The following is a 56,722-nucleotide window of genomic DNA, read 5'->3' on the forward strand; positions in this document are numbered from 1 at the left end:
TTAAAGGAAAAATAAGTTTGAAATTGAAAATTAAGAGGACTCACCGACACTGGAGAAGCCGACGTGGCTGCGTTTCTTAGGCTCAAGAGTGTCGTCAGCGTTAGGATTTTGGGAGCGGGAAATGAGAACGAAATCCGCGATGAGGAAGAAGAAGTTGTAGGTACATATATATCGAGTCTCGAGCACCGAATCTCGGCTGCAGCTCTCGTCGTCTTCATAATTTTCGTCGCCTTCCAGTTCGTCTCTAGGACGCTTTCTAGTCGGAGATGGAGGTCCAGTGGTCACCGGCGACTCAGCTCCTGCCGGAGAAAGATCGGCACAAAACGACATCGACTTCGGAGACAGAAGGGGGTTGATGGAAAGGCGGAGAGCGCTGGAGGGGAATAGCGTTTGGAGGGGAGAGAGAGAACTGATCAGGTTTTGAAATTGAAACACAAATAGGGTATATTAATACTAAGGGTAAAATGGAAAATGAAAATATCACAAACTCACATTTTTTAACCTTTACTTCATTATTAATAAGGACTAAATTAATATTTCTAACAATTGATAATGAACATTTTTATCAAGTGGGAAACTAGGTGACGTTTTTATCATTTCACACTTCTCAACATATCATTTTATAGTCTTTTGTTTTTGTTTTTTTTGTCTTAACCGAATTGAACTTCAACATTAATTTATTGCAATGCATGCACCATATTTGGTATATTATTTTTCATTTTTTTCTTTTGAATAAAGGGCTGGTGCCGCTGCCCTCAAGCCTTGATTAATAAAACTGTCGAATACAAGAGGGGGACCCTGAGCCTAAACCCCTGATTATAATAAGCATCTAGAGAACATCCTGAAATACTATTATGCTGCTCTCCCAAATAATTGTTTTCAACTAGGCACCAACCAACAAAGAGCGCTAAACTGGCGACTCTATTTGTTTTGACATAGCGGTGACATAACGGAAAGATAACTCGATATGTAACCCGATTACAACGTAGCATAATTACCATACTCACAGCTTTCCTACTATGTTGCCGCCGGAAAATAAATCTGACGACACTTAGTCTCACTCTGCCACTAGGAGGTAGTGATCATTTGACAAAACAAGGAACTCGCCTCCTACTTAGAGCAAATAAGGCACTTTGAGTGCACACACAGGCACAAAGCCCAACTAACCCTACATAGCAAACGTAGGAACTTATTACTCGCAAAATGCGCAACCAAACTAAACAACAAAAATAAAGAACAATTAAAAATAAAAAACCAACTAGGGCAGGGCCCAAGAGACAACCTAATCGAATTAAAATATGTCTCATTTTGTAGTAAGTAGTTATTCAAAGTTATCACTGCTTGAAATGTCTCATTCGAAGAAACATTTGGTATAACATAATTGTCATCTGGATCTTGATTATCTTCGATAGACAACCTAATCGAATTAAACTATGTTATATAATTCAACTAGAAATAACATAGAACTCTCTCTCTAAAGTAATAAATATTCATTATCGATAAATAAATAAATTATTCATTTATCGATAATATAATAACCCCTCTAAAATAATAATTTTTCGTAGTCCCAATATTATTCATGTATAGATCGGTTTTACTATAGTTTGTCCACATAAGTCAATTTTTCTTTTGGTACATTATTTCTTTTGCTAGTTTCATTTAATTTCGGATTTTGGAGCTCTTGATGTTCTGAATAAGTTTCATGAGGTAAGTTGGTCTTCTAGAATCGAGCGGAAGTCGTTTTGGGGTGTTTTCTTAGAAGCATATGTCACCGATGACAAACTCCTTTGTTATAGCACACTGAATTCAGTGTATTTTGTTGAGTTAGTCAGGTGTACAATTCTAATGGGGAGAAACTATGAGCAAATCAAGTAACTGGATATCACTAGGCCAAAAACTTAATCAAATAACAGTTTTTTTTCCCGTCATCTGATCAATAAATTTTCAGTTGTTAATACTTTTTTTTTTTTTTTTTGAGAAGTAGATAAGTTGTTAATACTCGTCATACTCAGGAGACAGAAAATGCATGTCGCCTTATTGCTTTTCATACAAGAGGTAATAATGTAATGGTGTTGTATGAGCTATGAAGTAACCCGAATTCTGATTGAGTGATATAAGCTGTTGTGCAAAGAAACCTATGTCAACAGCACTGGATAAGAGGAAGATTATACGTGAAGACAGAAGAATAGTTAGAGAACATGGCTGGTTAAAAACCATTGTTTGTTTCCATCCAAAACGGGGACAATGATTTTTGATATACTCTATTAGCTAATAAAGTAATATGGGGTTCACATTCAAAACCAATTGGCAATGGATGGAGTGACACAAACCCTCATCAACCCATTTGCAAGTCCCACATTTCCCATGTGAGATGTATATATCCTCAACACGGCCCGGCCCGCACATGTAGTGAATTTTCAAGCCATACACGTGGACAACTTGAGTGACGTAGAGCCCGTGTGATCACAAGGCATGCACAAGTGGATAACCCACTCTAATACATTGATAAGGTAATCTGAGGTTCACATTTAAAATCAATTGGTAATGAATGAAGTAACCTAAACCCTTATAAACTCATTTGCAAGGTTCCATATTTCCCATGTGGGATGTATATATTCTCAACAGTTCTATCACACTTCATACAACAGAAAGTTGTACTTTATAGTTGTTTTTTGGTTGTTGGGCAATTGACAAGGTCTGAAAATATTATTGTTGAATGGCTCAGACAACAGTTTCAGTTTTTCATTTCATTGTGTTGAATTCTCTTGGACAATAATTTTGACTTTTGAGTTAGTTGAGAGTGATTGTTATGATCCTAAATTTTTGAATGTTGAAAAACCTGAGCGTATATAACCAAATGAACCACATATCCAACATGCCATCATCGATCAATGAATGTAATATTTTCATCCTGAAATATTAATGATGAAACACTAACCACTATCCACAGAGCATAAACTTGTCCATAAATGTTCTCATGCCCATTAATCTAACCCTAAAGGCCTGCATATATACTAGCTAGTTAGGGTAGATGTTTTGTACCAGCCTTTACCAACTTTACAATGTGCATGCATCGATCTATGTGTGATACTTCTCAACGAATCATAACATTAAGATTCTTATTAGTGTAAACAATTTACTATCGTTGTCGCTACCAGTAAAACAATTTAAAAAGCACTTAAAGCTCAGCATCACAGACTCGGTCACTCAGGGAACAAGTGCAAATCTTTATATAGTTCTAAGAAGCATGATAAGTTTAACACCATATTGTTACTATATCTTTAGATAGAAAAACTAACCTTAATAAATATAGAGAATATGTCAGGCCTCAATGTCGTCTGACAATGCCTGAAAGCCAATTCACACGCTGGCATACCAGCACCCAGAAGTGATTTGGACACCCAAATCTTCTTTAGGCACCCGACCTGCTCTCTCTTTGTACCCTATATATATATATATATATCAGTCCGTCTCAGGTGCGGACGGTACGGATTTCCTGTTTTCGACCACTTTCCGGCCACATTTTCACATCTTAACCGTTCAGTTTTTAGGTCCTAATGTATAGATCACCTCTGCAAAATTTCAGCCAATTTGGTGATCGTTAAGGCATCCAAAACTGCAATTTACCATTATAAATACGAATGGTTCCGGTTCGACAGATTCGGTCCGTTCGTGCAAATTGCAGTTTTGGATGCCTTAACGATCACCAAATTGACTGAAATTTTGTAGAGGTGATCTATACACTAGGACCTAAAAACTGAACGGTTAATATGTAAAAATGTGGCCGGAAAGTGGTCGAAAACAGGAAATCCGTACCGAAATTTCGGTACGGACGTCCGCACCTGAGAAAATTCCTATATATATATATACATATCTCATCCAGAGCGGAGCTCCGCTTTGAAATTAACTTGTGAAGTTCGAGTTTTGGGTCACTTTTCTGTCGCATATCCACATCTTGACCGTTCAGTTTTTAGATATTAGTGTATAGATTATCTCTGTAAATTTTCAACCAAATTGATGATCTTAAGGTATCTAACTCGCTTAAACCAATGGACGGACTGAATCTGTCAACCTGAACCGTACTAGTTTTAAGGCAGCTATCAATGCCTTAACGATCATCATTTTGGCTGAAAATTTGCAGAGATGATCTATACACTAGTGCCTAAAAACTGAACGGTCGAGATGTGGATCTGCGACAGAAAAGTGACCCAAAACTCGAACTTCACAAGTTAATTTTCAAAGCGGAGCTCCGCTCTGGATAGGATCTGTATATATACACACACGAAAATTCTGCTATCCACCTAGGTGAGGGTCACCTAGTATATATATTTGACACTACTGATACTAACTACTGGTACATGAATATGCATATAGTGCCTACCGTATGCTTCAAATGAGTGTTCACCTTCTTGTTCAATTGATGCAGAACAAAGGTAGCAAAAAAGATGAGGTACGGGCTAAAAAAGATGAATTGTGGGCTGAGTTCTTGAAGTTACATATTTCGACGACAAATCGAATCAAAGCCTTGAGAATTCTTATCACTGATTCTGCTGAGTTTTTTTTTTTGGCTCTAGATAAAGAGAAAGGAAAGATGGAATTCGTCATTAAATTTAGGGCTAAATACTAGTTAGTACCCTATGGTTTAGGTCCAAAATCAATTCAGTCCTTGGACTTCTAATTTCATCAAAAACACCCCTGCACTTTCAATTTTGATCTAATAGGTCCAATTCGTTAATATTCTGTTATGGGTTCAAGTTATAGTTGGATTATTTGTTGAAAAACTATTTATTTTTAATAGTAGGACTCACTCCTAAATTGACTATGCAGACCACCTCGACACCACATCATAAAACATAGGCCATATATGAGCCACATTAACAAGTTAAATAACTAAATTGTCGGAAAACTAACAAATTGGACGTATTAGATCAAAATTGAAAGTGCAGGGGTGTTTTTGATGAAATTAGAAGTTCAGAGACTGAATTGATTTTGGACCTAAACAACAGGGTAGTAATTTGTATTTAGCCCTTAAATTTATTTGTTAGTCATACGACTATTATTTTGAGAATTGTTGGAAATTCATAGTTTAAACTTAAATTTGGTCACTGTATTTTTTTGTACTAATGAGTCATGCCCTTTGTAGTTTACTTAGGGAATTATCATTTTGTTAGCATAAGTTTTTTTTTTTTTATTTTTTTTTTTTTATCAAATCATATGTCTAAAATTATTACTACAAAATTCATATTTTAGTTTATGAGTGCTTTTATTTTTTCATTTATATCAAAATTTTATGAGTGCTTGACAAGAGAAAAAAAAAAATTAAAAAAATTGACAATAAGAAGAAGAAAAAAAAAATTAAAATGGCAGTTTTTAGCTTATCCAGTCATTCATAATTATATGCCTCACCGAACGTGGTATTGGATAGGAGCATATTTTTCTCGGAACAGGAATTAAACGTCAAAAATATGTACGTAAATAATTCAATAATTTTTAGTGACAAATATTTTGAAGTATTGGATAGGAGCATATTTTACTCGGAACAGGAATTAAACGTCAAAAATATGTACGTAAATAATTCAATAATTTTTAGTGAAAAATATTTTGAAAAATTGAGCAATAAAATAGAAAAAGGGAAAATTATAAGATTCAATAGGTTCATGTTTAAAATAAAATATAATGAAAAATACGAATATAAAGATACGGACATACAGATATCAATATATGTCATTTCTCATACTTACATGTAGCTAATATAACTTCTAAAATATAAATTTTGAAGAAAAGAAATCAAGGTGAACCATAATTATTATTATCTTTTTGGGAAGAGTTCCGCTATTGTTACCTAGAGGTTTGGAAAATGAAATTAACATCTTTTTGTATGCTTAGCCTCGCTTTTAAGAGGCACCGTTAACCTCACTAGACATGGCCACTGTTAACCTCACTAGACAGGGGCACCTTTAACCTCAACTGACTTGCCCACCAGTAAGACTTGCCATGTCCACCGTTAGCCTCAATTGTCATGCCCACTGTTAGCCTCACTTGTCTTGACCATCATTAGCCTCACTTGAAATGTCCACTGCTAACCTCACTTGACATGTTCCCCTTTAGCCTCACTTGACCATTGGTAAAGCATGATTATTAGGACATATTCCAAGAAAGAAAATGTTCTAGTACCGGAAATACTCGATCCAAGTTGTCTTGCAATTATATGGATTGCTCTACACGAACCTACACATAAAAATCTTCCAAATAGAACGTGCCTGACACGCCAAAGAAAAAAGAAAACAAGATCTCAAGGGTTGGCTCTCCCGGCCATGCATAGCCGGCGAATCTGTCACTGCATCTCGGGCTGGGAGGGGTTCTTAGTTTCTTAGGTTTTTTTGGAGTGCACGCCGTTTTTGCTTCCATTCCGGTGGCTGGTTGCCTTCAAGGGTTGGTGTTGGTGTAGGAATGAGGATAGAAGGGGTCGGGTTGCAGATCCATCATCGCCAGCAAGCGAGGGTCCAGATCGGGCTTGGAGAAGTGTTAGGCTGGGGTTTGTTACCCCGATCCTGTGTTTGATTGTTTGGTCGGGCTTGTCTGGGTGCTCTACCTTTTGGATCGGAGTTTCTTGGTCTGATGTCAGTTCGATCTCCGGCCTGGTTCTGGTAGGGTGTCCGAGGGGTTGTGTGTTTGATTAGAGTGGTGAGGCAGCAGTTCTGGTGGTGATGACCTCGACGACGATGTTTTGTGAAGACAGGTGGGATGTCTCGATCTACAACCAGTGGAAGAATGGCAGAGGTGCTAAGGGACGGTGGACACGGTGGTTGGGGACAATAGTTGTTGGTCTGGTTTCTGGGATTGAGGTCGCCTTGATTTGATGCGGGCTACAAATATCGGGTCTGGGCTTCTTCAGATTTGGGTCTGACTTTGTTGTTGCCCAATATTGCTGTTGTATCTCCGTTTTCTCTAGTTGTTTTGTTATTTAGTTTATGTGTTTTTCTGTTTTGTTTTTGTCCTATCCTTTGTGGTTGATTGTTCATGTTTGTTGGCTCATTACAAGACACCACTGATCGAGTGATGACGGTTTTCACCCGCTTCCATCTCGTGTAGCCACTACTCAGGAGGAGGAGTTGATTCGAGCATATGTTAATCCTTCATGGGTTCAGAGTCACTACCCAGTTGGTATGCCGACGTGTTCTTACCAAAGTTGTTGGCACTTTGTTTGTTCTCGAGTCTTCTTGGTTTGTGTGACCATCGTTCTAGCCTCATGGTGTACCGGAGATTTAGCTCCTTTCGGAAGTCCTTGTTTAGACCCGTTGGTCTGACGTTATTAGTGGGTCAATAGTGGTTCCTGTTTGTATCGTTCATACCACTTGTAACACTTATGTATGAATGAGATCGTTGATCGTTGATCAAAATATTAACAGAGATTGCTAGCACTGGAAAAACTTCAATGATGTGGTGCTTTTGAGACCTAGCGTCTCTCGAATGTTCCGGTATGCGTTGAACAATTGCTGTCACACTTCAAAGCCATCTCTGGAGACTAAAACATCGAGAAGCTGCAACTAGTCCTTGATGTTATCTGGCCATGCCTACCGAATTGGTAAGATTACACACGCATTACGCATAGTTGACTTTGACGTGGGGAGAGAAATGATTCATGACTTCAATGATTGATACTTATATACGGTTATACCACTTCGGTTGAGCTTGTTAGGCCAAATGATAATTAGTATACAGTTTAGTATAAAAACAAAAATGTCTAACACATGACTGGTTAACTGCAAAACAATCTCTGGGGATTTTTTCAAACTTCAAACCAGTTTAGCGTAATCTCCTAGACAACCCCCTTTTCCTAAACTAGAACCTTCTAAGTCATTCAACATAATATTTTTTTGGTTTCTGTTTAGACTTTAGAGGAATATAATATTAATTTTTACCTTTTTGTTTATGTTTTTATTCGAACTAATTTGTAATAATTAGACAGATAGATATGAAAATCAAAAATTGTTTAGTTATCTAAATATATCGTTATAATTTCAGTAATAATATGACATTTTATCTGATTCATAACAGATAAAATGAAGTATTTCAATTACATTTTGTGAAATAATAATTGTATTAGTGTAATATCCTTCTCAAAAAAAAAAAAAAATACGTATTGTTTTAGGGAATAAGAAATTGAGAAAAATTTGCTGTGTATTCTCATTGATAATAGGGGCCTCTTTATATAGAGGATTACAATACATAGAGTTAGAATCATACAAGGAAAGAGAATCTCTAGATTCTTCTAATTGAACCCTATTACCACTAGGTCAAGTAACCTAGAGTTTGGATTAAACACAAATAGAGATATCCTTAAACACTCCCCCTTGTGTTGTCCAAACGCGGTGCTTCTCTCGTTGCCTTGTTAAAAAAACATTGCCGAGTAACAAAAACCCAGTGGGATAAAAATAACCTAGGTCGAAGGGGAAAAAGAGCACAACACACCCTTCATGTTTCGAGGTGAACATGTAGACATCTCCCCCTGATGTCTACGTCTCCCCGTGATGACTACGATCATGGGAGTTCAGATAATTTCTGTAATCGATGCTACCAACATGTTCCTCGAAATTGGAATTTAGGCAATGACTTAGTGAGCAAGCCTGCCACACTTTCCTCAGATTGAACCTAGTTCACTTTGACCTTGAGGAGAGTCTGTTGTTGCTGATTATGCTTGGTGTTGTCGCTTTTGATGTAGCCTTGCTTCATTTGTTCAAAATGAACAACATTATCCTAAATGCTCGTGGGCTCATCTTGTGGTAGACTTCAAACCACAATTGTTCGAACATGAGTGATTATGGATCCAATCCATAAACATTCACGAACCTACTTCATGAAGAGCAATAATCTCTGCATGGTTCGAAGATATAGCGACGGTCTGTTCTGTAGACCTCCAAGATATCATGGTCTTTTCCTATGGTGAACACTTAACCAATTTGGGAGTGACCTTTGTGTAGGTTAGAGAGGTACCCAGCATCAGCAAAACCTTCCAAAATACTTATATCGTTTTGGGATGGGGATAGAGAACGCAGGCCAGCGTTGGAGGCGTTTCTGGTGTGTGATGGATCCGAATCCATCATCTCTCTGTAGGGATAGAACAAGCCCATATCAATCGTACATCTCAAGTACTGAAAGATATCTTTTACACCAATCAAAATGGCGTCGCGTTGGCGCAGAGCTACACCTTAGCTAACGAGTTCACTGCAAATGAGATGTCAGGTCATGTGCATTGAGCTAAGTACAATAATGAGCCTATTGTACTCAAGTAAGGCACTTCTGCCTCTAGCACATCTTCGTCATCATCCTTTAGACGAAGATGATCATTTTCAGGATCAAGACTACGGACGATCATGGGGGTGCTTGAAGGTTTGACCTTGTCAAATGCCTAAGCATCTATCAACATGATGCTTAAGTTCCAAACCGAGACATAATCGTGCTCTCCCATAATCCTTAATCTCAAAATCGGATTTCAAGTGTTCAGCGGTTTCCCTTAACTCTTTAAGGGCTTCTAATGAAGATCATGTCCAACATGAACCGCGATGGAATCCGAAACTTGTTATGAAAACGCGTGGGCATATCATCTCCCAATCAAGTAGTCATTTTAGCGAGCATTTCAACCTCTTTGTAAACGCGCTCCACGGTCTAGAGCCACTTGACTTGGGTAAATGAAGTTCACCATGAATCTTCATGTATATTCCGTATCTAGATCCCTATAGAGATACGTAGTGACCATATTTGTAAGCTGCATGTTCAGTTATTCGAAAACTACCAAACTGATAAGGTAGTGGAGTGCAATGGCATCCAATACGAGAGAATCTTCCTCATCGTAGTCGATTTCAGGGCCTTTTATGAGAAGCCTTGCGCCATAAGGCGATATTACCATCTCTTTTTCTCATCCCGCTTTCTAACGAAGACCCATTAGTCAACAGGTTTTATGTTAGGAGGTGTTGGCATCTCTAGCTCGAAAACCTTCATCTTCGTTAGAGAATCCAACTTAACCTGGATCGCATCTTTCCATTTAGGCCAAATTTCTCTACGTTGGCATTCATTCATCAACGGAGCGTGGTTCGATGTCATCAGACTCAACCATCTCATGCGCAACGAAATGCGCAACTACATCATCAATCATGATGGAGTTTTTATCCAACATCCCATGTACACTAGTGTAAGTTACACTAGCGCAACTCATGGATAGGGACTGCGCCAGCCCTAGGCTGGTGGTGGATGGAGGCAGTGCCCTAAGCAGCAGCGTCGGTCATACTTAGTCCAGGAATCAACTTTTGATTCATGCTTCATTTCGCTATTTCGCTCGAGAGAAAAGATGTCCATGTGAAATCTTTGGTAGACGGATCATCATATCATGACTAGGATGATCTATCATGTCGTGACAAAACCAATATGTGTCTAAATCCAAGAGATCTTCTCTCATAACTTTTATTGGATTAATAGCTCGAATAGTGACATAGAGTCCACTAGAGAGACACATAAACTTCTCTAAGATGCGTCTTAGTTCGCAATCATTAAAGGTATTGCAAAGGAACTCATTTCCGTTCTCTACAAGCATTTTCGCATGGAATTCGTTGGCTATTCATAGGGTACGATTTGCCCTAAGAGCGTAGAGAGCTTCTGTGACAGCTGTAAGCAAGGTGCCTTTTGGCAAGTGGAACTTGGGCTATTCCATGTCCTTGAATTAATACTGATAGCCCAGCCATTGTAGTCACAAAGTCATATGCTCAGAATCAAAATGGAGTCATAACGAAAAGAACTCAAAATTTTATTCATAAGCCAACGGAGTACATCATTGTTTCTTTGATCAAAGAAAATCTAATCCAATAAACTAGTTAATGCAAAACAATGGTAGTCGTCTAACTCCTTTCGGTATTTCCAATGTAAATGTGACCAGGTGAGTAGAGAGATGTCGGTGGAGCAAAGCTCGCTTAAGTACCACTTATCTCAAAACCTTCCTAGACATCACACTTACATTGAGTACGCCTACTTTGAAGAAAGACTAATATCATTGGCATCTACTACAAAAGTAATATGGCAATTGCTTACATCTCTTGGAAAATAAAAAGACTTAATCAAAATCGCCAGTTTCTAGCTCTTGATCCTTGTAGTCTTCCACCCTTAGATTGAGATCGCCATCTTGATCTTCTTGTTCCATGTAATTTGCTTCCCTTGCTTCACGATACGTCTTGTATGCGTTTGCAACATTCTGGGGTGCTGTACATGCTTTGGCCCAATGTTCAGTTTATCCACATCGAAAACAAACATCATTATGGTCAGGCACTCAGGCTCCCTTGATCGAGGCGCCATTGGGGCGCGATTTGGAAGACCTATGCTCTTGGTGGCGTTACCACCATGGTCGGAGGCTCTGCCTCTCTCTCTCTTCACACGTTGACCTCCACGGTTCCGTGCACGCCTCTCTTGGCGATTTCCTTCCTCTTTAGGGCGAACATATGGACCAGAATGTCCAGAATTGTCCCTACTCTTAGGGTTTCGCTCCTTGCGTCCTCCATTGGGGGCGCGACTATAGTTAGACTCCGGATTAGGCTTAGTTCCCACGGGTCTAGCATTATAGTTCTTCACAATAATATTGTCGTGCTTTTCAGCTACGTTCATGGCACCAATGAGCTCATGAAACCTTGTGATACGTCCTGCATTTACATCAATCCGATAATTCTTTGAAATCATCAATGCAGAGACGGGGAAGGTAGAGAGAGTCTTCTCGATCAACATCGTATCAGTTATGGCTTGGCCACAAAACTCCATCAGAGACTTGATACGAAGAGCTTCCGGGTTATAATTAAGCACAGACTTGAAATCACAAAAGCGGAGGCTATGTCATCGCACTTCTAAATCAGGAAGCAGGGAGTCACGAACGTTGCCAAATCGCTGCTCAAGTTCTACCCATAGCTTTCTTGGGTCTTCCTCATTGAGGTATTCATTTTGGAGCGCGTCATTCATGTGCCTTTTCATGAGAATTATGGCTTTAGCTTGTTTTGCTTCAAAAGCAGTAGCTTGCTCAATGGAGAGCACGTTCTGACTAGGCTCTTGGATGGCTCCCAGAAGTCCATCAGCCTTAAGATGTTGGCGCACATCTCAGACCCACCTATGGTATCCTGCGCCAGTTGTCTCTAGTGGAACGAAGTTCAACTTGTTCAGGTTACTCATCCTGAAAAACAACACAAGATTAGGGTTAGTTTCGGAGCGAAAAAGGCTACCACGAAAAACTATTGAATTTCTGAGCGTAGTCGCTTCCAAGAAATTAGGAATTTTCTGAGCGTAGTCGCTTCCAAGAAAAATCCGATTCCAAGAGGGGTTTTGGATTAGATCGAAACAATGATGTATGTGGTCGATCGTTTTCTTCTCAACAAACTCTAAGTTTGGAGGATTCTACAAGCTCCAAGCTTGGAGTGAGCACGAACCCCCACAGTTCGGCTTTTGGTCTCCCCTATGAAGAAGAAATGGAGGTAGAAGAAGGGATGTTGGAAGTCCCCGAGAAAAGAAGAAGAAATTAAAAAAAAAAATTCAAAAATGGGAACTTTTAGAAAAAATTACCTTAAAAATTGGCCGGAAAACTTGACCGAAAAGTTGGTCTGGGAAATGTGGCTGGAAAAGTGGCCAGAAAAGTCGCCGGGAAAGTGTTGACTGGCCTTTGACCAGAGGGTTGACCGGCGTTGACTGACCGTTGACATGGGTGCTGACGTGGCAGATCGGAGCTGACGTGGCAGTGCGGCGCTGACATGGTAGATTCGGTGCTGACGTGGCAGTGCAGCTTGGCTAGCTTGGCTGATGCACGTGGGCTCCGCTGGGGCCTGTTGCACGTGGGCTCGACTGTGGGCTTGGGCTGCACAGGATCTCCTCCTTTTTTTTCTTTTTCTTTTTTTTTGCCGGTTCAGGTCAGGTGGACGCCGGTGGCCGGTTCGGTTGAATTTTGGCCGGTTCCGGTGGTGATTTTTCAGGTTCCGGATTCTGGGGACGAGGTGCAACTACTGACAAAAGGTGGCAGTGAAAGGTGGACAGGAAGATGGTGAACCACACAGGAGATCTTTGGATTTTTCTTGGGAGGCCAGTTTGAACACTTCCGGTGGCCGGTTCAGGTTGATTCCGGCCAGTTTTGGGGGTGGTGCCGCCGGTTCTAGGTTCCTGGGATTGAGGGCTTCAAGGTAGGCGACGGTGGTTTCTGATATTTGAAGGTTACGAATTTAGGGTTTGAGGGTTAGGGCTCGTGCTGATAACGTGTTTTAGGGAATAAGAAATTGAGAGAAATTTGCTGTGTATTCTCATTGATAATAGGGGCCTCTTTATATAGAGGATTACAATGCATAGAGTTAGAATCATACAAGGAAAGAGAATCTCTAGATTCTTCTAATTGAACCCTATTACCACTAGGTCAAGTAACCTAGAGTTTGGATTAAACACAAATAGAGATATCCTTAAACACGTATAATATTTTTCTTCTCTTTTTGATCATGTGCAGGTCTAATCTAGAAAACGAAGACAATTCGAGGTGGAAAGGTGCTATAATGGACAATACTTGGCTGACCAGGGCTGGGCAGCCCTTCCTAACCAACCCCTGCGTGTCACACTCCCAATCCAACACGTGTCTTTTTTTTTTGGCCTCTCTTTCTGTTCTCCTCCTTCCTCTTCCTGCAATCCGTCTCCCTCTTCTCCAGTCTCTATCGGCGACCAACTTGACCATCCTCAACCTCATTCCTCCTCCTCAACCCCTTCTCCACTCCCTATCGTCGGTTTCCAGTCACCACCACCACCTTCCCCACCCTCTCAATCAAAGCCTACGCCACAGATCGAGATCCCTCCATACTTGTCTCCGGAAACGGCAAATCCTCCTTCAGAGTACTATTACCTGCTTCACAGCAGGACTACGGTTCCTCCACCTCCATTGAGGTCGATGCCGTCACTCGGGAGAACGGATTTTGAAGCATAGCGCCACAAACAAGTTCGACGTCGTGTCAACATCACGACTGGGCTTAATTCGCTTAGAAGGACACATGTCATCCAGTTAGTGGATATGGTCAGCTGACCATACCTGGTCAGCGAAGTATAATCCTGTATAATCCCAAGCCTAAGGTATAACACTCCAGCCCAAAAATTTACCCTTTTACTTAGCTACGAAAAGATCTTGAGTAGGGCAGCCACGTCTCGTTTTGATCTCCATGAAAACAAGACATGTCAAGTTTATATCTCCAAAATACTGTAAATATGGCATGGCCAAATACCAAATCTACCGCTGAACGCCCACCCCCTGCTAAATGCTCATTGATAGGCCAGGCCATGGCACAACGGCCCTACCCAATAACTTCTCCTAGCTCACAGGCAAACTTCATTTTCATCTTCGTTTGAATTCTTCGCCTCATAGCCTTATTCCTCTACTTGTCAAAGACTCAAAGCGGTCATTTTGTCCAAAATAGTAGCCCAAACCAGCCATAGCCACGGGTTCTGGAGATAAGCACTCGTGGTAGACAAAATGCACATGTAAGTGATATAACTCTTTAAATAAGGTGATAATCACTTGAGTCCCTTTCTTCTATGACATAGAGAAAGGTTGATCAAGTCAATAGTGGCAACATTCTTCCAATCGCATTCAAGTCTATAATTGCATAAAAGATTCAATGCTCTTCCCCAACGTGGAAAATTAATGTGTTATGTATATATAATTTCCAATTCCATTGACTTTGACAGTTGAGTACTGCAATGAGCTTAAGAACTCAGATCTCCCAAGTAATAGGGTTGCTTACTTTTCTTACATCCAAGCTCTAGACTACGTACCTTGACCGTTTGAAGTCCTTTCTTCACCTTCTTCTGCGCTACATTAAGCTCCTGTACTTGCTTTTAGAATTCAAACCCCCAACTCCAATGGCTTTGGCAATTTCTTTAGCTTTCCTCCTCTTCTTTCACATTTGTTCTCTTTCTCAAGGAGAAAACTTCTTGTTCAATGGCTTCAATGGAAGTGATGGGAATCTGGAACTTGTAGGAGCTTCCATAGTCAAACCCTCTGGTATGATCAGACTCACTAACAAAACACGTGGTGTTATAGGCCATGCATTCTATAAGAAACCCATAACCATGTATGAAAAGAATTCCTCTTCATTCCCAAATGCTTCTTCTTTCAGTACAGAGATTGTTTTTGCCATAGTCTCCCCAAGCTCCGGCAGCGGTGGCTTTGGCCTAGCCTTCACATTATCTCCCTCTCCGAGTTTCCCCGGGGCTGAAGCTAACCATTATTTCGGAATTTTCAACTCTTCAAACGATAACAAATCCTCTAACCATATCCTTGCTGTAGAATTCGACACGGTCAATGGTTACAACGAGAGCAGGAATTCAGATGGAAACCATGTTGGTATTGACATCAACAGCGTCTACTCTGTGGCATCTGAACCAGCTGCTTACTACACCACAGGATCACACAAAGAAGAAGTGAAGATGGAGAGTGGTGATCTTATACATGCTTGGATAGACTATGATGGCAAAGCTCAACTTTTGAATGTGACAGTATCTCCCATAAATAAGGGGAAACCAACCAAACCCCTATTGTCCTATGGTATCGATCTATCTTCTGTTCTTCAAGAGACTATGTATGCCGGGTTTTCGGCATCCACAGGAGATAACCAGTCGAGCTCTCATTACATAATCGCATGGAGTTTTGCAGTGAATGGAATTGCAAGGAGTCTCAATACTGATCTTCCTATCCCACCAAAAGAGAAAAGTTCATCATCCTCCTACAGTCCCCCAGTCAAGGCTCTTATTGTGGCCTTGTCTGTTTTGGTCTTCTTGTTGTTGGCAATTTTGCTCCTCTTTACATTGTATAGAAGACTGATGCCCTCTGAGACTATGGAAGATTGGGAGATTGACTGTCCTCACAGGTTCCGGTACAAGGATCTTCATGCAGCAACCAAGGGTTTTAAAGACTCTAATGTGATTGGAGCTGGCGGATTTGGTGAAGTTTACAAGGGTATTTTGCCTTCTACTGGATGTCAAATTGCAGTTAAGAAGATAACAAGAAATGGAATCCAAGGAATGAGGGAGTTTGCCGCAGAAATTGAGAGCTTGGGTCGGCTAAGGCATAAGAACTTGGTCAATCTGCAAGGTTGGTGTAAGAAAAAGAACGACCTCCTTATAGTCTACGATTACATTCCAAATGGAAGCCTTGATACTCTCATTTTCCATCCGAAAGACAACTTTATGTTGAGCTGGCAACAAAGATTCAATATCCTTAAAGGCATTGCCTCAGGATTGTTGTATCTGCATGAAGAATGGGAGCAAGTTGTGATTCACAGAGATGTCAAGTCCAGCAATGTCTTGATAGATGAAGACCTGAACGCTCGGCTAAGCGACTTTGGCCTTGCAAGGCTATATGATCATGGAGAAATATCACGCACCACAGGTGTGGTTGGCACAATTGGTTACATTGCACCAGAATTAACTCGAACAGGGAAGGCCTCAGCAGCCTCAGACGTGTTTGGATACGGCATCTTGCTCCTTGAAGTAGCTAGTGGGAAAAGACCAATCGGCTCAGGCCACTCGGATCAATTCATATTGGTGGATTGGGTGATAGAAAACCATCAAGCAGGTCGCATACTCGACACTGTAGACCCAAAGTTGGGTCACTATGTTGTAAAAGAGATGGAGTTGGTTCTGGAGCTGGGTTTGCTTTGCTCTCACTTCAAACCAGAAGCTAGACCTACTATGAGACAAGTAGTGCGATATCTCAATGGGGATGAGCCGCTTCCTCATGTTGTTAACCTTATTGAATCGGAAAGCATCTGTGAAATGAACTCAAGATTTATGCAGGTCATTTCTTCTGATTCTATCATATCGTATCGATCATCATCCTATGGTGGCATCTCCTCCAGCTCCATGGCCTCTGGTAGATAGCAGTTCTTATTATTTGTTTCTTTTCTTCGTTTTTGTAGACTACAGAAATCAATATTGAAAATTGAAACATTTTTTAGTGAAGAACATTATACAGTACTACTGTATCGGCTGATGCCTATCCAATCCTCGAATTTACATGTCTTCGTTTTTGTAGACTTCAGAAATCAATATTGAAAATTGAAACATTTTTTTGGTGAAGAACATTATACATTACTTCTGTATCGGCTGATGCCTATCTAATCCTCGAATTTACATGTGCAACCTACTATTAAAGATTAAGTAAATTTAAAATTTTCTAAACGGGAAAAACGGCATAAATTTCATCATGAAAAATAAAATAAAATAAAACTAACAGGATCCAAAACTATACACCAAAATCAATTACTTCATATCATAGATTCATAGGCTGTAATTAATCACCTTAATCGCAAAGAAGAATATGATTAAAGCACAAGAAAATAGAATGAGAAACATAGGCTGACTGAAACCCACTGATCAGTGGATGATGCATTACACTAAAAAGAGTTCCACAATAGTAATAACAGGCTACCTCATAGTGGCCTCAATAGAGTTGATTCTCAAAATAGAAAACAGAAACTCCAAACGTCACAGACTTACGCCCAGAATGGAAAAGAGAGATTCATACATGATCTAAGCAACTCCTAACTTCCTCAACATCCTTACAATTCAACGAGGCCACCAGTACTTACAAAAGAACCAGCCTTGACTCAGGAAACAAGGATGCTCCTAATCCTATCCTGAGTCCAAGTAGCGGTTTTCTTCAGGTCATCATCATCAGATCCAAGACACTCACCCAAAAAGTTTGCACAGGCTTTCAGGTCCCCAAACAGTGCCTTTGTGTTTGTGCCAAGAACATCTGCAAGGTCCCCCATCACAGCAGCCAAGGCTTTTGTCAGCTGGACATCCCTGCAAGACAAGGAACGAAAACATCAGAATAATATTCATAATATGTGTGTGTGTGTGTGTGTGTGTGTGTGAGAGAGAGAGAGAGAGAGAGAGTCATACCTGTGTTGCTCCCTCAAAACCAATTCGATGAACTGCCAGAGATGTGGTGCATAGGGCAACATGACCTCAGACTTTGAATTCTTAAATCCCTGAAGTATACCCGAATAAGCTTCAAATATGCTACACTTAAGCTGGTTGCCGTATTCCATTAGCTCATCATCATTGGGGTCCATCTGAGCACAAAGCTCTGCAGCTCTCTGCATCATTGGCACTGCATAGGGAACATACTTCTCAAAATTCTCCTCTATTGAGAGAGCTATGTCGCTAAAGACAGAGAATATGGGAGGCTTGACAGACCGGTCAAGTGCTTCACTAGAAAGATTTGCCAACAGAAGTTGCATAATCCCATCACAATATGGTAATACCTTGTCATTCAAGGCACGAACAACATCACCAACTACACCAACTGTAATAGAACAGACTTGATATTCCTCGAAATTTTGCAACCCCATCTCTAAATACTTGTAGAAGTCAGGAAGGTACTTGCCAAACTCAGATCCAGTAGCATGAGCAAGGGCACCAATAGCAAGCATTGCTTCCTCGTGCACCGTAGAACTTCGGCAAGCAAAGACATTAAGAAACAAAAACATTATCTGGTCTGCCTGTGTCAATATAATGGACCTGGTTTCCAAATCATCAGCACTGCTAACTTTCTGGATTATAACCTGGAGAACACCACAAAGAGAAGCCTGCAAGTCTGCTTGCTTTTCCTTGTCATCTGATGATACAATCTGAAGCTCTAGAGTCTGACTCAACTTCTGCAAAATCACAGGGAGTAGTTCTCGTACAATCTGTGATGTTTCTTTAATATTAGAACACCTCACTACCTCGTTCAATGATTCATAGGCAGCAGACCTCAATCTAGAATCATCTACATCTGTACGACTAGCAGCAAAAAGAAGACTTTCAATGATCCTATGGATATAAGGCGTAAAAAGTGATGAGTGCCTTCCAGCATCCTCGTACCCCTCGGCAAGCTTATAAATAGCCCAACAAACCTTAGCAGCAACATTTGGAGCATCCTTAATGCTTTCCAACAATACTTCCACTACTTTTGGAAGGTTATCTGAAGAAATAACAGAAAAGCCACCAGCAGGACTGTGCAGGTACTCAAATATACGGCCGATAGTCCAGGCAGTAGTGTCTTTGACATGGTTGTTTCCATCTTTCAATAACCTCAATAGGAAATCTAAACCTGAATGGACCAGTACTGATAGCTTCTCAACGGTTGGGCCTTCAAGGATTGAGCCAAATGCCAAAGTAGCTGCTTCCTGACAACGCCAATCTGGTTGCGCTATGTTAGCCTCCACAAATGGCATCACAAGGGGAAGAATTGCATCACCAACAGTTCGTGCAACAAGTCCTAGGCATGTTCCACCAGCCATTGAGATATTCCAAATGCTGTCATCCTGGTCTACATCTTCTTCCTGCTTCAGCAAAGTTTCCAGCAGCATTGGAACTAGATATGATAGAGATTTTTCTATAAAACGTGAATGTGGATGCCCAGAGTCCCCAGTATCAGCACTCTCATACTCTTGCAATTCTATTTCTTCATCACAAATGGAGCTCCAAAACTCGATTGCTTGGAGGGCAACAGCCTCTACATCCCCCTTTACAGCATTTGAAGTAAGCTCAAAGAGAGCCTGCATGTATGCCTCAAGCACGTCATAGTACGTAGAAGCAATTGAAGCAAGGCACTCAAAAGCCGCCTGCCTAATCTCTACTTCTTTCGACAAGGCTGTTTCACAGACCATCTTCATGATGTATGTTCGTTCCATCTCGTTTTGAAAGTTTGTCTCAGCAAACTCCAAGGCATTATATAAAGCCTTTGTGGCAGCAAGACGGACTTCAGGACTGTTCTCAGCAAGGTTCATTCCTTGTACAACAGCTGTAAGAATAGAATTCACCTCGTCTTGCCCGAGATCATGATGGGATATCTCCTCGCATACATAACCAAGAGTTTCCAAGGTTGACTGTTTCAAATCAGCAGAGCTGTCTCCCTTAGTCATGTTATTAAGCAAATATGCAATTAGCTCAGGCCACTGTTTCCGAGGAATATCAATAGAAGCAACTTTGGCAAGAACTTGAGCAGAGGTGTGCCTTGCCTCTCGCACAGATGACGCAAGTGTCAGTAAGAGCATTTCCTTGATTTGGGATTTAAAAGCAATATCAACAGACATCCATTGCTGAGCAAGACGTTCCTTTGTAACAGCATCTTTAGCATCCAAGGAGTTCTTCAGAACAATACCAGCCAACCTACGGGATTCAATTGGCTTTTCACTGTTGGCTAGCTCAACTGACAATGACAGAAGGAAAGCAGGAAGGTTTTGCTCTTGAAATTGCCTCAGATTAGACTCCGCTTCAGTACGAACTCTTGCATCTGCTGATTGAGCTGCCAATAGATACTGAGTGATCTCCATGGCCATTTCTTTCCACACTGCCACAAAGGAAATCACGAAAAAGGATATATCAGACTAGATAACCAGACATGAATTATTGCATAAGGACCACAAAACCAAGACCATATCTGTCCCCAAAAAGCTCCCAGGTTACTAATAAAAAGAAAATAATGGTTCAGGACAAGAAAGATGCCGAGGCTCTATCATAATATAGATACTGTATATAGCATAACAGTCACAAAAAACTTCTCTCTGTGTTTTAAAAAAAGTAATGCAAATTATCAAAACAAACCTTCAAACAAAAGTTATCAAGACATCAAATAAATGTACACTTCAATTTGTAAATTGTGCATCATGTATTTTCCTCTTATGTGCCATATGCGATTAAATCTCACCAAATAAAATGCAAACAGTTAACAATCCCAACTAACAGAAAAGTATCAATGTACAATGCTACGACATCACAAATTTCCAAGAGTCCAAAAGCTTCATTGTTCATGATATTCAATCTACTCCAGTATAAGATCTCAATACTCTCTTCTTCTCATGCAAAATTGCTCGATTTACAAAATCCTACCTCCAAAATCAGTACAAAGACACCATCCACATCCTTTTAATACCATTCAAATCGTTAAACCCTAAAAGCCCCAAATATCAAAATCCATAAGACCCATCCACAATTGAAAACAGCAAACAGCACAAACTCAAAATCCTCATACCGAAACCACAGCAAACCGCATTTACCAAAATCGAAACCCTAACCGCACTAAAAACGCAGCACATACGAGAAAAATATCAAAATCTTAACCAATTCCAAAACAGATAAGAACAGTAGATCTACACACAGAAAAGTAAAATCGAAACCGTATACTTGAGATTGTGCAGAGTCGAATACCTCTAATCGGAGCCGATGAAGTAGCGGCGAGTATAGCTCTAAAACCCTACTCAAGTACGAAGAGGAACTACGACTGCTTCTCCTTCTAGGCTGCGTCGAATCAACGCACAGAGAAGGAGAGGGAAACTGAGAGAAGCAGAGAGACGGCGACGGAGCTCCGTTTAGATCTTAATCGCCGATTTGGAGAGCTCTGTATTTCGAATGGTATGAAGGAGCGGGAGGGAGACGAAATGGGTCGTCAATTTGTGAAAATATAAGAACAAGCGGGCAGGGGGGTGGCTGCCCGAGGCTGCCCGGGTTCACCGCCTTGGAAACCCTAGTGGTTTTTGAATTCTCTCACGTGTGAGTCGTTGGCTCGTGTGGACCGTTGTGTAGATAATATCGAATTTCAAATATAGTTTTCTATTTTTGGTCATGAGACTCACATGAGTGTGACCCATCAGACATCGCACGTTCACAGATCAAGGGTATGGATTTAATTTTTCAATTTTTTGAAATTCAGGAAACTACCAAAAATATGAGTGTATTTAAGGTTTTTTTTTTGAAAGAAGGAAATTAATCGAAATAATTGTCACAGTATTTTTGCAGCAAAGAAAACGGGTGATTCAATGTATTTATATATCTATGAAAAGTTTAAAAATTTAGATAAGATTTGAGCGTTTTTAAATATAAAAGTGTATTTACGTCTGTCATCAGTACATAAGATGTGAGCGAAATGAGTGATAAATTCAATGTATTCAAAAGGCTCGCCTTAGAAATGTTTTCAAAATTGAGTGTTTCATTCAACGGCTAGAATGGAAATGACAGCCATCTCATGCACTGTTGGCAATGCCAAAAGGATGTACATGCCACTATGCATAACCTAGCTCCGCTCCTTGTGTATCCTAATCTCGGGTGTAGCTCTTAAAATAATTTTTTTTTTTTTTTAAATTCATATATTTAGAATTATTTTGAAATGAATCTATATATAGGCCAGCGTAAAAGGAAAATTATGAATTTTGGGCCATTATAGAAAAGAATTTTGATTCTAACCCCACTGTTAGGGATATTCTTAGGTTCGCACTCATTCACCTAAACAGTGAACTTAAGAATTATTCTTATCGAATTATCCCCATCATTGGTAATCTAATGCATAAGAGAATGCGTAAGTATGCACCCGTTCCCTTTTACCTATATACACTCAAAGAGAATTTCAAAATGATTGGATTATATGTTAATGATATGAGAAACGTGAAATTGAGTGCAAAATGCTAGTGTATGCATGGTAGCCTTCAATTCTAAGCAATTTGATGTTAAACCACGTTCTGTTTGTAGATTATACCTGAAAATTGAAACTAACATTGCCTTATTATCAGCAGAATAAGCACAGCCCATCTTTTATATGCATCATAACACTATTATGGAGATTTAAATGAATGACACTTTTATAGGCTATAATCCAATAGGCAGAATGAATGTACATCAAACTTTTGACAGATAGAAAAACCACAACAGTCAAAGAGAGACTTACAAATCTATACATCAAGGAATATTAAACCTTGTAGCTTATGCTTATGAGTTATGACCTATGGTTTTTGTGTTTTACACTAGACTGAGGTTGTTGTGAACACACTACAGGGCTCTTCATACCACAGAGCTTGTGCTGCTTCATCCGCCAAGGGAAGAAACCACAACCCTTAGGTGAAGAGTGAGATTGCCCAACTGTTCTTGACACGCAAGCCTCCGGTTCAGGGTAATTCCACGGATAACAAAGTTTCTGATTTGAACTGATCTGTGATACACTTAGATTTATAGCAGATGATGCAGCCAATGCAGCGGCGTCTGGAAGAAAGCGCTCGATTATGTAGTTTGGAGACAGTTGATTCATCTCACTGGACTCCGCGAGCTTCAACTTCAGAGCATCTAAGTGATCATGTTCTCTTTGTGCTTTCTTTTCCACAATGTCTATAGCCTCTGACAATGAGAACACATCTATGGCATCGGAGAAGGCTTCATCGTCGAAATCAGGATCATCAACGTAATTGTAGTCAACAGCGCGAACATCATCATCAACATCAGCATCACATCCATCATCATGGTCATGAAGTGCCTGCTCATTCTCTTTGTCCAGAACAACAACGTTAGTTGATTCAAGAGGCTTGTGCCAGTGCCACCACCCCGGGGGCAGCTTTGGCCGGGGCGTGTCACCATCATGGTTATCGTCGCTTGTGTTTGGATACTTGGACTTGCCAGGAGCTTGTTCCCACGAAAAGGGAACTCTTTCTTCACTCGCACTCAGTGACCTGCCATGTAATCTTGTGCTCCTTGAGTTTCTGGGACGCCTTGTTGAGAGGAGTGGTGCATTGAAGTTCAGCATTCTAGGACATTTTGCTTCTAAAGCATCTTCAAATCTTACTTCTGAGAGCATATATTGAAAGAACCGAAGCTTCAGTTGAGTGATCAGGAGGAAATAGTAGAAGGCAGTTGAGTGAAATAATGGCATGACGGTTGGAATTTATGGGTACCTCATGCAGTCCGTGGAAACTGATACTTACTTTAACACGATCACAGGTGAAAAAGAAATACCCTTTTGTATGAAATTGACAGGAACCAGTAGCTCAACACAGGTCTCAACCTACATTCTTCAAATAGAGATCATCCCTTGACCTACAGTAACACTGCGCATAGCTTTTAAAATAGGTCATTATAGGGATGTTTCACTACCATAACATCACGATTTCTTGTTTTCGAATCTGTATGTATTCTCTGCCACAAAATATCAAAGCTAGTAAAAGATGGAGGGGAGAAATAAAGATAGAAAAGAGGCCTCTGTGAACTTTGGCACCCTTACGCTTCTATGAAAATACTTAACTTTGCTTTTGGTCATACAGAAAACCGTGAAGCTTACACAACAAATGAGAGAACAGCATGACAAGATTACAACATATAGCAAACTGCTTGGCCAAAAACCACACATGATAGAGACATGTAAAATTGGACAGACTCACATCACAAGCCAACAACATATCATGTACAAGATTCTTTTCATCGTGGTTACTCCCGCCTTTTCTGGAGTAGTATATGAGACAGTAGCAGCAACGAGTCTGTGCTCTACTTAAATATATAAATTGATGCAATCAAATAAACAGATGACATATTTACATGCTATCTTGCTCCTCTATTTCCCCTTCTTTGTGACCCCAAATTCTCTCTTTGCTCCCAGGTTTTTCAAATCCCTTTTGAGGGCCATGGAGATCTACAATTGATCTTTCTAGAGACAAAATCCAAGAGATTAACTATGCTGACAATTGCTGGCCTTGCCCACATTGAAAGGATCCGGTAGCAACAGCGTGATTGCCTCCAGAAGGTAAAGAACAATGACCCAGTAACATCACCTTTGTTGTTCATTTAAGCGCTCCCGTGCTTTACCATAGAGTTCATGAGTGTCGGCATGGTTGGGGTCAAGGCAGAGGGCTGCTTCACAGTCTCGGACGGTGGACACAAAATCACTCATAGATTCGTGGAACGCTGCTCGAAGATGTAGAAGCTGGAGATCCGGCTTGAAAGCTATGGCCTTACTTAGCTCTTCAATAGCTTCTGCTTCTTTGTGGTCATCCATCAAAACTGGTGGCCATAATTTTTATGTCAGTAGTTCACACACAGCCGCAAAGACAGCATTATCTTTATTTCACTCTTAGACAAATTCAAGGGTTACTGTACAAGTTATAGTTTGGTTAGGGGTTAGGCCCATTTGGCTCATGGATGTCATGGTTGTTGAGGGACTTATAACTGAGGTTGTTCTTAGGGAGGAGAGTGGGGAACTTATGTCAACCACCGGTCATTCCCGTCTTATGTAATCTTAGTATCTTGGAATAAAAGTTTTTTCATTCTAAAAAAAAAAAGTTACTGTACAAGTTATGAAGCATATTACACACCACAACCTAGGTTCCACCATCAACATGAAGATGTTAAATAGGTTTTTTGTTTTCTTTTTTCTTTGTTAAGGTATCTTACGTTTTGGTCAGATGATGACAAATTTCATGTTGCCCAATCCATCAGTATGTTAACTGTCATTGTTCAGGTGCTATAGAGATATACTACCAAGAAGTTGAAGCAAGCTAATACAATTTTAGGCAGCGGTCATAAGTGAAAGCCCAGGTCGACAAGCACCACTAGACTCAATTAACAGAAATTGATATACTTTGAGATGAAGAATAGATAAAGGTGATTAAAAAAGAGAGAAAAAAAGAAACTTGGTTCAAATGACCTGAACTAAAGCCCTTTAAACTGTCAAATCATAGCAGCTGAAACTCAATCTAACAGAATGGACCACTCACACATCTGCTTGAAAACCTAGATGTGTATTCTAGGCTCTAGGTTACTGACTTGACACATAACAGCTCTACTCTAAGTTAAGGCCTAAAGGATGTGGAATTAATAATCGCAGGAGTCTCAGTATATTTTAATAGCAGAAAAACAACATTCATGCATCAAGACTTATACATAAACATCAAATAACTCCCAAATAAAAAAGGCATGGACTAAGCAAAGACGGATGATAGTTGCAACATACCTGCCGCCCTATATCTGTACGGATATGTCCTCAATGGATCTAATTGTGTTGCCATACTTAGATCATTCTTTGCCATGTCACGATCACAGTATTCTGAACGTTTCTCATAAGCTGATGCATTGTTGCGAGCCTTCTCTATCAGCTTTGTCATCTCATCATATGCAGCTTTGCGTTGATTTTTAAGATGATATACTCGTGCTAGACCCTGATGTGCTCGTGTATGCTTAATGTTGAGTGCATTTGTGTAGCAGTCAGCAGCAAGATCCAGCTTCTCAGAATCTACGTAGACACTTCCTAAATTATTTAGCGCCTGCAGGAAAACAGAATTACCGATCTGAACAAATTGAAGAAAAGATGCCAAGATCAAACATTATTCCAAAGGTGATACTTACTTGTCCTTTTCTAAGGCCGTCCGAAGGGCATCTGAGTGCTTCCTCCAGAAGCTGTATCACATATGTTGAAGACTCAGAATCAAGATTTGAGTCTGCTAAAGCATAAGCCTTTAGGAAAAATGCTTCAAATGATCTTTGAATTGAAATGGACTCCTCAGCCTTTGCCAATGCTTCTTCACGATGGCCAGTGTCATACAATATCCATCCTTCATACACAAGCCGTTCATGTTCAGAAGTAGAATGATTTCGAGCCAATCGCAGACTATGCATTGCGGACTTTTGACAATTCAACCTAACAATATCAGTGAGATCAGAAATGCTGCTAGAACAGACTGATATAACAATTAAGGACAACCAAAAAATAAACAATTATTGGACTAAGTGGGTTAGTATCCTTCCGTATGATACTCTTAGATCTTGCCCAACATGCAATATAAGAAAATAGTTAGGTACATACATTTCACATCAACTGAAAGTGACATAATTTCCACGCATGTTAAAAACTTAAGTTGTTATGCACTAAATTAGTCCTTTATAGGGAAATGATAATGTTGGTATTACCAAAAGCTCTTCACAAAATAAACAAGCAACACATCAACTAAATTAGTCCTAAACCCTAAACCCTAAACCCGTTTTTTAACAGCTGTATTTACCGTAATAGAAGGAGAGACTGCCTAAAGCGTAGAAGGCTCTTCCCAGGGTCATTTGCCAACATATGATGTACAACAGCTAGAGAGCCAATATCATCCACAGAGGACCATCGATCATATAGTTGCATCCAACAATCAGCCTGACTCCATTGCTGGACAAGAGGTTGGAGCAGCTCTACAAGATGGTCACCATGCAATTTCCCATGAAACATCATGTAATTCGGGTCCAAAGTCAAAAGTGCCCTGACATCTCTCAGAGCTCCTTCAAAATCCTCTATGGCAATTGAAAACCAAGCCCGCAGTTCAAGACAATCAGGGGAGACCTTGAAACTAATAATCTTATTGATCTCTGTGATGGCTGATCCGATCTGATTCTCTTCCAATAGAGAAACAGCCCTATACTTGTATGGATAAGATAGAGTTGGATCCAATTGAGTAGCAGTATTCAAATCCATCATCTTTTCCTTTCCATTAGAATACAGAGAACGCTCCTGATACATCCACCCAACTGGTGTATTCTCCGAAATTAGCGAGTTCATCTGCTTGTACGCTACATATTTATGGCCACGCTTGAATTTGGCCCTTGCAACCCCCACCATGGAATACACATGACCTGCCTCAATGGCTGCTTCAAACCAGCACTGAGCATCTTTATATTCCTGCCTCTCAAGCATCACAACCCCCAACTGGTGAAATGCGAGTTGCTTCTCCCAACCTTCGGTAGCACACTCTCCCAGCCTCTCTAGAAGCATCACTGTCGTGTTGGACTTCATGTCTTCCTCCATGGCAATCTGGCTCAAGAAATAATACAAAACAAAAGAAGAATGCCCGGCCATGGCCAATCTTTGCCTAGCTTCTGAACTACAAAACAATCTCATCATGTTAGGATTGTGCACCGAATTCGGAAGCTCTCTCAAAAACACCTGCAAACAAGCCGCCACTAGAAGATAAGCAGTCTCCTCCAATCCATAGTCAACCAACACCATTGCATCCTCCAATTCACAGACCAGGGAAGCCAAATGAGCATCACAAGCTGACTTCAACTCATCACAACAGAACCTGTTTGAAAACGAAAGCAAGTCCAAAACAATTCGCACTTCGAAAGAATCCAACTTTCCAGTCCGGCTAAATACCTCCACTGCTCTCATTGCCTCCGGAGAAACTCCATTCTGTGAGAAATTTATCTTCTGCCTCCTCGTCTCCGTAAAGCCCCCATACAACATTGTCCTAAAGGGTGTCGAGAGCGATGCAATCTTATACCTAACACACATTATCTCATCCTCTCCAATGTAAAATGACATGTCAGCTTCTTCCTCCTTCGAAGTTGAGCATTCTTCATCCGCATCCGCAGTCTCACCATCTACATCGCCACCGCTCCGAGAGCAGCAACATGAATCATAGACAGACTCCGGATCATACCCAGCTACCAAACTAGCCTTGGGACATTCAACATTTCTACCGCAACAAGTCATCGAAGATGACCCAACCAGCTCATCCTCCCTCCTCTCGTACCTCAACCACGCCGCAAGCACCACTTTCGTGTGGACATCCACCGCGTGCTGCCTCGCCGACCGGAGACTCCGCCGGAACAGTTTCGGATCCGACATACCCCGAAAGATCGCACATTGCTCCACGTACATCTTAGATTTCTCGAATTGCGGGCAATTCTCAATCCTGCGGTACACATCAGCCAGCGTTTCGACAAAATCAACGGTCTTGAGGCAAGGCTCGATTTGGGGTTCGAGGAGATCCGACGATGGGAGTTCATAGGGAAGAAGACTCTCGACCAAGGCATTGTTTCCGGTCGGGTTCGGGGCTTGGAAACTCCAGTTCGATCTGGATCGAACCGAGTTGACCCGGCTGTGACCAACCTTGTCTCCTACTCCACCATTTGTGGGGGTTGTTCCAGATGGATTAATGGCAAACACCTGGGTGCCCTTACACCCATCCATGATCTTCAAGCTACGCATTGTAGTAAATATATTGTGCTGCATCTTCAACTTTCACAGCCTTCTCAAATCACCCATATAATTCTCGAATCAAAGCAATGAAATCAAAAGCCGAATAATAGAAACAATCTACCTCATGCCCAGCAAGCACCACCGTCTGAGCAACCGGAAAAAACACAAAACGATGGTGCTGCAGGCCAATCTCGGCTGGGGGGAAACGGCAAGCTTTGTTTTTTTTTTTTTCTGGGTAATTTTTTTTTTTGTCTGGGTGACGATAAATTCTTTTTCTTTTGTTTGTTTCCCAAGAAAATGGAGAGAAAATGGGGGTGGTGTTGTTTTTTGGGAGAGAAGCTGAAAATGTGTTGGTGTTGTTGTTGTTGAGGTGGAGGTGGCCGTTGCAACGGCCACTCTCTTCTCTCTGTTTCTCTCTTTCTATTCTCCCCAAAGTCTCTGTATTTCTCTGATCCTTCTCCGTCTTCTTGTGCATCTAAAATAATTGAGAGAGAGTAATGTGTGCTACACACACATTAGGACATTAGGACAAGAGGGCGCTAAAGTCGGCCATTGATGCCTTTAGCATTACCAATTTATCTTTTTGGGTATTTCCTCTATTATTGGGTGAAATGTTTATTCCATTCCATGATTCCATCCCCCTGTCTTAAATCTTTCTCTATCAATCTGCTGCAGACCCGCATTGGCCGGAAGTTTTCAAGGACGGAGATGAGCTACGCTTTGAGATGGCGCGTGGGGAGAGGAAGGTACAGATAACAGATTGGTTGGTTCATGGAACATGGTTCTCCACGACCATTATTTGCATTATACAATGCCAACGTTATATGAACCTATGAAAAAGCATATGCATTATGCAATGCTAGCGTTATCTAAGATCGAAGTCAATTATACGTGTGTGTTTGGTGATCAAAATGCATGTTTGCTTTTGGTAACTTATTCTCACATGAATGCACTATAGATGATTGAGTTGTAGTTCATTTCTTTCCCTTTGTGTTAGCCTAAAAGTCTGTGAATAGTTCATTTAGTTTAGGAAAGATATTGTTTGTCATGTAGTTTTAAAATGCAAAATAAATAAACAGTTTTCTTAAAATATAATAACAAAAAGATAAAAGGTGTGAGATCTAAATCACAATGGTGGTATTGGATAATTTAAAGAAATTATTATGTCCACTCTTAAAATAAACGTGTAACCTTGACTAATTGTGATTAACGGAACCTCATATAACACTTTTATTATATGAACTAATTATTTTTTAAATCACCATCTAAATATGGGTTTTATTTAGATGGTGATTTAGAAAATAATTATACATATAACACCTTTATTACGTACTGGTACTAATACCTGTAGTCATAAAATAGGTTCATGAAGGCGTATATGAACTATCAATTACAATTTAAACAAATAAAAATATTTATATAAACAACGGTAAATTTTAATACTGTCATTGATTTTTTTTCAGGATTTATCATATTTTACCCCGAAAAAAAAAACATTTCTTATCAACATGAACATGAGGAAATGACTCTTCTACTCCCACCACGTAAAATAGAAGTGACTAAATATTTTCAAAAACACTTTGATGTGAGTATGGAATGAATTTATCATATTTCAAGTTCAAGTATGAAATAATTTGATGGTCTTCAATTTGGCTATTGTTCATAATAAGCACCCGTAAAATATTACATTTGCCAACAATTAATGAAGTTTGAGAACTTTAGTCATTCATTTGTAAGTTAAAAAAAAACAATTCATCATAAGGACTCAAATTTTTATCAAAATTGACAATGATTTTCATCTTTTGTAGTGTTTATATATGAAAAGTGACACAAAAATGAATAGTTTTAGTAGGAAGTTGTAACTTAGGCCAAGATTTATTACTCATGAGTTTGGTATTATCGATAGTAAACTATGATACTGATACCTCATCTCTGTCATCTCACAACACATCAAATTTTTGTTTTTTGTTTTTTACTTTGAAGATAAGAAGAGCAGTTTATTTATTTTCTACCCGGGAGGTATAAATTTCCACATATTATCAAAAAAAAAAACAACGCGCATCACATCATAAAGACATAAACCATTATAGGACGAAAGGAAAGGCCTTTACGTACGACATTCATGATTTCCATCATGGGCTCCAACAGTAATACTACTTCACCAAGGCCCATAGCGTGTCACCATATAATTGAGCTACTGTCACTCCGTGTGGATAGGACTTTTGGTGCTTCCTGGGTGCCGTACACTGGTGCATATAATTGATCGCTTGAAGCAGATTGATCTATTGGTCCAGTACTAGTACTAATGTCGCGCATGAGATGCAAATAGTGGAATCCATAATTTTGAAGGACTACAGAAATCTATAATGAGTTATCGAGGTGTTGGTATTTCCTTCTCATTGGATAGAGTTAGAGCATCTCTAACAGTAGAAATTATTTTATAGTTAAATTTAGCTAAAGTTGTGAAATATAGCTATTGATTTAGCAATATTGCTCCAACAATAGTAGTTATTTATAAATAATAACTATATTTTACCAAATCGTAAACTGACATGTGGACAAAAGAAGGGAGAGAAATATGACTTTTGCTTTAGCTATGTAGGATGCTCTAGCTAAATATAGCTAACCATTTTAGCTATAGTTAAATTTAACTTACCTATAGCTAGTCTGTTGGAGCTGAATTTTGCATTAGAAATAGTTATATATAGCTAAAAATTGAGTTTAGCTACTCTGTTGGAGATGCCCTTAGGAGGTCATTATATATCGCCACTATCCACATCGATGACGATGTTGATCCTGTTTATCGGTGCATCTTTACAATATGAAGAGTAAAAGTTCTAGGAAAATTAATTGGGAAAATGTCCACTTACCTAATTTGAGCTACAGTTATTTTAATAAATTGTAATTTATTAATTGAAAAAATGTCCACTTATCGAGGTGTTGGTATTTCCTTCTCATTGGATAGAGTTAGGAGGTCATTATATATCGCCACTATCCACATCGATGACGATGTTGATCCTGTTTATCGGTGCATCTTTACAATATGAAGAGTAAAAGTTCTAGGAAAATTAATTGGGAAAATGTCCGCTTACCCTAATTTGAGCTACAATTATTCTAATAAATTGTAATTTTTTTTTTAATCAAGGCAAAAGCCAGTACATTGATCACGAGTCAAAATAACCATTATATACCCTCCTGCTATCATTTAGGGTAGTCAAAAAGTTGTGCTAGTACCCACAGTGGTACGTATAAACTAGGGCACTCATTTGACATTAAATACATCGAAATAGCATGAATCTTCATTCGGTACTACTCCAGAAGATTCGCTAAAAGGCACAAAAATGTGCGTAGCACCCTAAAAAAACTTAGGGAATTATTGAAAGTAAACTAAGCTACTAACATATGGTAGGCCTAGGCTCACACCCAAACGCAAGTTCACTTAGGCCCAATTGGCGGCAGCCCAAAGGAGAGTCCCACTCAAAATCCGAGCAAAACTGGCCCAAAAACGGGCCCAAGTCTCCATCTCTGTGCACAGTGGCTACAGCTACGATCCCGACCACGACGATGCCGTTTTGGCGCCACCATGACCACGTCATTCTGATTCCAGATGCCGCCGACGAAGCTTCTCCTACCACCCATGAGCCCCATACTCTGAGTCACAAGCAAAACCCGAACACAAAACAGGTTGGAGTTCACCCAAAAGCCAGATCGACGGAGCCCACCAGACGCCGGCGTTGCTGCTTGGAAACGAAGCGGATCGAAATCCAATTCCTCCTAATTCGCCATTGACCTTCCTATAATCAGAACAACCCTACCACCGTATTTCAGAGGTGCCGCCGTTTAAACCCTTCCTGCCAAACTTCAAGCAACAAACTCCAAGGAACCTGCCCCGAGCCCTTCGATGATCACCCGTCCGGCCGCAAACCACGAAAAATCGGTAAAGCCGGTGGCCCGCCGAGACATCATGTGCAATCGGATGAGCGCGAATGCTCAGATCCGACTCTACTTTTAGGGCGCGTTCTATAGGGTTCTCTCACCCAATATTTTTTAACAATTCTAATAAATTGTAAATTTTTCCCTTTGCCCTTAAAATTATTTATTTTCTTCCCTAATACCCAATTAAGTTCTTTTTTTTTTTAGAACAATTTTGCTCTCTCTCTCTCTCTCTCTCTGTGTCATATAGAGAGAGAGTGGAAGAGAGAGAAATCATCGGAGACTTCGAGATTATATCAATTCAAAACATTTTATTAGGGGGCAATAAAATAAAAGTTGATTTTTTTTTTTTTGGTTCACTTTTTGAAGAAGCTTTGGCCATTTTCCTACATCTTTTTCAACTCCAACCAAATTGGAAGGGGAGATCGACCGGGTTTTATTCGTTTTGCAATGATAGGAGCATAATTATGCGATATTAATAGCGTTAATCTCTATACTTTCTTTGTTAGTTTAGTGTATTTTCTCGTTATTTATGTTGTTTATTTGTTTTATAGGTATTTTGGAGCAAAGAAGGAGAAAAGAAGTAAAAGAGGGATTGAAAAGCAAAATCGGGAAATCTGCCTGTGCAGATCAGTTAACTTCGACAGAGCATTGAGACCATCTCAGAACGATCCAGAGGATGATCTTTATATTGATGGAAAGCCTCGGATGTCTAGTTTCTGAATCTTTTTACGGCTCATCAATATCATTTTTCTAGAAGAAGTTATGGCCGATTTAGTACAAGAAGGTCAGGCTGCGCGTGAATCTGAGGTTGGACGGGAATTTATGTTTTGAGGCCCAAATCACACCGAGAAGCCCGAGGACGAGTTTGTGCTTCATATTTCAGCTTAATATAGACAAATGGCATGATGTGAATGGTTGGAATGAGTCATCAAGTTCAAGAGCCAATAGGAAAACTCCACCTAAGCACGTGAACCCCAATTCTTTTAGGTTTTGGATTTCCTAACCTCTAAGCATATAAAAGGAGATCAATCTGCAGCAGCTCTCTCTCTCTCTCTGCCTCCCCTTCTTTAGTTTGTTTTGTTTCTTCTATGTTTAACTAGTTTTTATTAGTTAGGGGGCTGCTTGAAGCCCCTAGACATGAACTACAAGATGATTTGACTTTTGATTTTATTTTCTTTTAATTCAAGATGAGACTTTTGTTCACTACTTTTTCCATTGATGAATGCTTGCTTGTATGCTTTGAGTGCACACTTAGTATGCATGTTAGGATTCTACCGCTTTGATTGTTTGATGCCTGTGTCAATAGTTGGACTCCTCAAGCCTTCTAAAGAAGCAATTGTTAGTTTTGACTATCAAGTAAACTAAGTCCTAGGTTAAGCAAGGCGCTAAGTTTATTGCGATGCCTAGTGATGTCTCAAACTCTTTTAGACCTTAATGATCTCTGCATGTTTAATCTAATAAGCGTACCTTTAGGTTGCATTGCTTGGGAATAGTCTAGGTGTAGAGCACTTCCTGCCTAGCGTACGAAATAAGAAAGGGTAATAGGTTGTGTTCAAGCGTACCGAGCCAACCTGAGCATCTTCATCTAGATTAATTGAATTAGGATTGAACAAATTGTCTTGTGTGTGATTGTCCGGGGTGGATGCATCTTCCCTAACTATCTTCATCATATTGTTTTCAAACCATCTTAAAACCAGTTTTTGTTATTTTCAGCTTCTGTACTCTATATTTTCGTATTTGTTTAGAATAGTAAATCAATTCCGAATAATACCAAATTTTGTATGCTAGACGCTCTGTGTGTCTAGTATATCTCTGTAAATTTTCATATTTTTCTGAATAGTTTAGATTAGGTTTTTAATTATATTTTCGACTGCTGTTCGCTAGGAACAGTGGTCACTTTTGTGACATTGTTTTGAGTAGTTATAACCTTAGTCCTCTGCGGGAAAGACCCTTGTTTACCCTTGCTACAATTGACAATCTTAAGTGTGAATAAGGAAAATCAATAGCTTATAAATTTAGCTATCATGCAATTCTTACAAACTTTCTAAGTATCACATCTCAATTCAACCTGAAGACAAAGATCCGGCCACCGGAATTTAGTGGCAGTGCTAGAGGGAGGGAGAGAGACAGTTTAGTGGCAATACGTAATTTTTGATTTTTCAGATCCTAAAATGGACATTTTGCTCTTAAATTGGGTCAATGAAAATTAAAATCTCTTGCTGAGTCAACTGGGAGTATTTTGGCCCAAATTCGGGGCATTGGGTCAAGACCCCTAATTAATTTGCTCGAATATAATTGATAAGGCCGGCCATGGGTTAGTGCCGGTGGTGCAGCAGCACCAGGACTCCGATTCTAGGGGGCCAACCAATCATGTAAAACATGTATATATAGAATATATACAATTAGGCTTGCTCACTTAAAGGACAATTTTAAAGAATTGTGAGGGACATAATGTGTCTCAGTTTTGATGCCCAAATGACACCATACTTGGCCGGGTCGTTTTCTTTTTAGCTAGTTTTGTTGTTCTTCTTCTTCTTCTTTTCAACTTTGTATATATTTGTTTCTTTTCTTTGCAAAAGTTCTTCTGAAAATTTCTTCTCTTTTATTTTGTATCCAATCCCTTCAAATTAGATATGAAATTTACGAAATTTGCTTTTTTGAGAGAAAAAAATTTCTTCTCTCTCTCTTTTTCCTTTCTTTTGTTATGAAAATTTCTTCTCTTTTATTTTGTATCCAATCTCTTCAAATTAGATATAAAATTCACTAAATTTTCTTTTTGAGAGAAAAAAAAATGTTTATAATTTTTTCTCAATGGATTTTCATTTAAGTCTATAATTGATAAGACTTCATTTAAATTTCCGCACCACACCTCTCAAAACTAAGGACCGGCAGCGCATTTGCTCAATGCTTTCTACGTTTTTGTTTCATGTACAACTTGCATGCTTAATTGTATGGTGAATAGTTCTACTTCTACATGTGTATGATCTGTTGAGTCCTGCATACATTTCAGTTCTATTTCTTGTATATGAACAAATTGGAAGGTTAATGGAGGTCCCAAGTGAGAAACGCTCAGATTTCTTTCTTATTTCAGAATTTGTTGTGCTGTCTCGTTCATACTATGAAATATAGAATAGAGCTGCACTAATGCACTATCCTCTTTCTCTCTTTATCATGTACGTCTTGCCGGATTCAACCTGATACTACAGAATTTATAGATGACCGCAGCTCCATCCACTCCAAATTTTTAGAGCGGGTGCCTGTCTGAACAGTCCATCGCATTGAGCTAGGAAGTACGTGGTTCACTACAGCTAGTCGCTGTAGGAGACCACTGCCTGCTCGCTCTATGCCTGTGAAGGACTATGTTCACCATGTAGCAACTTTAAAAATTTTGGAGTGGGGGAGCTGTGGTCTTCTATAACTTCTATGTACAGTACCCCCGGTTTAAGTAGTTTTTTCTCCTTAATTTGGGAATTTTATGTGGGTCTTGAGCCCTACAGAAATTGCCTCCTAGGGACTAATATTACATAATCGCTTATTTATTTATAAGAAAATTTTAATAGACTATCTTTTGAGGTTAATCCGATCCATTTCCTCTCTCTCTCTCTCTCTCTATATATATATATATATATATATATATATATATATATATATATATATATATATATCGGACGTGTAATGACTGATAGAGCTGTCAAATATATATGCACCACATGATATATATAGAGGGAAATGAGATTTGGATTTGATATCTCTACTAAAGTACTGAGTACTAACATTTTGAACAGCAAATTCCAGAACAAAAACCGAATCAATAGGGTAATATATATATATATATATATATTTGCTCACCTAAGGGACAGTTTTAAGGGACTGTGAGGAACAAAATGCATCTCAACATGTGTGTGTGTGTGTCCACTATATAGTTTTTAAAGCCCATTACCTTGCTTTCAACAGTCGTTGAATGCAGTTCCCATTTTAGTGTTTTACAAAGGAGTTGCTCATAACTGAAAATAATTAAATCAATATAATTAGAAAATTCAAAACTATGGTTTAAGTGCTAATTTCTCCACAGCGATGCTCTCTCCTAGGATTGTCGAGCACAGAGAAGCGCACCGTCAATCCTTGCGGAGCTCGATGGTCGTGTAGCCTTGGCACGTCGCTCCGCGTTCGTTGCCGGTCGAGATTGAAGTGTGTTTTTTGCAAGGTTTCCAGTTTTGGGCTGTTATCTCTTTTGGTTTGGGTGGCCAGTTCAATATGATCGGTGTGGGGAGCAGAGTCGATCTGCAACTACGGATACAGATCAAGGTTGTGCGCGCTCGGAGGAGCGTTCGAGTGCAGGGGATCGAGTTCTGTTCCTGATTCCGTCCGGCTTTGCTGCCAGCTTGGAAGGGAGGCAGCGACACCAGACTTGACGCTCTCTGGCGTTTCTTCACCGGAGGCGTGGTCGAGGAGACGCAGAGGCCGAGGCGCATGCAAGCTTGATCGAATTTGTGATGCGGTGGTGGTCAAGCCGGCCGCCGGAGACGGAGGCGGAGGCAGTCTAGCAGCTGAAGCCTAGGGTTTCTGCCTTGTTGGTTTGGGCTTGGGCCTTCGAGCCTGGACTCAAGCTTGGGCTGCTGGGCTCAAATCTCTGGGAGTTAGCTCTTTTTAAAAATTTTGTCATTGGGGTTAAGCTTATGTGAGAGTAAATGGACCTCTATGAGTCTTCTATGACGTTTCTCGTTTCTTGCTTGTACCACAATTGCGTGATTGGTAAGGGAGGGCTAGTTGAAAGATTTCCTTTCCGTAGAGGGTGAGGTTTATTCATTCTTAGATAGACTTGCTTAAAAGCGAGTGTAATACCCGCAATTTTCCATTTCGTCTCGTGAAATTGTGCGAATTGATTAAAGTGCTTTTGCACGAATATTACCCGAAATAATTCAACTTTTTGAATTATCGAAGTTTCGAAATATTCGTTTTAACAAAAGCTCGAATTGTGCGATTCAAGAAAAATCGACTTTTCTACGTACGGAATTTGGGAAAAACTTCCTTCATAAAAGTTGTAGAGCTCGTCGATATGATCGCGTGCATATGTCGAACGAAATTTTTGGAGTTCGTACGATTATGTTACGAATTTTGGAAATATGAGATTCTTTTTATAATCTCTTTTCCTCGGATTCTCTTTTAGAAATTTCTTTTTCTTCCTTTTCCTTTTCCTTTTCCTTTCCTCCGGGTCTCCTTCCTTCTTTTTCTTTTTCTCTTTTTTTTTCTTCTTTCTCTCTCTCGCTCGACCGAAACCGAAAACAGAGCAAAGGCTCTTCGGTCTCTCTCTACCTCCACCGGCCACCAAACGGCGTCGAACCACTTCCTTTTGCTTCGTCTCAGCCTTGCACAGCTGCCAGAGGCAGCCTTGCACCGTGACACGGCCACCAGCGGCGGCGGGAAGCTCCGCCCGGTTTGAGCTCGTTTTGGAAACAAGCTTGATATCTCAAGCTACCGGTCACCAATCCTCACCAAAATCCATCCACAAGCTCGCCTCAACTTCCTGAAACTCCCAGAAGCAGCCTCACACGGCGGCGTGGCCCGTAGCAGTGGCAGCAAGTCAAACCCAACCAAGAACGAGACCGGAGCTATCGATCAAGATATCTCGAGCTGTAGTGCATCGTTTTGATTGATTCTTTTTCCAGTGGGTTCCCCTTGATGTTATTAACAACTCTCTAGAAGGCATCGAGGCCTGAAATTGAAGCTTTGACGTCGAAATCGAGCCTTGCCGGATTCTGCAAAATTCTGGAATTTTTCCGACCACCGAAGCTTTCGATCGGTATATCTCGAGCTACAGACCATATTTTTCTGTGATTCTTGAACCAGTGAGTTCTTCTTGAGTTTCTTAACAACTCTTCAGAAGGAATCGAAGCCTTAAATTGACGTTTTTACGTCGAATTGGAGCTCGCCGTTTTCTGCAGTTTCTCGCCGGTTTCTGGAAAATTCCGGCCACCTTCATACTGTTCAAGGTAATTTTCGACCCCTTCCGGTCATTTTCAGACTTCGTGCTAGTTATGAAAGTTGTCAAGCATGATGAGAGGAAGAAGAGCAGCCCGGCCCCGACACCATTGGTGGTGGTCGGCGGCGGCTCTGCCACTAACTCCGGCGGCCCTTTCCGGCCACCTCCGGGGATCAAAAATATGGTTTCTGTACATTTTCAGATTCTATATTTCAATACGATCATTTCGATATATTATACGCAATTTTTGGATATCGTATGATTAAGTTATGAATTTTTAAGTTTAGATCGATTTCGATCGTTAGATTTGTGATCTGTGAAGTTAGGACCGTCAGATGGACTTGTAGTTTTGATATGATGATCTTATGTCTGTCCCAGTGGCTTTGTGTGGTCATGGGCGAAGATCCGACCGTTGGACCTTCGTATAAATGCAAAACAGTGATTAGGAAGGCGATCCGTGAGGATCCGACCGTTGGATCATCATGTAATTTCAATCCGACCGTTGGATTGTCGTTTGATTATGTTTTTGAGTTATTGGCTAAGTTAAGGTCATGTTTGATTAGGTGATCGACGGTTTGATTTGGCGGACGATTCGTGAAATTGTATTTTGAGCTGTTAAGAAGACGCAGCGGGAATTTAGAGGTGAGTAAACCTCACGTGGTTCATATTACGAACCGAATAAATTTAATTACCTTATTTTGTCGTAATTGCGTGAAAATATTTATGAAATAAATATTTGTTTTAAAATCATATGGACTTGATCAACTACGGTCCATGGGTAAGTAAAATGATTTTTATTATACAAAATGAATTTCACGATTTTCTTGTGTGAACTATAGTTGGTATTAGTGGTCATTCCTGAGTGGGTGATTACGTATATATATATATTTACGTGATTATATGTGGAATGGTGTGACATTGAAGAGTGTGGAATTTGGGATGATTAAAATACTATGAATTGAAATTTGACTTATCATATTTATATGTGATGATCATGATTGATGAGTTCTTGTTAATATTCATGATTTACATTGGAGTATGTATAGAGTTAGAGAATGTAGGGTTCTGAGGATGAGGTGTCCGAAGTTTGACGGTTAAGGATAACCGGAGTGTTTGTGTGCTGAGGACGGGGATGTCCAAGGTGCGACGGTTTATTATTAACCGAAGTTGTGTGCTGAGGACGGGGATGTCCAAAGCGCGACGGTTTATTATTAACCGAAGTATATGGTGCTGAGGACGGGGATGTCCAAAGCGCGACGGTTTATTATTAACCGAAGTATGTCGCATTACTTGCACCTAGGCCAAGGTGACTGGTAGCGATGTGGTTAGAGCTCTAACGTGCTGTTGGGATGGACCAAAGTGGTGTTATGTGGGTTGGGTTTTTGCAGGACCAGTGTGGTGTATTGTGATTTGAGGATTGTGAAAATGTATTCCTTGTGGTTTTCCATGAGTGGTTTGATGTCTCTTTGCAGACGTAATACTGTTGAATTTTACTTGAATTGTAATTTAATAAATCAACAGTTCTTTCTTGTTTACTCATACTGGCTGTAAAAAGCTTACCGGGTTTTGTGTTGTTGCAACTCCCGGTACACTATTCAAATTGTGTAGCGGGTAATCCTACAGGACAGGAGAACCAGGACGGTGATCGTGCGGTTAGAGCAATGGTTATAGTTTTACAGCAATTGTATTAGTGAGGCGAGTTAAGCTCATTTGAGCATTACAATTTGATTTGGTGGGAGTGTGCTGTAATAAATAACTTGAGGATTTGGGTTATTGTAAATTTGAGAGTTGTGAAGTGTGGTTGTTTGTGAGAAAAAAATTCAGGATGTTAGTTGTAATTTGATATTATTCATGTTTCGGATTTGAATTGATTATTCAAAATTCGGGGCGTGACAGCGAGCGTCCTAGAGATTTTAATGATCTATTTTAGCTTAGATAGGTTTGTTCATATTTTCTTACCGAGTTTTGCTTATGTAAGTTATGGTAGACTCTAGCCTTTGGCTGTTGATCTAATAAATTCAACTTTTATTTATAAAAAAAAAAAAAAAAAAAAGGTGTAAGTGCTAAGGAAATTCCGGCCACCACCTTTAGTTTAGTCCACGCATATTCTATACCAGAAAGAAAATGGTAACCGGGATTAGTGCTAGTATAATTGTCGATCATCTTCAGTGAACTATCATATCTTTCAAAGGTCCTCGCTCTTTACTCTTTGAAGGGTCCTCAGCTTCATTGATCAATATGCAAACAGAAAAAGAGAATCTTCAGCAGCATGCTCTTTTGTTTTCTAAGTTTTATCTCATTTGTTACTATGGTAATTGTAATTAGTCTTGTTATATAACTTCCATATAATTTATCGTTCCCCTGCTACACGGCTATAATTTCATCATCACAGAAATAAGATGAAGACCAACCAACCATTTGGCCAGATCGAGAGCAGCAGATATTGCATGTGCCAAAGTTTTGACTGAAATTTTCCAGTTTTTCTTTGAATTCAAAAACCGCTGCTTTTGTTTCCTCTCCTATTTCAATGTCCCTGCTTTTGTCTGATATATATATATATATATAAAATAAAGTGCGGACGGTGACGCAGCAGCGGCGTTCCAAGCGGCGACGGCGGCTCAGGGCTTGGCGGACGGAGGCCGGAGGCATCCCGGACGGTTCTGGGCAGCGTTCGAGGTCGGAGGAGGTCGGAGTTGCAGGTTTCTGGGCAGCGACCTCACCTGCAACTGCAGGTTTCTGGGCAGCGCTGCAACCACGTCGCCGGCAACTCCACCGACTGCAGACCGGTCCGTCTGACCCCTGGTGTCCGTCCAGCAAGCCCCGCGGCTCCGTCGCGCCCCGAACCGAGCTGCGGCGTCGACGTCCGCACTTTAACAACAGTGCGGACGTCCTCTTTGGAACCGCTCCGTATATATATATATCAGACTCTATACAAGAATATCATCCATCAACTAGCTAGCTTTGATATATTCCATGCATGGCTTGACCATATATTGTACGTATCCCAAGTCCACCACCACCACCATTCTGGCCCCATCCAGCTAATTGATAGCAGTAGAATTAATCCTACCTCAGCATTCAACATCACAGTCATCAACTCAGCAAGAGGAATCAATTCAAAAGAATCCATCAAAGATAAGAGCTACAGAAACAATGGACATGAGCAAGTTGTGATTGCAGACCAAGGACATTGAGCATGCATGATAAAGAGCCAAAGATCAAATCTGATGTACAAGCCAATATAGGTGTCACAATATGCATGGTTCTGTAAAAATATATATGCATTGTTGTCTAGCATAGGAACCACTCGTACGTCCTGTAGGGTTTCCTTCACCAAGGCCTCAGTCACTAGTATAAACACCTTACCCATGTAACTATCATAGTGTAGAATTCAATATACAAGTTTCATTCAATATTCTCTTGCATGTTATGTTTTTCATTAGCTATAACCTTGCTTAGCTATAACCTTGCTTGCTTCTGCCTTGTTGACTTGTTATGGTTGTATACATTTTTTTTTTAGGAAGCGTAGTAAGAGCTAACTCAACGCTCTTACCCGAATTTATTAATAATCAAATAAAAGATACATAGCAAGAGGGGCTATGCCAACACCTTGCCAAGAGAAATTACAAGCCGAAAAGAATAAAAATCAAGTAGGAAAAAATACTACTTAATTAATGACACTATTACAAGATCATAAGGTGATACTACTTATTGGCTTGTCATGGTTTTATACTCTCACCAGAAATATTCTCCATCTTCAGCTTGCAAGAAGCTTGTTCTCCTTCATTGTTTTGTATATCATGCAATCCATTTTGGAAATACCTTAATTTGAAATAGATACATTTGATTAAGCTAGGATCACAAGTTTTTTAGTGAGGAGACTGAAGTTTTGAAATAGATATATTTGATTAAGTTAGGATCACACTTTTTCAAGAGAGGAGACTGAAGTTCTAAACCACTCTTTCTCAGGAGTGGTTTCGGCTGACCAATCAGTAAAAGCATTAAGGGAAAGAAAATTAAGAAATGACGCTTCAAGAGATGATAGCCTGATCACTTCCAACATAAGTATGATATTTCCGGCCTGATTCCGAGATCAATGATTTGGCATTAGACCCTTATTGTTACGGTATGAATGGAGTATGTATTTCTCAAGTCTCAACCATTCATATACACAAAATTAGGGGGACCATGTGAACGTCAGACAAGGAAGAATGGTCTATTGGCTGAATTAGTTCTACATTATTAAGATCAAACATTCCATTCAATTTGTCTACTGGATAGGCACAAAGATTTGGGATCTGCAAACTGTGACTTGGGCTTGGGCCTGTTGGTTTATGGGTCTGGGCTTGGGATCTGGACCCATGTTATTTTTCTTTTTTAATCTATTATTTTTTATTATTAATTATTACTAGTAAGCCGTGGTTTTATGGTGGCAATAAATCCCTATCAATTTTGGGTAGGACGATATGGGATTTGTCCTGATATGCACGCTTAGTATGCCTTGTTTGGCCTAGCGAGGCAGGAAGCTGTTTGCCTGATCAAATGGACGCAACCTCCTAGTGGTAGGATGAAACCGAGTGTTGTCGATCGGATTTATTTCCGTGTGGCAATATAGTGGGAAAACTGTGCTATTTGTAATTATGCTTCTTCGTGATAGAGTTATCTTTCAGGTATGTCTCCGGCTCTCCGCTATGTCAAAACAAATGGAGTAACCAGTCGTACACTCTTTGCTAATTGATGCATGTTAGAAGAATGTATAGATTTTGTGGGGACTCCTGATATTATTTCATGATATTCTCTTTATGCTTATTATAATTTGGGGTTCAAACTTTACGTCCCCCCCCCCCCCCCCGGCTTTTTGTATTCTACAGTTTCATTAATCAAAACTTAAGGACACCCGCACCTGTCCCCTTTCAAAAAAAAAACGTGTATTGCTCTGTTTTTCATATCTCGTTGTAATCTCTTTGAGTCGTGTAAGGATTTGTAACAACCTCTTTGTCAATATATAAAGCACAAACGTCAGCCATTGTTTGATGTGCTTGATAAACTCAAATTACTCTTGTTCAGTGAAAGTTGTTCATGGTACGTACCGGAGCATATTAATTCAAGTACATGCATATATTAGTTCAACTACACTGTAGGGGTGAATGGAATTTTAAACTCAAATTCTGAGCATATTAATTTCATTGTTATGGTTTTCATTATTTTGTAATGTAGTTTACTTCATCTATTGCATGATTTGTTTTTCATATTATCATATATATGACTAGCTAGTATTACTACAATTAAGCAGTGTTAACTGTTAACACATTTATTAAGCACTTGTTGATATAGCTACCAGGCTAGTGTTCGTTGTTAGGGATAACTACCTCATAGCTCCAGAATTTTCAATATTTAAATTTTTCTTTCTGCAATATATGTTCTTGGAGATCTCATCTGGCATAAATAAAAATAGCGAATCGCATTTGGAAACCCTAGTAGAGGCCCATGTGAATGTGAGACAGGGAAGCATTGTCTACTGGCTTACTGAATCATTTCTCCATTATTAAGACCAAACATTCCAATGATTCCATACAATTTGTCTAGTGGATAGACACAAAGATAAACAATCAATTGTCTCAAAACTCTAATCATTAAAAAAAGTGATCAATTTCATTTGGGTAATTTTGTCCGATACGAGCAGGTGAAATTGCATTGAAAATTATTATTTATATCACGGTTGTTTGTTATGTGTTATTTTATTTTACAAATAATATTATTAATCTCATTTTGTGAAAAAATAACAGAAAATTATTTAGAAAAATAAACAAAAAAGCCAAAATTGAGAATTCCTTAATTCAATCTACACAAGTCTACACTTAATATAATTTCTAGGATAGGGGTGTACCTATCATATCCAGGTAGCTAGGAAAGAATAAATGTAGGTATTAGGTGGACCATGCATCACAACTCTAAAAATCTAAAAATCCAAATGGGGTCAAAAACCACTTTGCAAAGAATTAGGTGCCAACATTGACTATGAGGAAGAGTTAAGAGAGAATAATGACAATGGGGGAATTGAGAGTTTGTTTCATTGTTATTGGGAAAGGGAAAATATTGTGGGAATACTTAGTGACTAGTCAATCTAATTGGGAAGGATGATTGAACAATGCTCCATGCATATTATATTTGTAGAGTTCTGACATTTGGAGTGTAACATGTGCATGGAGTATGGTTCTCAATTTGTATTTACTCGGCTACAGGCAATATTTTTATCAAATGTGAAAGGGGAAAACTTCAAACTTAACTAATGTCACTAGCAAGAATCCATGGATATCTTTTTCTTGACAATCGATCTTAGGTCTCCTCCAAATTAACTACTCCTCTATTATTTGAACAGATTAATTATTAAGAATTTAACTTGTATGTGTGAACATAGCTAGAATGACCCATGTGTACAAATCGAATTTAGGTACGACTGAGTGTCATGTCTCTCAATTGTTCCACATTGGAAAGTAGAATCTTGTAACGTTGTATATAAATATTCTGTAAGCCTTGATCCATATGTCGTAACGATATTGTAGCATGGATCTAAAAGCTTAAACTTTATAGTTTCAAAAAATGAAATTTTTGGAAACGCCGAGCACGACTGTACGTGTAGTAATGATATCAAGTCCTTGTTTTCCTGCATAACCATCTTTGTCTTTCTAAGAGCAAATGCACCCGTAGTCAAGAAAATGCAAAGTCGAGAAGTCAAAAATTCGACCGGTCAAGCTACTATTCACTGCCACTGGACATGGGTTTGCACCCGTTGTTTTTCTTGCCCGGTCAACACTGTTCACAGTACTGTTCATACTACTGTTCATGTATTTCACTGTTCATCCGTGGGTTTCACTATTTAAATTTACTGTTCTTTTTTTTTTTTAAATGTTCATAGGTTTTTACAAATTTTTTGAAAAAAATAAAATATATTTACGGATAATTAATGTCATAATTATGCAATTTACTATTTAAATTTACTGTTCTTTTTTATGTTTATTATGTGTTATTTATTTGAATATAAGGTGTGTGCTTTAATACATGGAATTTCCAATTACAACTTTTATTTCATTAAATTGTCGCTTACATAAATGAAAAACTAGGAAAAAGTACAATACAATAACAAACATGCATAATAACCTAATTGTTCAAATCATAATCCTCATCCTCTCTAGAAAGGTAATTTGTGTTTGAAGGCTCATCATTAGGGTTAGGGTTAGGGTTGGTGGACTCACCCGTAGAGAAAGGTGAAAATTGTGGTTGTGTAGGATATCCCCTGGGGTAAGGTGGTTGCGGATAGTATCCACCGGGGTAAGGGGGTTGTGGGAATCCACCGGTTAAGGGAGGTTGTGGGAATCCACCGGTTAAGGGAGGTGGTGGGAATCCACCGGTTAAGGGAGGTTGTGGGAATGCATCGGGGTAAGGTGGTTGTGGGTATGCACCGGGGTAAGGAGGTTGTGGGTATGCACCACCAAAATTTGGTTGTGGGAATGCACCACAAAAATTGGGTTGCGGATAGTATCCACCCATAGAAGGTGGCGGCTGCTCGTCAAGATCTTATTTCTCCGCTATCTTCTTTTGTTTTCTTGACCAATAACGCTTTTTATTTGGCGTCATTTTACTTGTATCAATCTCCATAATATGCTCTTCCCTCTCTTTAATACGCTCTTCCATCTCTTTAATTCGATCTTGCCTTTCTTGAAATAGGAGTTGCTCTTTTCGCATTTCGATTTGCAAGAGGATACATGCTCTTTTCTCTTCCTCTTGGAGACTTCGAGCGAATTCGTCATCGAGTTTTTTCTTGCCCTTCGTTGCCTCTATTTGGTTGTTCGCTATACTCTCGAGACTGCTTGAGTAAGGACTTCCTTCTTTCGCTGCCTTCTTGGCTTTCCGGATTGCTTCTTTCGCAACCTTCCTTCCTTGAGGCCTCACATTAGGATCTGCAGTTTCACCTGCAATTACCTCATCTACTGATATGTCCAAGTTGATGGGGGAATTTTCAGCAATTGGTTGTGTGTGCGTATGTTGACTTCCTACATTTGATGTTCCTCCGGATGTATGGCTAGGGAAGTCTTTAAATTGTGCAAAGCCCTCCACAACAGCGTAACTATCAAAACTCTGAAACAGGTGTCTTTTGATCTTCCCTTTTTTCTTCATCCCGTTATGCCACAATTTTTGTGCTTCATCTTGCTACGTAATTAAAAAAATTAATAAAAAATGCAATTAGTACAAATATAAACATCGTTGTAATTACATCATTATTTATCAACTAATTATTTTAATTATAAAGAAAAACAATTACTACAATTAAAACGATATTATAATTATTACATTATTTATCAAGACATATTTTACTATAATGTATCAACAAATTAAATGATTTATAAAAAAATATAAAGGCCATAATTTTAATAAGAATGTATTTTTACCGTTTTACAACAAAAATCAATAAGTACAAATATAAACATCGTTGTAATTACATCATTATTTATCAACTTTGAACTCTTAATTGTAACAAAAAGCAATTACTACAATTAAAATGATATTATAAATAATGATTATCATGTAATATTTTACTATAATGTATCAACAAATTAAATGATTTATCAACAAATACATACCTCATCAACCGCATTCGAACTGCTCTTGTACCAATTTTTCGCTTGCCTTAATGCACAATGTCACTCAAAGAGTTCAACCTTCAAAATTTTCCACCTTCCCTGCAAAGATTGGGTTGTTCGGCTCTTGGGCCAATTTGCGTCAAAGTGTCGCTTCACGCGCAACCATAAGTCGTTTTTTTTCTGATTTGTGCCCACAGCCGGATCTTGGCTTACAATTTTCCAAGACTTGCACAATTGAACATCTTCCTCATCCGTCCATCTCCTTTTATCTTGGGTATCTTTACTTTGATCTCCCTCTTGTCCGGGCACTGGACGTGTGTTTCCCATTTGTTCGGCCATATTGGATAATGAAAAAATTGAATGGTGAGAGCTATATGAAGAGGAGGAATGTGTAACTATGAACTCTAATTTTTTGGGTGTGAGATGTCAAGAAAATGCTAGGTATTTATAGAGAAATTTTTAGAATTTTTTAACAATTTTTTTTCTTACCGTTTCTTACCGTTACAATTAATGTATATACATATTAAAAACTACCGTTGGATTCTGAACATTACAATTCATATATATATATACATATTAATTCATCCACCGTCGGATTGTAAACATTAATTGAATCCAACGGCCCAGATTAAAGGACCGTTGGTTTCAAATTTTCTGAACAAGCCAACGGCCCGATGCCACCTGTCCCCTGAGCCCACTCACTGTCGCTACGCGACAAAATAGCAATTCAGTCTGATTGTTGGCCACATGGCGCGTTTCGATTGGGCCGTGTCCTCCACTCTGGGCCATTAACGCGTTTGATAAGGTGCGTCACCCACGTTCCTCTCTTCCTTCAGCTGGCAGCCGGATCCGCCTTTGGGCAAGACTTTAGTCACGGGCTTGCCCGTTTTTATGGCTTTGGGCATGGAAGGGCAAGACTTGCCCAGTCAAGCTTGGGCCGGTGGAAACCATTTTTCTGCATAGCCAGGCAGCCACATCAACATTCCTTCTTTTTGCCCGGGCAATCCAACACCGGTGGACTTGCTCTAATAGGACATGTAGTACAAACTCTTAGTTAACAAACCTGCTCAGAATGATGAAACGGCTCGCAGCCTGTTTGTGTACGTAAGAAGGAAGTCTGCCTATAAGCCATTAAAGCCATGGTTTCGAAACTACAAAACCTGATTAGGGTTAAATTAAGAAAGGCTCAAGTTAATCAAAGTGTACGTTTTCTTGTTTATTTAATAATAATACAAGGGAATATGGCATATATCATCCTTTTCTTCTGAGGCAGCGGTCATTGGTCAATGACTCGATTATGTCTTTCTAGAGGATCGGTGTGCGCTTACCTTCAGTACTTGGTTATTCAATTGATTATGTTTTTCTACAAGAAAGGAAAAATCAACGCACATATAGCCTGAGAATAATATAATGTTTCTGAACCCAAGAAAATGACAAAGTGTGTGCAAGTGATATTGGAATTAAGAAATAGGTAAAAAGCTTGAATCATCAATCTGTTCAATACTATATATTTGACCGATCTCTTTCACTGCACGCTAGCTTCCTTCAATTTAACAATTTAATAGATTGACCGATCATCACTCATCAGAATTTCTACTGATGTAGACATTAATTTTGAGTTCATACGATAATAATGCTATTTGTCGTAGAAAGGTACGTCTTTACATACTATGTATATGGCATAATAATTTGAGTAATACCCATGCACTCATTCTTTCTCCCATGCATCTAGTATTTCAATCTAATTAATTACATTATAACTCTCATGATCATAAGCACATTCAGGTAAGGTAGAATTTTAATTACGCATTACTCATGTGCTAAAAAGTGCTTGAAAAATGTGTCAATAAATTAACTTTCTCATCATATACCACAAAGATAATTATTTTCGAATCCATTAATGTGGAATAGACGCACTTCACACATATAAAGGTAATTTCGGACGTAATTGAGATTGTATTAGTAAAAGAGATGGGATAAAGACTAAGATGATGAAGACAAGCAAACGATAGGTATAGTGTAGCAATAGCATTAGGTATACGTGGGTTCCATAATAGCATGAAGAGGAGACAATGAGTAATTACCTTTGACGGGAATAAAATACATCATTATTTAACTAATTAATCATATTTAACTAATTAATCATATTTAACTCACATGTTCTGCCAACCATGCACACGTATTGAGATGTGAATAGGCTCATATAATAGCACCACCAATCTTTACACCACTTAAAATATAGGTCTAATCCATTTAAAATTATTATCTAAACTATTGAAGTTATGTTCTGCTGTCATATTTTTCTTTTGGTCTATTATACACATAACGTACATTTGTGTACATAAAATCATATAGAAACTATGTACGTAACCGATGACATTCAGAATGACCCCATTTTTAATATGGGTAAAAACAACAAATGGTACATGAACTATTGTAAAATGTATTTTTTGATACCTATGAATTTTTTTTACCTCAAATGGTAAAAAAGATTAAAATGTATCAAAAAAATATATTTTACAATAGTTTGGGTACCATTTGGATTTTTTATCTAAAAAAGTACATGCCACATAGACGATTTTAACGGAAAAGTTAACGGAAATACTATATTTGGTAACGGCGCAATACTTCCGGTACCATTTGGAGTAAAAAAAAAAAATCATAGTACCAAAAAGTACCTTTCACAATAATTCATGTACCATTTGGAGTTTTTACCATTCCATTATACTACTATGTACTTCAATTATGAGAAAAATTCAGCTACTGTCCCTAAACTATGTTGCCAAGGCCAATTTGATATCCGAACTCTCAAAAGTATCAATGTGATACCCAAAGACGTATTTTGACATCAACGTGATACCTCCGTCCAAAATCTCTGACGGCGCCGTCTGTTTGTTGACGTGGCAAGCACGTGTTAGACATGTGATATTTTTGTTAAGGGCAGAATAGTCTTTCACTACTAACTAATTAAAAAAAAAAAAAACATGAACAGGGCTCTCTCTCCGCCCCCAACTCCCATTCTTCTTCTTCTTCTTCTTCTTCTTCCCAACACTGCCTCCCACTCCCAGATGCATCATTTTGCTGGGTTTCGCCAGATGATCTCAACCGCCATCGCTTTGTTAGGGTTTCGCAACTCCAAGCCACTGAGATTCTTGGGGCTGAAGCTCCCAATCGAACCCACTATCGGTCGAAGAACCTGCTGATGTCGAAGATGATCAACGATGATGTAAATGACGACAACGAAGAAGACGGCGACGACGATGAAATTGGGTATAGTAGTGACGATGGGAGTTGATCGAAAGGTGGTGGGTCAAAAAGGGAGTACACGGCGGAGGAGATGAAGGAGGAGGTGGCGGGTATTGGGTACGAAGTGGTTGGGCCGCTTGACAAGACTGATGGGGTTTTCAAGCCCTATGAGCCCATTTTCGCTATCATTCAGGTTTGGATCTTATGTTTAATCACTAAATCATTTGCAATTGGATCAAATTGTTAAGATGGTAATGTGGGGTTGTGCTGGAGCGAAAACGATGAGCGACGGCGACTGGGAGATGACAGAGTGAGAGGGACATGTATGTGTAGCAGGAATTGGAGAGGATCTTGGCGGCGTTGGTGATAGTTTAGGCGGAGGAGAAGGAGAGGAGAGAGAGAAGGAGGAGAGAGAAGAAGAAGAAGAGTGAGGTTGAAGAAGAAGCAGAAGCCCAGAAGACGGTTGGTGGTTGGTGGCTGATGATGTTGTCAGGTAAGTAAGGAAATATGGTGGCGGAGCTTGCGGCGGTTTGGCTAGAACAAAATCCCAGAAGAAGAAGATGAAGGGAAAAAAAAAAAAGATCCACCAGCAGTTGTCTTTGGTGGTGGAAAGTTGGCTGATGTTTTTTTGTGGAGGGATAAGAAGTTATCGGGAGGTATTCTTGGTGGAGCAACAGTGATGTGGGTTCTCTTTGAATTACTTGAATACCACCTGCTCACTTTGGTTGTGCACCTCTTGACTGTTGTTCTTCTTGTGGTCCAATGCTTTAAATTCATTAACAAGTCTCCACCCAAGATTCCAGATATTCAAATTCCAGAGAAGCTATTTCTACAGATTGTCTCTGCAATTACATTTGAGATCTACTGGGATTTTGTTGTCATTAGGGATATATAATCAGGGAAGGATCTGCAGCAGTTCCTCTCAGGGATATTAGTACATTTAAAAAAGAAAAAGAAATGAAAAGGAAAAAAATGAATTAACAAAAAAAAGGGGGTGGTAAATTGGTCATTTCACTTTTTTTTTAGGGCTCACGTGCTTGCCACGTCAGCAAACAAACGGCACCGTCAGAGATTTTGGACGGAGGTATCACGTTGATGTCAAAATACGTATTTGGGTATCACGTTGATACTTTTGAGAGTTCGGATATCAAATTGGCATTGGCAGCATAATTTAGGGACGGTAGGCTCGGTAGCTAAAATTTTCTCTTCAATTATATATAACAAGAGGGGCCGAGTGGAATATGCTGTTCTTGCTAACCCAGAGAGGGAAGTCTATGTAATCTATTGTATGCCAAAATAGGACGCACTTGGTATGGCATACAAGTTATACAACCCAACTAATTCGTGTCACTCTTTCAATAGTTCTCACCAGCTAATTTTCCTTTTTATTCCCTCCTTTTTCGAAATTAATTCAACTCTAAGTTCACATCTATCAGGCATGCATGTACATAAGCTGCTTCGATCAGTTCCTTGGCGATTACGTACGCTTTGGATGAATATTGGTTGTTCATCGAGATCATTGATGGGGATGGGACTGTAGCTAGCTTGGTTCAGTTGGTTGTATATATGGGCGGGACTTAAGTGGACTGTGGACGCTCTTCCTTTCATTTTGCTCGAGTCTATTATTGCTTGTTGGTATAGTTCGTTATAGTCTGCTAATAAAAGGAGAAACTATGGTTCAGGTTCAGTGGAGGTTTTAGGAGGGTTTGTAGAGCTCTTTATTATCCTAAGAGGTTTTGTAAGGCTTTATGTTCACCCTTTTATTTTTCTATAGCTCTCTTCGCTACTAATAAGATATGGTTATTAGGGCAACTCTTTAGATGGTTGGTTTTTTTTTTTCCCTTTCCTTTCAAGAGAAGAGAATACGCTCCAAAACTGATCTATATACCTATATAATTGGTTCTCGCCTAATTCTCTACTATTTATAAAGATCGCCAGTTATATATTTCTTCCCTCCTTTTTCAAATTTGATTCAACTACAATTTCTGGGTAACAATTCACAAATTATATATTTCTAAAATATATGTAAACAGTTAGTCAAAGAAATGTTCACCAACATGCATATAAAAGCAATAATAACGTGCAAACTTAAAATACTATTGAAATAATAATAAGATGTTTCACTGAACAATATTAATCATCTGATTTCATATATAAGCAAGATGTTTTCAACAATGACTCAGACTAATAGTATTTGTAATTACCATGAATAGGTCTATATGAATGTATCATATATTTCTTAGAAGAGTTCGTTGAATTTTGGAGAAAATTGACATACCACATAATTAAATCGTTTGGACCCTAGACTCTTAATGGAACGAAAGTAGATTGTGTATTTTACTTGTATATTGAATGGTATAGGCACTATTGGGGAATGAAGCGCAAGACCTTCATGAAAAGACCAGTCTATAAATCTACTTTATTCAAATTAAAGTCCAACCTTTCTCTTATCATGCACTTATAAAATTTGCATGGTCTACATGTAAATGCACTAGTCCTGCGTTTTAATAATACAGATGGGAATACCATCCCACCTACCAATAACCATTGGAGGCTTGGAGCAGTTGCGAAATTTCTTTGAAACTTGAAAATGCCACCATCATCATCTTCATCTTCTTCTTCATATATATTTAAAAGGCCGGCTTGCATGGGAATCATGTGGTGCAGTGCAGACCTTGCTGCTTCACATATCATATGAATCCACTCCATGCATATCGTATAATATTATACCATGCATCCATTAATGTATTAGCAGTAGTACTGGTGTGAATTAATATATATACGAGGGGCAGAGAGACCCCTATAAGAAGACAGACATCCTCATTCTCAAATAATGGGTTAGATCCGCATTAGTAGGCTCACGTATTCTCATGCAAATTAAACTATGCCCTAAAATAGAAGAAAAAAGGGACAGAAGCACTGTTGAGGGTTGACCTCACAGGCTAAGTGTTGGAGTGAATCTTTTTGCCTCCCCGCAGTTTAATCAATTCGGTTTTGTTTGTGTTTTTCTGCTGGTGTTTATGTGTTTGTCCTTCTCTATGGTGTGCTTGGAATTCAGAATTTTTCTTTGTCAAGTTCTTAAGCTCATTCATATATGGTTGCTGCCCCTTGACCCCTTAAGTTGTTGGACTTGAATCATCGTTAATTAGTCAAGATAGAGAGTGTACATAGTAGAAGATAGATTATTCAGGAAGGATATATTATTTTGCTTCACATTTACAGACTAATATAAGTTGGTTTCACTTCTGTAAATCGTCCGCAAAGATACTCATCGATAATTATTCCCATGAGAAATATAAAGTTGACATATAACCAGTTGCAGGAACCCCGTGACTGAAAGAAAAAAAAATAAGCATTAGCTGTGCCTTATCTTTTGACCCCAATATTCACGGCCTATAGAATCCCATGGTCTCATACACGTGGGAGGAATGAAAAAGTTCTATGGCTACTTAAAAGCATAGACTTTTAGTTCGGAGCTAGCTATACCTATACCACTAGATGAGTCTCATTTTCATAAACAATGGAGAAAGGCTTGATTCTAGGAAAAATTTTGGATTCCAAATTATGTTAGATTTAATTGAATCGAAAAAACTGATGTTAGATTTAAATGATGATTTTGTAAAAGTTGAGAATCGGTTAAAATACTGTAATCGAGTAAGGTTCTAAAACATTGGTACGGGACGTGGATATATTGGTAACTCATATATCTGAAAATTTCTTCAAAATTTGGAGTATCAATCGACATATTGATAAACAACCATAAATATTGATATTTATAAGTTAGTTTCAAAGATATCTTATACATCACTCAAATATGTATAAGATGAAATAACTGAAATTTTGACGGAAATTTAATTTTCTTGAAATATTTGGAACCCTAGCCTGCAGCTGACTAGTTGCTTGAGTACATGATCTATAATTCGATCTTAGTATTATGTCTTCCAAATTAAGTTGTATACTGTCCGGTTTGAAACCCTTAAGTCCAAAAGAAATGTACAAATTGCGTTTGCCGTTTCAGAACATGTATTTCTATATGTTATTCTTATATTAATTGGATTTTGTAACTTTTTTTTCACCGTTTTAACTAATTGTGTACGATACTAGGTGTACTATGATCTTGGCCTCTTGGGATTCTAAAGAGATTTCGTTGTTGTTCTATTCCTTACATAAGAAAGGCTCTTCTTGAGTTTAAAGTTTTCATGGAAAAGACATTAGAACCTTACAAATTTGAAATGCAATCGATGCTAAAGAAACTTCTTGCCCTAATTGTCCAAACCCCAATTTTTGTTGGGAAATATATACTTTCCGTATCAATTTTTGATGTAGAATGGATGGCAATCAGGATTGAAGAGCAGCTTGATCGTGAAAAAGAAAAAATCGGTTTGCTGCAAATTTGGCGTTCGGTGTCAAAATGCTAATTACTATACCCTTCTGAGAAGGGAACAACGCTAGAAACAAAACTCGCCTCTTTGCCATGACGTGTGGGCTTTTTCGTGCTTTAGAAGTCGATACGGGCCTCAAACTGCAATTTACTATTTTTCCAGCAATTAGGGTTTTTTTAGTTCGATTTGGATTTTTTGTTTTAACCCGTGGGTTTTTAGGATCATGTCATACGTTAACACATTGTAGAATTTTCCCATTGTTAGTGACCCTAGGGTTTCTTTTCTCATATATATACAACCTTAAACGGCTACAGAACCTATCTTTTATCATATTATCAATCAAATTGAGAGTTTTCTAGTTTATCTCTGAGTGGACTCCAAAATTCTTATTTTAGGATTTATTGCTTGTAAACCTAAATTACTTCCAACTGTATCAATTTCGTTGACAATTTTCGGGAGAATTACTGTTCAAATCAAATATTCACATGACATAAAATTCCAACTAATATCAGTACTATATATAGCCTCATCTTCTATTCATATATAATATGTTTGTGTGTTGAGTCTCTTACGTATATAGGTCCCTTGATGGGAATATAACAGCTACGTGTACCATTCAATATTTGCCCTTAGAAATAAGAAGCCAGTGTGGAAAAACGCAGAAAGCTGCGTACGTGGCATGAACAAGCCTCAAATCTCAAGGAACCATCCCCGTGATTCCCGATCAAAGCCATAGAATTATACAAATTAAGAAACACATATGAGATATTATGTTTTTAAATTTTGAGTTATTAGTTACAAGGGAGATCGAGTCTGCATCAGCAACAGCTGAAACACACATGCTTCAACCACAACCAGCCTGCAGACTCTTACCCTTTAAATGATTGATTCTTCCCAACTTTCTGCTGTGAAACTGTGAATTGTAATGGTCTCCCCAACTTCTACGACACAATTAATGAAAGTTACAAAGCCACACCCGCCACCAAACCCCAACAAAAACCACTTGATTTATTATTTGCTTTCATTAATAAAAATAGTTGAAGTTGATCTTCTGTTGAGAAAGGGAAACAAAATAATCATGTTTATATATGAGCTGAAAATGTCAAGGTTGGTAAAGTTCAGAAATTTCTAGTGTAAAACAGGAATTTTCTGGCCATCAAGGGGAGTTTTGATTTATCCTTCTGCTAATCTCGTTCTTGATACGATGTTGTTAAGTAATTATATAAGATTCATGGATGCAGAAAATGTATGATACTAGCTAGGGCTAAAATTGATTACATATGGCTGCTGATCAAATTGATTATATAATACAGTGGTATTAATTACATGCAAGAAATGAACTTGAAACTAAAAGACGTATTATCTAGTACTATCAAGAAGAAGAAGACCAGCTAGTTGAAATTCTTTAAGTTCAAATATAGTTGTATATCATGCGGTAAAGATGAATTCTTGAGTGGTTGTTGAAAAAACTATTACATACTAGTCTAGTTTACAGGTTAGATTTTTTTCATCGAGCAAGATTAATGGCTAGTTTGGGATTGCTATGACTTATAAAAAAAACCATTGCTGCTATTGTTTTGTAAATATAATCAGTTGTGAATTAAAACAGTTTTGTGTTTGGTAAACAATACTTTTTAAAGTGTTGTCAGTACATAAAACAACTTCAGAGCGTGTTTTGATCGACAACAGCTTCTAAAAGTAACATTTGGGTTGTTTATAAAATCTGCTGCCAGTGACCTAT

General features: G+C 39.0%; 4 protein-coding genes and 1 long non-coding RNA gene across 6 annotated transcripts; 2 read left to right on the top strand and 3 right to left on the bottom strand.

Annotated features, from left to right (window-relative positions):
* The first annotated feature begins 14,711 nt into the window (after positions 1-14,711).
* On the top strand, positions 14,712-16,999 carry LOC133721870 (lectin-domain containing receptor kinase VI.3-like). Its single transcript, XM_062148613.1, has one exon. It carries the CDS (start codon positions 14,905-14,907, stop codon positions 16,921-16,923), a length of 2,019 nt encoding a protein of 672 aa, XP_062004597.1. The 5' UTR covers positions 14,712-14,904; the 3' UTR covers positions 16,924-16,999.
* A 402-nt stretch (positions 17,000-17,401) lies between these two features.
* On the bottom strand, positions 17,402-21,485 carry LOC133720647 (importin subunit beta-1). Its single transcript, XM_062147058.1, has 3 exons — positions 21,244-21,485; positions 17,950-20,386; positions 17,402-17,850 (listed from the first exon to the last, which is right to left on the bottom strand). Exons 2-3 carry the CDS (start codon positions 20,373-20,375, stop codon positions 17,652-17,654), a joined length of 2,625 nt encoding a protein of 874 aa, XP_062003042.1. The 5' UTR covers positions 20,376-20,386; positions 21,244-21,485; the 3' UTR covers positions 17,402-17,651.
* Positions 21,486-22,657: 1,172 nt separating this feature from the next.
* Positions 22,658-23,901, bottom strand: LOC133719840 (uncharacterized). 2 transcript variants are annotated; one of them, XM_062146025.1, is made up of 2 exons: positions 23,748-23,901; positions 22,658-23,640 (listed from the first exon to the last, which is right to left on the bottom strand). In XM_062146025.1, exon 2 carries the CDS (start codon positions 23,597-23,599, stop codon positions 22,802-22,804), a length of 798 nt encoding a protein of 265 aa, XP_062002009.1. In that variant the 5' UTR covers positions 23,600-23,640; positions 23,748-23,901; the 3' UTR covers positions 22,658-22,801. The 2 variants fall into 2 exon arrangements, with proteins under 2 accessions (XP_062002009.1, XP_062002008.1); XM_062146024.1 differs by having other exon boundaries at positions 22,658-23,901.
* A 130-nt stretch (positions 23,902-24,031) lies between these two features.
* LOC133719839 (ethylene-overproduction protein 1) lies at positions 24,032-29,253 on the bottom strand. Its single transcript, XM_062146022.1, has 4 exons — positions 26,841-29,253; positions 26,188-26,479; positions 25,796-26,105; positions 24,032-24,846 (listed from the first exon to the last, which is right to left on the bottom strand). The coding sequence occupies exons 1-4, from the start codon at positions 28,829-28,831 to the stop codon at positions 24,614-24,616; spliced, it is 2,826 nt and encodes a 941-aa protein (XP_062002006.1). The 5' UTR covers positions 28,832-29,253; the 3' UTR covers positions 24,032-24,613.
* Positions 29,254-37,605: 8,352 nt separating this feature from the next.
* On the top strand, positions 37,606-40,521 carry LOC133719880 (uncharacterized). Its single transcript, XR_009851517.1, has 3 exons — positions 37,606-38,724; positions 39,278-39,356; positions 40,323-40,521. It is a non-coding gene; the product is annotated as an uncharacterized LOC133719880 (long non-coding RNA).
* The last annotated feature ends 16,201 nt before the right edge of the window (positions 40,522-56,722 follow it).

This window comes from Rosa rugosa, chromosome 7 (genome assembly GCF_958449725.1).
Source record: "Rosa rugosa chromosome 7, drRosRugo1.1, whole genome shotgun sequence".
Classification (NCBI taxonomy): domain Eukaryota; kingdom Viridiplantae; phylum Streptophyta; class Magnoliopsida; order Rosales; family Rosaceae; genus Rosa; species Rosa rugosa.

Excerpts from the sequence above, each read along its gene's own strand:
- LOC133721870 (XM_062148613.1), top strand. The coding sequence starts at position 14,905 with ATGGCTTTGGCAATTTCTTTAGCTTTCCTCCTCTTCTTTCACATTTGT.
- LOC133720647 (XM_062147058.1), bottom strand. The coding sequence starts at position 20,375 with ATGGCCATGGAGATCACTCAGTATCTATTGGCAGCTCAATCAGCAGAT. Across the intron at positions 17,851-17,949 it reads GTTTTGAGGGAGCAACACAG|GGATGTCCAGCTGACAAAAG; the intron begins GTATGACTCTCT and ends CTTGTCTTGCAG.
- LOC133719840 (XM_062146024.1), bottom strand. The coding sequence starts at position 23,725 with ATGCCATTATTTCACTCAACTGCCTTCTACTATTTCCTCCTGATCACT.
- LOC133719839 (XM_062146022.1), bottom strand. The coding sequence starts at position 28,831 with ATGCAGCACAATATATTTACTACAATGCGTAGCTTGAAGATCATGGAT. Across the intron at positions 26,480-26,840 it reads CAGTCTCTCCTTCTATTACG|GTTGAATTGTCAAAAGTCCG; the intron begins GTAAATACAGCT and ends TGATATTGTTAG. Across the intron at positions 24,847-25,795 it reads GTACAGATATAGGGCGGCAG|TTTTGATGGATGACCACAAA; the intron begins GTATGTTGCAAC and ends TATGGCCACCAG.